Source organism: Dipteris shenzhenensis, chromosome 5 (genome assembly GCF_047967505.1).
Source record: "Dipteris shenzhenensis isolate YYH24624 ecotype China chromosome 5, Dip_SZ_1.0, whole genome shotgun sequence".
Lineage (NCBI taxonomy): Eukaryota > Viridiplantae > Streptophyta > Polypodiopsida > Gleicheniales > Dipteridaceae > Dipteris > Dipteris shenzhenensis.
Window position 1 is genome coordinate 55,520,131 of NC_141600.1, and position 72,089 is coordinate 55,592,219.

General features: G+C 43.6%; 1 protein-coding gene across 2 annotated transcripts; it reads right to left on the reverse strand.

The window, feature by feature from the left end:
- Positions 1 to 1,535: 1,535 nt before the first annotated feature.
- On the reverse strand, positions 1,536 to 34,604 carry LOC147902219 (uncharacterized). Of its 2 annotated transcripts, none has more exons than XM_087374283.1 (4): positions 34,491 to 34,604; positions 33,192 to 34,275; positions 2,374 to 2,446; positions 1,536 to 2,145 (listed from the first exon to the last, which is right to left on the reverse strand). In XM_087374283.1, exons 2-4 carry the CDS (start codon positions 33,264 to 33,266, stop codon positions 1,586 to 1,588), a joined length of 708 nt encoding a protein of 235 aa, XP_087230409.1. In that variant the 5' UTR covers positions 33,267 to 34,275; positions 34,491 to 34,604; the 3' UTR covers positions 1,536 to 1,585. The 2 variants fall into 2 exon arrangements, with proteins under 2 accessions (XP_087230409.1, XP_087230410.1); XM_087374284.1 differs by having other exon boundaries at positions 2,374 to 2,455; positions 33,192 to 33,379; positions 33,474 to 34,598.
- Positions 34,605 to 72,089: the final 37,485 nt, after the last annotated feature.

Here is a 72,089-nt window from a genome sequence, read left to right on the forward strand (position 1 = left end):
AATCAAGCAACGTATACATGGTTGATTCGGGCAGATTAATTTGGAATAGCATCGCCTTAGCTTAATTGAGAATGAACGAGGAAGGGGGGACGAGACACCACTTAATTAATAGAATTTGTAGGGAGAGTGAATTAGTTTGCATCATGTGTACAAGTGGTTTGCATCTTGGTAGTAAGCAATTAGCATGCATCATGTGCAACCATTCATTCTCATCTAATTTCTCATCACTTACTTTTATGTGTTATAGTGAACTTTGTGTTCACTTCCTCAACATGAACGACTTGGAATAAGCAGCTCCCACAAAAGATTATGTGTCATTTCCATAGATTGATTGTACATTGTCTATTTGACTTTGACGTGTGGGAGATGGAGCCAAACACACCCATGATAGGGGGTATGATATTTAACGCCAAAACCACGCAGAGAGAGATTTTCATGTGAGCATGTAAGGGAGAAATAATGTCAACAAATATAAAGGAAAGCCTTTTATACTATAATTGACCTTTCATGCAAGAAGGGCAGACAAAGCAACCCATAGATTGTGGGGACTCACATTTTGGCATCGGGAAGTGCAAGACTCATTTATTGCCTTGAGGATATAACTCACAGGCATAAGCCACAATGTAGTCATGCAAAGGACTTGGGCTAGTCTCTTCTCTGCAATGTTTCAACAATGATAAAGACACAATGCTTAATGTGTCATCACACATACTTTTGGGTTAGGTTACGTTACAGATTTTGCAATTGTCATCTATCCTACAATGACAACTCCTTTAGACCTTGTATATATTGTAGCTTAACATTACTTTCTAAATCAATGTTTGTGATATGCTTAATCTCCGTTTATGGCATTCCATTCCAATTAAAGCATATGGGTGTTTCTACAAACACATTACATTTGACACTCTTTGGGGCGATCTTAGAAGGCCAAGCATTTTTTCAGTTTCTGACACAGATGGACACACTTTAATACCACAACCAGGTGAGGCTTTGGACATATAAGAATCTCAAAAGTGCAAGGATGAATACAAAAGTCCCCCTGCTCTCACCCTTCACCCCTGAATTTCTCATATTTACATCCATTCTTGTCGGGCAAATAACATTTTCCATTACGTCGACATCAAATGGAGCACCCATACAAAACAAATTCCTTTTTGGAATTACAAAATGCATGAAAAGAATCTTATACACGAACAGTCAGCTTCACTGCCTAGATGTGCAATATCATCTAGCATCATATGAAATCTTAATGTTAAAATAACAATAAACAATAAAATACTGACTCATTCACCTAAAAAGTTAGATATGTCACAGTTTGTGAAGGGGCCTAGTACAGCTTGGAGAGGAGATGCATTGCCTGCGGGGTATCATAGGAAGGCCGGACACTAATCATTCAAGCTACTTTAAAGTCTTTTGCAGAAAGGTGCAGAGAAAAACACACACTATCACATCAATAGGGAGAGGGGGGAGAGGGGGGCATGCAATTGCGAGCTCCAAACAAATCAAAGACAACTATGATCTTCCAAAACCACCTCTTCAACAAGAAAAAATTACTTGACACCTGCTTCGTACAGACACAGGTCCATCAGTATGGAACCACGTACGGCAAAGCATATATGTCAACTGATGGCAAAAGAAGTGCCTCTGCCCATACCTGAGATGTTCCATCATCTTCCACCTTTGTCTTAGGCTTTGAACGAAGGTGGTTATTATGGAGAAAAAGCCATTCCTGATCATCAACTGCAGACCAAACCCCTTCTATTTGGGGCATATATTGAGTTTGTCTTTGCCTATTTAAGTCATTGACATTTTCTGAATTATGTCTTGTTGAAGGTGTTTGATCACTGGCGACTGCACCATTACTATTCCCTGTGGACCTCGCCAAAATCAAGGGAGACTCACTTTCTACCTTACCGTTTGCCTCTCTTTCATTATTATTATACAATGCTGGCTCACAACTTGCACTTTCCAAAGGCCGGTCATTTCTAGAGCTCCCCGATTGTACTCTCTCAATCCTTTGGAGCGTGCTTTCTCGTGCAGCAACACAGGAGACAGCTTTGATCTCTGGCACCTTCCCATTCTCCAAGCAAAGCACTTCATTGGCAAGTTCAGTTCGCTGAATCTTATTGGACCGCTTGTCCTTTTCTGTCAAGCACAGGCAAGTGGATCCACACGCCCAACCTTGTTACATATTTTTCAAAAGCACCCCATCCCACTCCTAAAAAACAAACAAATAAAACCAAAGCCCAACCCTCTGACCTGAACCTGCAACTGCAAAATCATTACGTGGTCTCTTTGTTCATCTGCTGAGATGGTCTCACTATTGGCAGTGCTAGGGAGGGAAGAGATGTAAGGGGGGTATATTTAACTCACCGTGTACATCACCATTAGTTTCGCTATCCCTCTTGCGTTTTTTTTTCTTGTCCCTATGCTTGTGCTTCTCTTTCTGCACTACCTTGCAAAGGTCAGCAAGTCATGAGATATTTGACTTCAAAAAACGAATCACCAAGCGCAAAACAAAAACCTCTCCTGTTGTCTAAAAGGCTTTACATCATGAAATCATTACAAACTCAATCCTACGGTCTCTCCCTCCTGAAAAATAAACCTTCTCAAATTTGACCATGAAGAAACCTCGCCAAAATTTGAGAAACCCCACATTATACCAAAAGAACAGAAGACATGACTTACTACAAGCATCTTCATTCATAGCAGCTCTACACCATAAGTTACATGTGTCCTGGCATGTAACATGAAGTACAGATAGTCTAAATTGATTCAGTGCAGAAGACATTGACTTATTTAGAACATCATCATTCAATCAATGGTGACACATTCAAAGAGATTGACTTACTACAAACATCAGTATTCAGAACAGCTCTACACCATAAGTTACACATTCTGGCATGTAACATGGTATACAGATAGCCTAAATTAGTTCAATGCAGAAGAAATTAACTTATTTAGAACATCATCATTCAAACAATGGTGACAAAATCGTACACATGAAAACATTTCAAATGGGATGGGGCGTACATAGTAGATAGGCTAAATTGATTACATGTAGAAGAGATTGAAACAGGTCTGGAAAATAAAAGTGGAGTATAGATAGTCTAAATTGATGTAATGTGGCCACAACATCCATGATCTCTTCTGCTTTTCTCAAGAAGACATTACTTGATTCAAGAAAGTGAAAGCTGTAACTACATGTCATGAGGCAGGAGAAATGCCAGTGAATCAGCAATGTAGCATTGCAACCAATACATGTAAGGATCTCCCTTTACATGTGCACGCATATTTTCAAATGTACTATAATTACCCCTTTGATCATGAATCTTATTAGCAAGGAAAAATATTATGCCTACTGAAAAACTGCTATGATAATCATATTAAGCATAATCTGGGTGGAAATCCAGGTGCCCAATCTCGAGTTATTAAAAACTACCACCCCATCTTGATTTACTTTTGTTAAAAACTATTACCCTTCGGAATCGGTACTAATGTGTCTAGCTGCATTGAGTAAAGGCTTTGAAATTATTCAAAGACAGCTTTCTGATATACTCAACTCTTACGTCCCATACCTGGGGTAAACATCATAAAATAGAAGCTGCCCTTTGCTCCATCTAAGCCTAGACATAAAAATAAAATCTCCATTACAATTTCAATGTGGTTTGTTTTTTGTGCATGCCACCGATTCTTCCATTCATACATCTGCTTTGCTTATGGTGTAGACTATCGTTTATATTAGGACTTAAAAGGCTTTGCGAAAGAATCATTTCAATTTTCCTTTTCCTTAATCTTGAGATTGGTCTCACCTATTACATGTCTTCTTTTCAGCTTTTGTTTTTCTTGGATGTAGTTTTTCCCTTCTCTATGGTGATAGGTCCTTGCAACAGATCTTCACAAGCCTTGGTGGGATTCATGATCTCCATCTACCACAGATCTAGATGCAGCCCACTCAGTAACAAAGTTTTGTATCATCTAGCTCCTTGTTGAACTAATTGATTAGTACCCTCATTGTGAGGGTGCAATCTTGCATTAACACGGCCTTTCTCTACTTCAGGTTGTTTTATTCAATTTCGTACATCTTCATTTCTTTGTCACATGCATCAGTGCTAGGCATAGGTGGCAGTGACACCTGGCTGCATTCGCAGCCAGAAGCAGTTTCAGTGCCTTTTGAGGACCTTCCAGCAGCCCAATCAGGGGCAACTGGGTGTCACTGCCACTGGTGCATGTGACATTCCCTTCTACTGAACTTGTTGCTAGGTGGATACCATGCCCCGAACTCCTCTGTGGCCTGTGACTGTGGCTGGGAATGGACCCACGTAGCTCGTGCCTGACTCGTCGTCCTTGGACTAACGGCTCACAAAGGTGGGTCTGAATGTGTGTCACAATCACCCTAGTGCAGGGATGCATGTGACATTCTTAATAAGACATCCTTCATCTGATCTAGCTGACAAGTATTGATTAAACCACGGCTACGCTTTTTTGTGCACAGTCCAAGGAAAGTAGTTCACATAATCCTCCTCCAATTTGCATTTACTAATAGAAGCTAATCTCTGCAAGTGACTAATGGATCTTCATCATTTAGCCCTCAAAAATCTGAAACTTCACCTTAACTCTCATGAGTGAGTGCTTTCCTCAAAAGTGAGCGCACATTTGGGTGTCATGGTACCTTGGTATCAAAGCCTTGGTCTGCTTGTTTTGCTTCAATTATAAGCTTGTGATCACATTCTGTAAAGGGTTTAAGCTAAGAGAATTTTGATATTGTGAGAATTGAATAATTAGGGAAATATAAAGTATATTTGATCGAGCTGTCAACGTAACGTGTCTCTAGAGATTGCACCAGTTTATCTTATGCTTCAGGCTTTATTACGGATGTAGCAATCAGCAGCTGGAACTACTCTTTTGGTAATGCCATGCGAAGGGGCAATCGGCCTGACTAAACAGACTGATCAGCAAGAGCCCCCATACCTATAAATAAGGTTGTATTTGCCATTTGTTGTACACTATTTTAAGCAGGTTTTCTCCAGTGGATAACAAGTTCCCGAACTATTCTCTTGCATTCTCATGCCCGATTTTCGCTCTCTCTAGTTGCATCTATTCTTCTACATTTTTGACATGGTGTCAGTGCTTCACAACAATTAATAGTTAAATTAGGAGGAATCCTTTGACTCCTTATTGTAGGCCATCCCATGGGCTATCCATTGGTGCCTTCTGTTCCCTGGTATGTGCCTAGTAGGCCAGGACATACACACTTAGGACAGTTAGGGCACTTACAAGGACACCCTGTCCTATGGTTTCTTTATTTTGGGTACTTTGTACCTTTCTTTCATAATTACACAGTACGGTTTCAGCACGTTTGCTTCCATCTTCTTCACTTCCATTGCTTCCACTTGCCTACATTGGTATCAGAGCAGGTTAAGGCTTCATCCCTCAGCCATTTCCAGCCACCCCAAGCCCTCCACACCTCAGTGGCGGCTACTTTCTTGCTGGTCGACAGCTTCTTTGAGGTCGTACCTGCACGTGTGAACAACTGAGGCTATTTCAAGAGATTTCATCGCCAAGAGACCATTCCATTGTGTTCTAGAGTCCTTATCCAGCAAGTTCGTGGACTGTTCTTGCACTTCGAGGCACTTTATCGCAGGAAATCAGCTCCAAACAGCTTCTACAGACTGGGCAACTATTGTAGAGAGTTTCTCCAGCCCCTTAACAGCTCAAATCTGTACTTAGTGGAATTTTCCTACAGCTGCCACCCTGTTTACAACTGTTCTCAACTTTGAGCTGCTCCATTTCCCTTCTACAACAGGCGCCTCACCCTCGAGTGCTTGGGCGACCACTTTTTCCAACTTTCCTTCACTTCGGGCTGCTGGAATATCACTTTTGACTGCTGTAACATTATATTTCAGCTCTCCTTGGCATCCTTGTTGGAATACTGAAAGGAAAGAGTAGAGTGGACACAAAATCAGAATACTTGCATATAGAATGAAGAAGAAAGAGGTCCTTAAGTAGGCACCTCATACAAGGTCACTGACATCACTGATGACCTCAAAGCTCCACAATCATCTCCTCAATCTGCTCCTAGATTCACTCAATCATCCTATGTGGCTTTTCCACCACCTAACTGTGCTTGTGGGCACCTAACTGTGCCTCTAGCACTCACACATAGAAACATAAGGTGTGCCTGAGGCATACACCTTGAGATATCCCAACAAACCCCCCCTCAAGGAAATGCCTCAGGCTATGTCAAGGATACATCTAGTCTCATAGTTTCTCATGCCATCTCATGGTGGTCAAGGATTAATCTATGGCTAGGTTCTCATGCTAGCAAGGGTTCCCTTGGGTGTAAGGTAAACAGAAAGGGATACAAACAGACCTTCCAATGGTTATCTCCCCTGCATGTACATGCACACAATGTCTGCAGGAGGTACCATGGAGCAAAACATACACATGGCCTACATCATAAGGTGACCAGAGGTGTTTACAAAACACACAAAACACAATAGTTTATTTTCATTCATTTTGGAGGACTATCCAGGCTGAGTACCTTGACATAAAAAGAGAGATCTGGAGCATACATAGAGATGTTTAAAATGCATAATCTTCATGGAATGCCTCATCTTGTGGAGGCTCATCTGTAGGTAGATTTGCATTTTCTTTCTTTGAAGTTGCTTCCTTTTTGGCAACCATTGTTTTGGCAATCTTCAACAAGGAAGTCAGGTTGGCATTTTCATCCTTTGTAGCATAACAAGACATTGCTTTATGTTTTGGCTTTTCACATATTTTGCATAAGCAAGCCATGAGAGGCTCTAACCCAGGTATTGGGTAGTGTCTTCTCTCTTACAGGGCTTAGAATAACAACTGAAATGCTTCAAAATATAAGCATTTAATGTAGCAAAGTCTTGTGACCAAATTTCAAACAATGATGCTTCTTCTTACATGCTTCATAGAAGTGGCTAAAATGAATACTTTCCAATCAAAACCAGGTCTAGTAATTCAAAACAAAACTAAAGCCACACTTGTACTGAAGTTATTGAAAGCTTCAAAAAACCAGAAATGCTAGAGTAGCATTTTATGTAGCATCATCTTCAAAAACTTGTCCAAAACTGTCAAAACTGAAAAGCTGAACTTGGAGGGCTTGTAGCTCACTCTTCAAAGCAAGGAAAAGAGGGCTTTCTGAAGCAAAAGAAAGCTCATATACCAGAGAAGGTCCAGCACAGAGGTTGGACGAAATGGTGCGCACTTTTGCCCGGGAGAGTTGCTACAGGCTGAAACTGAGTTTTGACGATTTCTCCCTCGTTACTGAACCAAATGACCTGAAAAGTGGCTCAAAATCTTCGTCTTGAGGTCGCCCATCTACTCCTAAGAGGGCTCAGGCAATGGCGGAGCAGGTACGGAGTATTGAGCAACAGAAGAAATTCGCTGTTTGGAGAATGGCAGCCACCACAGACGTTTTTTCTTCAATTGCTTACAGGTGGAAGTTCGCCCATACTAGAGGAGTTTCCAGCTCAGAGGGTTTGGGCAATGGCCATTTGTAGATGGAGAACCAAGCTCTCAAAGATTTTGGGAAGAAAGAGGAAAATGGAGAAGAAGAAGAAGAAGAAGATGATGATGATGTGGCAGAAATGGGCTCAAGGGGGATCAAAGGGCTCTGATACCATGTTGGAATACTGAAAGGAAAGAGTAGAGTGGACACAAAATCAGAATACTTGCATATAGAATGAAGAAGAAAGAGGTCCTTAAGTAGGCACCTCATACAAGGTCACTGACATCACTGATGACCTCAAAGCTCCACAATCATCTCCTCAATCTGCTCCTAGATTCACTCAATCATCCTATGTGGCTTTTCCACCACCTAACTGTGCTTGTGGGCACCTAACTGTGCCTCTAGCACTCACACATAGAAACATAAGGTGTGCCTGAGGCATACACCTTGAGATATCCCAACAATCCTCAGCTGCCATTTGCTGTTCATTTCACCTCTCCTAAAGGGTGACTCCTGTCTTCACGTTTAGAGCATTTTCTTTGCTGTAATCTTGGTCAAAGTCACTTGGCCCTATGTTGGCTTTGGAAGTCTTTTTTCAGCAGGTACACTTTGTGACAGCCACATATTTGCAGTGGAAAAGCTTTGAAGCTTGTGCAGTAAATTGCCTTTGGATTTGGGAGCTTGCACTCTCTTTCTTTGCTTTGTCAGTTGGTGCTTTTGCCTTGCACTTTGCACTATGGCTAGCAACAAGGACGACTTATTTGGGATGCTTGGATCTGAGGACAAACTTGATGGCACAAATTACCCCATGTGGGCTTATATGATGGGGCATGTATTGGTTGCCAAGAATCTTTGAAACATTGCTACAAGTACTAAGGTCAGACCCACTAGACCTAGTGCCTCTGGTTCATCTAGTGATTCTTCTAATGCTTCTTCCACTACATCTGCTTTGCCTCCTACTCAAGAGAAATTGCATTAGGATGGAGTTGGTGCAAAAACACATGCCTTAATTGCTCTGTCAATAAAAAGGGTTATTATCCCTCATATCCATTCATGCAAGACAGCTGAACAAGCATGGGATAAGCTTGCCTCCTTATATGAGGTGCAAAATGAGGCTAGAGTGGCCTATCTCCGCAAGCAGTTGAAGGACTTGAAGCTTCAAGAGGGTGGTGACATGGATGCATATCTTACCAGTGTTAAAGATTTGAAAGAGCAGTTGGCAAATATTGATGAGGTATTCTCAACTTGTACCCATGACACTTGATGAATTGCCTGACTCATACCAGAGCTTTGCCACTACTTTGTGGTTGGTTGCCATGGGCAATGCCAATCACTACACTTTTGACCAGTCAATTGTCCTTTGTTACAAGAACAAAGCCATGTGAATAGAAATGCTTCTATGGCTAGTGACCACGCTTTTGCCACTAAGCATAGAAACAAGGCCAAAGCAAAAGTTTCAGCTGGTAAGCCACTTAATGCACTTGCTGGTAATTCATCTGATGCCTCTTTTTATGGTGAAAAGAAAAGAAAGAGAGATGTAACTATTGCAGGAAACCTGGGCATGACATCAATGAGTGCAGGAAGAGAATTGCATCTAAAAAGGAGGAGTCGGGCCTTGCACTTTCTGACGCTCCTAGTGCAGATGACAAGCATGAGATCGCCAATTTTGCACACAATCAGCATTGGGCTTTTCTCGTTACTTGTCAGTATACTCCTTCTATTCATGATGCCTGCATGATAGTTTTTTTATGGTTATGATGCATGGGTTTTTTACAATGGTACTGGCAAGCCCATCACTTCATGCAAGACGTTATTCAGCTCACTTGCAGATGCACCAAAGAGTGATCAGTTGCATGTGCAAATGATGCATCTTATTTAGTAAAAGGCATTGGGCAAGTTGCATTACTTCAGTATCTGGTGGTCTAGTCACTGTAGACAATGTACTATATGTACCATGCATCCGAAAAAAACTCATATCCATTTCAGCTATAGCTAATTCTGGATATCAGGTTCTTTTTTATGGTGTTAGGTGTGCAGTCTATGACGTTACACATGTCTTTACCATGGTGTTGACTGGCACATTGCTTAGAGAACTTTACAAACTTGATGCTTATGACAAGATGTCTGAAGGATACTGTATTTGTTGATGCATATGCTATTGATGATTCTACCTTGGCAAACACACATTTATGGCACGAGAGGTTTAGACACCTCAATTATGGAACAATTGTGAAGTTACATAAGCAAGAAATGGTTGTTGATATTCCTAAGGGCCTTCATTCAAAAGAAATATTTTCGGAGATCAATTGCAGATCCAAACTTGTATCTCTTTCGGGAACGAGATGTGGGCACATTGATTATCCTTCACACGGATGATCTCATATTGATTGGCAAGCACATAGCCTTGTCAAAGGAGTTTGAGATGACAGATTTAGGTTTACTACATATTTCCTTGGGATTGGAGATTTGACAGACTTAGAGGGGGTTCTTTGTTTCTCAACAACGATATATTCATGAGTTGTTGGAGGCCTTTGGGATGGAGAACTGCAAGCCTATTTCATCTTCGATGGACCCGAATACCAAGCTTACTAACATGATCCTGAAGAGTGGATGATGCCTCCTTGTATCCGAAGCTTGCCGGTTCATTGCTCTGGTTGCTAAACACTCAGAGTTGGACTTCCAGTGGGGCTATTAACCTCATTCACAGGTTGCAAATTTTGCGGTATCTGCAGGGTACGAAGCATTTTGGACTTTGTTATGATGTAAATGGAGAAGATGGAAGCAAACATGCTGAAACCGTACTGCTGTAATAATGAAAAGAACGTACAAAGTACCCAAAACAAAGAAACCCTAGGGCAGGTTGTCCTAGTAGTACCTAGTGTACTAAGTGGCACATGTCATAAGTGCCCTAACTGGTTACTGTCCTAGTTGCCTATATCTTGGCTTACAAGGCACATACTAGGGAATAGAAGGCACCAATGGATAGCCCATGGGATGGCCTACAAACCCCCCTACTTGAAGAACTAATGTCATGGTTGCACATGTTCATCCTCTATGGATATAGCAACCTATGACTATACAAAGCATAACAGATCAAGTTACAAAAGATACTAAGTTTAAAGCCCGGCGGAATGCTTCAAACTTAGGTCGAGGCAGAGCCTTTGTAAACAATTCTGCCAAGTTGTCTTCAGTGGGAACATAAGACAACTGTATATCACCTGTTGACAATGTCTCTCTGACAGTGATAATGAACCTCAATATGATTTGTGCGGGCATGGAACACAAGATTCCATGCAACAGCCAAAGCACTCTGATTGTCAAGAGCTGTTTGACATACATGAAGATCTGTAAGTAGCTTCCGAAGCCAAACACACTCCACTGTAGCTGTAACAGCTGCTCTGTACTCAGCCTCACAGGTGGATGTAGCAACTATAGTCTACTTCTTGCTGAACCAAGAGATGCATGAAGTACCAAGCATGAAACAATTGCCAGTATGTGACACACGGCTGTTGAAATAGCCAGCCCAATCACTATCAGTTAATTCATGCATGACAAGTGAAGTACCTGCTCAACTGTGAGACAATATACTTAAAATGTGGCCTGGTATGGCATAAATTATCAAACAACCTACTGCATGTTGATAGAGAGTGATATCACGTGCACCACTATCATCATCATATGAGAATGAAAGCCAGGCTCTAATGGTGTGGATATTGGCTTGCAATCCTCAAACTGAAAAGGTTGCAAAAGCTGTCCAATGTACTTGGATTGTGGCATCAAAATACCCCCTCACTGCTAGCAAATTGAATGCCCAAATAATAATGCAAAGGACCAAGATCTGACATAGCAGATGACTTCTGCAAGACAAGCTTAAATGATGAATTTTGCTCAGCATGTGTCCCAGTAGCAAGCATGTCATCCGCATAGAGTATCCAAGATACCCTTACAGATGTAAAGTGTAACCTCTGTAGGGCTGTTCTGAAAGCCAAGACTTAGTGCTAGCCTTCATCATGGCTGAGTTTGCCCTTCACCTCCGGAGTGCCAACAAAAACTCAGTACGAAGACTTTTTATAAAAGGATGCTCAAGTATGTGTGGGTGTGTGGATTTGTATGTGTGAGAACATATTTTTATACTATGGTCTACACCCACTGTTGGGCGTTGATGACATCAGTGGGGATGTCATAGTAGCTAGTCCCTGCTATGCATGATGGAGTTTATGGTTTTCAATCTTATGAGTGACTATCATGAGGGGTGCATGTTTCAATCCATAAAGGTGCATGTTTCAATCCATAAAGGGCTTTCTTCAACCGGCATACCTTCCCTTTAGATTCTTCAACCTCAAAGCCAAGAGGTTGGGTAACATAAACTTCCTCTTGCAAGTGCCCATGAAGAAATGTTGTCTTAATGTCAAGCTGATGTACCTCCCAATGAAAGTGGGCAGCAAGGGCAATAACACTCCTAATAGTGGTGATCTAGGCAAAATTTACTTCAAATTCAATGCCTTGTTGCTGTGCATAACCCTTGCAGCAAAACTGGCTTTTTAACGGTCCACTGAGCGACTACACTATTGAGGTCCGGCCTATCTCAACTTTCCTCGCAGGACACCACCTGGTGTCTTACATCCTTACATTCTCCATTTAAATTAATCTATTTCTGCACAACAAGTCCCCAAATGTTACCTTGGTATCAGAACAGCATGGTTCCTTCTAATCTAAAGAAGATTGGAGGGAATCCTAGCAGCAAATCACAGTAATGGGGATGCAACAGGCGAAGGAGGCAGCATGGTGGGGATATTCTCTAGTCAAGAAGACATCTGATGTCTTTCATGCTTGAGTTCTCCATTTACATTTATCTATTTCCGCACAGCCAGTCCCCACATGTTACAGTGGTATCAGAGCAGCATGGTTCCTTCTAATCTAAAGAAGGCTGGAGGGAGCCCTAGCTGAAAATCACAGTAATGGGGACACAACTGGCGAAGGAGGAAGCATGGGGGGATATTATCTAGTTTTGTATTGTGTTCCTAACCCGGACTAGTATCGCACCATCTAAGGAGGGAGCATGGTGGGGATATTCTCTAGTTTTGTATTTTGTTCCTACTCTACCCGCATTAGTGGTAGCACAAGACGAAGAAGGGCACATGGAGGGGATACTCTAGTTTTATATTTTGCTCCTAACCCGCACTAGCGGTAGCACCATATTCCATTAGCCTCTCCCTCCCTCCCCTCCATCACGCATCTGTTAGCCCCCCTCTTCACCAGTGTGCATTTGCACCTTGCAGCAAAGTAAGGGGGAAATTTATTCTCTGACACTCAGTGTCACAATAGTTGATGGATCTACAAGTCTTACACCATAGACCCATCCAGCGTAGCAGCTCTCATGCAAGCATTCAGAAAGCAGGATCATTCTGAGCAGCTCTAGATACCATGCAACAGCCAGCCCTTGCACGAGCAAGAAAAGAAGACAAAGGAGGATGCAAGGATATTGGACCATTTTCATCTTCTGTTGGAACAAGAATGCCTTGAGAAGGCCGCGCATCAAACCCGACGTCATGCCAGCTTGCTAGCATGGAGGGTTAAATGTATGCGAGACTGAGAGGAGATGCTTTTACAGCATCAACAGTTTCTCGCGGCCTTTTAGTCCCTCTCCCGATCAGCAGCTACCAGTGTGAGTCCATCATCCGCTCAGGAGTCTTCCACCCTAGAGCACAGTGTAGTGGACTGCAGTACCCACAGGTAGTTCTTCATCTGCAAGCACTCCTTTATCCGCTCAGGAGTCCCCATCTCAGAACACAGTTCAGTGGACTATTCTGCAGCAGTTCAGACATTGGCTTCTCTTGGTTCTACTAGTCCAAGGGACTATTCAGTTTCCGCAGTAGCTGCATGGAGTGCCTCACGGTCTTCCACCCATGAGTGTTGGATTACGGTCGGTCACCTGGCATCTGATTTATCATTTTGGATTCCCTTTAACCCAACCATAACTGGTGACTTAGGTTGAAACCTGTACATAAGCATAAAAGGACTGTAACTAGTACTCGAATGCTTTGCACTGTTATAAGCAAATTCTATCATAGGTAGATAATCTTCCCATGAAGACTGTCTCTTAGAAACATATGCCCGAAGCATATCTTCAACCAATTGGTTGACCTTCTCTGTACTACCATCAGTTTGTGCATGATATGAAGAACTCATACTTAGAGTAGTTTCTAACTTCTCAAAAACAAGTGTCCAAAAGTTACTTGTAAACTTCGAGTCCTTGTCACTAACTATGTCGGAGGGCAAACCATACAGCTTAAATAAGTGGTCCACAAACTCATAAGCCAGCTGAACAGCTGAAATAGTTGTTCGAGTAGGTAAGAATCTAGCCATTTTTGTCAAACGGCCGACTATGACCCAAATGGAGTCATGACCCTTGCGCGTTCGAGGAAAACCAGTAATAAAATCCATGGAAATACTTTTCCATTTATTACCTGTAATCTGCAATGGCTGTAATAAACCCGCGCTTCGAAGGCGTTATGCCTTAGTAACCTGACAAACCCGGCAACCTACCACATAGTTTTCAATAAATGCACGCATCTTAGGCCAATAAAAGGTATGCTTCACAAGAAACAGAGTCCGATGTATACCCGGATGTCCAGCACTAGGAGCATCATGACACTCCCAGAGAACCTTGGATCGAAGTTCCAAAACATCTAACACACAAATCTTTCCATTCCGGAACAGCAAGCCGTTCCTAGATGAGGTCACACACAAGAGAATCTAGATCCTATAATCTAGGGGAGGAATCACACCTACCACATGAGGTGGCACAAGTGGCCTCAAGATTCTTCACACTCACACAACTGTAGGACACTCCTACGACTCTAGGCCACACACACTAGGACTCCGATTCCAACAAACCCCCCTTCGGAGCTAGGGTGAGAACCTATGACATCATCCAGATTGTGCATCCCAGGCAATCTCAGAGGCTAACAGCTGAGCATAATTCAGAGGTTGAGCCAAGCACTCTCATGGCTTAGGTGTCAACGTGATAAGAGACTCAAATCTGAGCATGGATGCATGACCAACTCATAGGTCTAGGGAGTACACCAACATCCTGGGCCAGGCCTGATAAAGGAAAGACATCACAACCCCCCTGTCTCCTAACTGGGTACATGGAAATAAGTGGAGCCTTTTATAGGACAAGGCACACAAAATGACAAATTATTACATCATTTTAGGGGGACTACCCAAGGCAAAGTACCTAACACACATGACTCTAGAAAGCCCACTCTTCATCTATCACCTCATGGAGGGATAGACCAGAAACAGCAACAGTGCAGGCTTGTTCCTCACGTCCAGAAGGTGTAGCTTCATCGTCTTCGTCCTCGATCTGTTTCGCAACCAAATTGGCATGTTCTTTGGCTTGTACCTTTGCCATCTTCTTGAAGCAACGATCCTCTAGATGGCCAAGCTTTTGACAGTAATTAAATTTAAGAGGTTTTCCTTTCTTCTTGGGCTTATTCTTGAGAAAGAATGCTTTGTCAGACTCAAAGGAAGATTTTGCTTTCTCTGTAAGCCTACGGTCCTCATCAATGAGATGAGCTACCATATCCTTAAAGCTCATATTGCGGCTCACTCTTAGGACAGCAAGGATCTCATTGTACTTGGAAATGTCTTCAATACTTAGAGAAGTACAGCAACTTGATCATCTTCTTCAACAATGACTCGGATGGCAGATAATTGTTGGAGAATTGACCCAAGATTAATCAAGTGTTCATTGAGGGTTTCAGTTTCCTTCATCTTGAGCTTGAAGAGTTTTTGTTTGAGAAAGACTTTGGAATTATTGATCTTATTTCCAAACAAATTCTCTAATTTTTCCCAAACGTCATTTGTAGTCTTATCAAAATCCACATGGTGGATAAGGTTGTCAGCTAAAGCTAGGCCAATGATAGCCATTGCTTTATCAGTGTGGTTCTCCCACCAACTGATTCTAGCATCATCACTTTGGGGTTTTGACTCCTTGCCATTGGTGATATTCCATATGTCTTCTCGCATAAGAAGAAGCCGGAGTTTCCTCTGCCAAGTTGGGAAATTGTTCCTTGAGAATTTCTCGATGAACGAGGAGTTTTTTATGCTATCCATTGGTGGGAAGGTCTTAGCTGTTATTACAGCCAGAGTCTAAATCCCTTACAATGTTTACTCAAATTTTGCAAAAAAAGCCCCAAATTTTACATAGTAGAAGCTTCAATTATGCCAAAGGAAGACACAGGACAGAAAAGCCCTAAATTTTAGGGTTAGGGTTGCTGCAAAAATTAGGGTTTGCAGAAAATTGGGGCTTTTCAAAATTTCCTAGGGAAGCTTCAGATCATAACAGCCCCAACAAATTCACCCAAAATGAGGCAAATTTCTTGAAAATCGCAATTTAGGATTTTGGCTCAGAAATGGGCTGGAACAAGCCGCTCTTCAGGTCGTCATGGAGCAGAAATGCTGGGCTTCAAGGTCAGTCTGAATCCCCTCCAAATGTGGCGGCGATTTTGGAGCTGGAATCCCAAGAATGGTGGCTCATTTCAGATGCAGGTCGTCTGTCGCCGGTATATGCGAGACGCCGCCAACATCATCGCAACGACACCTTCGCAGGAGCTGTCGCAGGTCAGGGGCGGAAGCAGGAGAGCGAGGAGCGGCAGCCGCAATGGGCAGAATTCTTGGCCGAGATGCGTGAGCAGACTGCGAGAGAGGCGTGAGCAGACTGCGAGGGATGCGTGAGCGGATTGCGAGGGAGGCGTGAGCGGATTGCGAGGGAGGAGAGAGGTAGCAAGCAGAGGAGTTAGCGGAGGAGATAGCGGGCAAGAGGTAACATCAGCACGGACAAGAGAGGTAGCAGACAGTGGAGATAGCAATTCGATGAATGCCGTAGATGACGAGCCGTGAGCTCTGACAACAAGTGGTGCAAATCCGCTTCAACAATGGCCGATGAGCTTCGGCAACTCGTGAAACATCTTAACAGCTCCCAATAGCCAGTCACACTAGCAAAAACAGAAAGTCTTTGTTGGCAAAGGTAGAGCTACTCAATCGGAGAGGAATGCCATCAGGCAGGAGCTTTAAGGTGGCTCTGATACCAACTGTTGAAAATGGGGAGAGGGTGAGAGACACTCAATCACATGATTGGAGACAAGAGCTGAGGCACGAACTGATGTTGATAGATTGTGTAATCATAGCAAGTACATAACCTCATTTATAGGCTGGGCAAGCCTTATCTTCCCACACAGACACCTCATAGATGAGGTCACACACAAGAGAATCTAGATCCTATAATCTAGGGGAGGAATCACACCTACCACATGAGGTGGCACAAGTGGCCTCAAGATTCTTCACACTCACACAACTGTAGGACACTCCTAGGACTCTAGGACCACACACACTAGGACTCTGATTCCAACAAACTCACCACGTACCTCGCTTCCCGGGCCTTGCAAAGGAGTATTGATCCATTCTCCAATCTATCAGAGGATGTTTTGATACGGTGTTGGAGTCTCCTCCTCCCTCGGCAGCCACAGTGATCGCAGATGATGGAGTCCCCAGGCTCAGAGAGATTATGGACAACCTCGAGACGCTTCCTGAGGAGATCCTTCTGGAGACCTTGGATGGAGGCGAACTATGTCAAAGAGTTGAGGTCTCTGGGCTCCCACGCGATGGGACACTTAGCTCGAGACTGCCTAAGAGGCCAAGGTAGGGATCCTCCTCAGCCTAGGCAGGAGCAAGGGGCTCCCCCTCAGCCCAAGCAGGGGCCGAGGGCTCCACAACATCGAGCCAGGCAGTCAGATCGTTAGCAACACTCGCAAATACCTTAGGTCGAGCCCTCTGAGGGGACTTGGACCAAGGTTGAACACAAGGAGCTCAGCAAGGCAACGCAGGTATCGCGCTACGGGCTAGGGTCAGAGAGCGCGAGAGAGCCCAATCGACGATCCCCTAGCCTCACGGGAAGTTGGCAAACGTTGCCCCTATGGAGCAGGAGGAGGAGACCTTCTTTGATCTCCCGACCAAGAGCCGTAGGCGCCAGCAGAGCAGAGCGCCCAGGTCCCTTTGCAACAGGAGCCTGGAGAAAAGCAAGTCTCGATGGACCCTCCATCGGGGCCAACCCCCCTCTCCTAAACCCCCCCCTGCCCCCTCCCCCTGAACTTGCAATCACCTGTACCACCCGCCGCCCCTTTCTCCCTGCCCGCCTCCCTTCCCTGACTCCAAGACTACAGCCCCCTCCTCCCCTTCTGTTACCCGTCCCCCTTCTCCTTCCATACCCTTGTCTTCAAGCAAGGGGGTGCCAGAGTCCTCTGTTACGCTCAAGTCGAGGCAACATGACCTCGGAAGGGTTAGTCGACATTTTCCTTTAAAGGATCAATGTTTGTATTATATTTGTTTGGGCTTCATGTAAATGATCAAAAAGGAATAAAGGTCAAGGTCCTTGGTGTGGGTGACATGGCACTAGACTAGGTGGATCTAAGGCCAAAAGACTTTAATGCATTAAATGTGCCTAGGGGCAAATGTTTCAAAGATATCCCAAGAGAGGGGTAAATAATGCATTAAGGAAGGATCCTAAATTTAAGACATGTGGCATACTAGATCTATCTAGGGAGTTTGGGGCTCGTTGGAATTAAGCAAGCAGAGAGCTTTGACAAAATGAATCTTTTTGGGATTTTCAGCAGTGACGCTTGCAACCAACGAGGTTGGCTAGGAGGATAGACTAAGTGCATTCGCCCATGATTCAATGTAAAACTAGAAGCAACGAGATTGTGAGGTAACATTTGGTATCAGAGCGCAGGTTGTACGGGGCATTTGACGACGGACGATGGTACAGTTCACGTAAGTCTGGGTAGCGTGGATGGGTGAACGGTGCGCGACATGTGCTATCGGGTGGTCACGGGATTAACTACCGCAGGTGATGACGCAACTGTGCTATCGGGTGGTCACGGGACTAGCTGTCGCAGGAGCGTACGGTTCGCGTAGGCTGGTGACGGAGGACGAGACAGTTAAACCACAGGTGTAGGAACGGTTGGTCAACACCGTTGCAAGAGACCAAGATCGCGTACAACCACATGCTTATAATTTGGTATCGTGTATATTGTCGTTGATTTGAAGGCGTCGAAGACAGGATTACAAGGGCAAGTGAGCATGGGATAGTTTGTAATTAATTATATCATGATTCTGTTCGTCAACCTACAACTAGCTTAGGACCAGGGAAATGAATCTGGATATCTGCGTTACGGGGAGGTCCTTCAACGTTACTAATGCTGGGTGTAGAAAAAACCCGTAGTACTTTGGATTTTGCAAGTCATGGTATCCATGAGAGTTACGTACGTTGCTAACACCAAAGGTTGGAGCGTAACAGAGGTTGTGGTTCGGTTACTCTGCAAGGTTCGGGCATTATGACAGTACAGCATGTTCATGATCACAAGGCTGGTCATAAATGCGTGTTGGAGTGGCTTACAGGAACTAGTTGACCTCTTCATGCAGCAAAGATATAACCAAGGAGCTTTCTATGCCTTCTAAGTTTGTTTGCTTCCGTGTTTGAGTTAATTTGGGTTGCAGGAGTTTCCCTAGTATAGGGAAAAGTGGGTTTAGTTACAGTGTGATATAGATTTGGTTAACTGTGAAATTGGAGGTTGGACTTTCATTTTGTAATTACAGTTGCAAGCGGTGTTTTATTTTAAAAATAATAAAAAATTAAAAAAATTAAAAAAAATAAACACACAATCCCATTGACCTGAATGAAAGTAGAAGAAGCAGCTTCCAAGATGGATCCCGTAGAGTCGGGAGTCCGGTCGACCCCGCAGGTGTCACGCCCAGCAGGTCATACACTGTCTAGCAGAATTGCAATGTTACAGGATGCCTTGCAACAGATTTTAGCGCAGCAGTTATAAACAAATGTGGGGCAGTCTGAACTCAGAAAAATGGTGCATAGTATGTCTGCCAGACCATCTCGTGAGGAGAAAGGTAAATCTCCGATGGAATCGGAGACCAGTGTTCGTACGGTCGAGCCTAAGAGGGCTAAGGTCCCTAATATTGCCAATTATAGGCCAGAAAAGTATTTTGGTCGGATGTCTGACCGTAGTTCCGATATCATTCACACCTGGTTACGCAAATGGGACGAGGCATTCGCCATTTGTGAAATCAGGAATGATATGAAGAAAATCCGCGAGGCCACCCATATGTTTAATGAGGCAGCGGATAGGTGGTGGATAAAACAGCAGAAAGATGGAGTAGCATCCACTCCCTGGGAGGGGTTTAAAAAGGAATTTAGAAAACACTTCCTACCTCCTGACGAAGCATCCCGAGCTTGGGATCAATATCGAAACCTTCGTCAAAGAAATTTATGAACCCCTACCTCAGTCAATCCAGGTAAAAGATTTTATCTTTGGATTGAATGATCGGATAAAGATGGAAGTTCGGTCTAAGTATGCGAACACGCTAGATGAAGCAATTGCCATAGCCCTGACTTGAGAGGCCGCCAAGCTAGGTGGGCAGAACTCATGCAAGAGTTTAACTTGACGATTCGGTACCGAAGAGGTAAGGATAATAAAGTTGTTGATGCGTTGTCACGCATTATGCATAACATGAGTTTCACGGTATTAGAGAGTGCTCTAATGACCGAGATTAGAGAAACTCAAAGGGTGAACGAGTTCGTCCAGAGCTTATGGCCTAAGGCTCATGTATTAAAAACCGGGGAAAAGGATGACCTGGCATCCAGAAAAGACCAAACTTATGCAAGATATGCCATAAGGGATGGTATGCTGAAAAGAAATGGCAAGTTAGTAGTACCTAATCAGAATGATCTCAGACAGAGAGTCATTCGACAATGCCATGATAGCCCATGTGTGGGACATCCAGGAGTCGAGAAGACATATGATCTCGTGAAGCGAGATTTCTTTTGGCCAAAGATGAAAAAGCATATTCATGAATATGTGACACGTTGTTTTTCGTGTCAAGTAAGTAAGGCAGAACGGGTAAAGCCACTCGGACTTTTACAGCCCTTGGAGATACCACTAGGTAAGTGGGAGAGCATTTCCATGGACTTTATTGTAGGACTGCCTATGACACAAGGTGGATATGATTCTATCCTCGTGGTGGTTGATCGTCTTACCAAGATGGCTCACTTCATTCCAACTAGAGAGTCTGTTAGTGTCCCGCAAGTGGTGGATTTGTTTATTAGACATATATTTCGTTTGCATGGATTACCCAAATCCATAGTATCACACAAAGATGTCAAATTTACTGGTCATTTCTGTGCTATTTGAGACACTAAGGACTGAGTTGGGAATGAGTAGTGGGGATCATCCAGAAACGGATGGTCAGACGAAAAGAATCAACCGAATTTTAGAGGATATGCTGAGAGCATATGTGTCATTGAGGCAACATACATGGGACAAGCGGTTGCCATTGTTAGAGTTTACCTACAATGATAGAAAACATTCCTCTACAAGGTTCAGTCCGTTTGAGCTAAACTATGGTTATAGACCAGCGAATCCAACTATAGTTGGAATACCTCAGAAAGTGCCTAGTGCCGCGAACTTTGTGGTTCAGATGTGGGAGATGCTAGCACTTGCGAGAGCTAACATCCGCCAAGCTATGGATAGAGCTAAGGCGTATGCGGATGAAAACCGATCCGCTAGAGAATTTAAGTTTTTTCTCATAGTTCCTTCGCACTCTAAGTCTTTGACTGCAAGAGAGTGTGCTAAGTTATCACCTCGATATTGTGGGCCATGGTTAATTCTAAAAAGAATAGGCAATGTAGCCTACAAATTAGAATTGCCATAGGATTGTAAGGTGCACCCAGTGTTTCATGTTTCTCGTTTAAAGAAATTTTTGCATACAGGTGACTCACTAATCGAAGGTGTTGTTTTGTTTCAGGAGATAGAGGATAATGCAAGACACAAACCAATAGGAATCCAGGACCGAGGAATAATGCAAGTGCACAATCGGAAGATACCCACGGTGTTGGTTGCATGGCATGGTCTACCTCTATTAGAAGCTACCTAGGAATCCGTATACCATTTACGAAGAGTGTTCCCAGACTTTATCATTGAGGACGCTAATGTTGAAGAGGGAAGGAATGTTACGCTCAAGTCGTGGTAACATGACCTCGGAAGGGTCAGTCGACATTTTCCTTTAAAGGATCAATGTTTGTATTATATTTGTTTGGGCTTCATGTAAATGATCAAAAAGGAATAAAGGTCAAGGTCCTTGGTGTGGGTGACATGGCACTAGATTAGGTGGATCTAAGGCCAAGGGACTTTAATGCATTAAATGTGCCTAGGGACAAATGTTTCAAAGATATCCCAAGAGAGGGGTAAATAATGCATTAAGAAAGGATCCTAAATTTAAGACATGTGGCATACTAGATCTATATGAGTTTGGGGCTCGTTGGAATCAAGCAAGCAGAGAGCTTTGACGAAATGAATCTTTTTGGGATTTTCAGCAGTGAGGCTTGCAACCAACAAGGTTGGCTGGGAGGATAGACTAAGTGCCTTCGCCCGTTATTCAATGCAAAACTAGAAGCAACGAGATTGTGAGGTAACATCCTCTCCCTTGCAGCAGGCCCTGGGTCCCTCTTCCCAAGCGCAGTCTAGTCCTAGTGCGTCCTCCACACAGCTGAGCTCAAGTGGTCCGTTTTCACAGCTTCCAAGTCCCAAGCCTCGTTCAGATGTTCTGATGGTGATGGTGATAGTGATGGTGATGATGATGATGTCATATGAGATAGTTGACTACCGAAAATGTCTCAGAGATTTTTTTCTTATATGTTTCTCATTTTTTTAACTTTTTATCGAAGTGATGGAATTAATTGTATGGCTCAATTATTGATGGAGACATGCCAGGGCTGCACCTGTGAGTGGCCGATAGCACTGTATCTCTGATTTCATGCCCCCATTGCCTTAGCTCTGCGTCTAACCAGGGCTACTGTGAGTCGTGACCCCCGTCAGGCGAGACCCGACTCTAAACAGGGAGGGGATGTAGCCTCTGCCTAGAGAGTTCTCGCAGCTAGGACCGTGGAACTATCTTGAGATCCCTGACAGATACCCGATGGCTCTAGAGGTGTTTGTCTTGATTTTGCAGCCCCGAGGAGTCTCTATAGAAGTGTTTGGCTCGCGGTCGTGCCCTTACTGGGGGTTTCTCTTCATGGCATCCAAAGAGAGCAATGGACTCCCACACTGTTCGACCTAATGATGCAGCAACAGATGTTTGACATGATGGAGGAGTGGCTTGGCCCCCAGGGAAGGGAGATGTGGGTCACCCATGGTCACACCACCACTTTTCAGCTTGGCTTCTCAGCTGACCGTCGGGAGCTGGGTGTTGCAATCTGTGTGCTGCGCCTAGGACTTGAGGTTCAACTGAAGCAGGCCACGTATTAGACTCTACAACTTTGTGCAGACAGATTAGGGGTTGAGTCCTCATTTCTGAGGCAATGGGCCACCAAGGTCAGCATCGAGCCAGTTATGCCCTTGGTGCGACGCCATATTGACACTGATTACTCCCCCTCTAAACCCGCAGCGAAGTCCTAGAGGTCTCAGGTTTCAGTACAGGCTCCCACTCATAGCAAGCTCTGTTCTCCACTCCCCCCACCTCCCCATGAGTTGGACCATGGTGAGTTGGAACGTGCACCGACTCCACGACCACGCGCGTCAACAGCCGCAGCATCTACAGGAGTTGCAGAGGGCAGTGGTTGGGTGAACAATGGACTTCCTCTTGATCCAAGAGCATATGTTTTCAGCCGCAAATGTTCGATGTAGACAGCACCTTCTTCCAGGGAGAGGCCCTGAGGTGTGGTCCCCCGTGGTTGACAGGAGTGGGGGGGGTTGCATTTTGGTGTCCCAGTCCGTTGGAGCCGATGTGTACGATCAAGGCGAGCTCATCCCAGGTAGAGCAGTATGAATGGGTTTGAGGGTTGGGCCAGGATTGGGGTTCTCAATGTATATGCCCCAGCTGACTTCAGCGGAGCAGTGAGGAGCTTCGCACCCATGCTACCATACTCTTCAGAGGAGAGAGAGAGAGAGAGAGAGAGAGAGAGCTTTGCGGCGAGACTTGGCCTCCATTGAACATCTTCGGGAGCAGAATTCAAACTCGCAGTGGTTAGTAGACCGGTATGAGTGCGCTCACTTGGAGCTTCAGGATACTGAGGTGAGACGGGCTGAGTACTCCTACCACTCCTCCCGGTGGGTACAGCAGGGTGACAGGATGACCATGAAGCAGTTCTTTCAGGCCACTGGCCCTAGATCAGCTGGTGCACAGTTGCAGACATTCAGAGACTCTAGTGGGCAGATGCATTCGGATGCGCAGGAGATCTTAGAGTTCACCTCGGATCTCTATCGGCGCCTATTCCAAGCCAATCAAATGGTTGTATAGTCCGCCACTCTGGTGTTAGCCTCTGTTACAGAGAATCCCTAGGCAATGAGCTGGAACCTCTCGCAACAGGGGTGTCGTTCTGACAGCCAGCATTTACTTTTCGTTGATTTTCACGGTTGGCACCTTTATGGTATTTGCCAACTTGTATGATCGCTTTTTTACAAGCACTAATAGAAGTTCTTTTCTCTGGGGGGGGGGGGGGGGGAGAACAATGAGGTTATTACAACCAATTCCACAGTAGCTCTCACGGGTCTTCCCTCCCTAGAGCAATCTCAGCACAGTTAGCAAAGATGGAGGTCGAGTCTCTTAGAGACGTCTACCATCCAAGGGGGTCTCAGAATTTCTCCACGTAGCTATCAGGGATCATCGACCCCTCTCACCATCTCCGCTCAGTCAGCATGCACTGGTGATGAGCCTCTCAAGCCTATCACCCATGGAAATCAACCAGTTTCAGTAGTGTGTTCTCTTAGGGTTCCCACCCTAGGGAATCATTCAGTCAATGCAATTAAGTCGGATGGGCCTTCCACTCATCCGACATTTCAGCATGTCCAATTAGCCTGCGGGTCTTCCACCCAGGGAGCTCAGTCAACTGGATCAGTTTCTTCAGAGAACCAAATAGTTTTCACCATCATTCTTGATGGGTCATTAACCCCTGGATACGTTTCAGTCCCATCAGCAATTGCAGCATACGAGTCTCTTGGGTCTACCACCCAAGGGGGTCATCCCCACGGTTAGTTCTCTTCGAGCTTCCACCCAAGGGGACAACACCCCAGTTTCAATAGACAGTTGTGATGGGTCTTTGGCCCATCCGGCTCTGCATCAGCTGCATTCAGTTCCTCTTGGTTTCCCGCCCTTGGTGCTCAGTTGGCCACATAACTTTCAGTAGGCACAACTCACATATCTCATCAGGAGTTTCAGAACTAATGGGCTCAGTTTCCAGTCCCACTGGGCCTGAGGCTCAACAGGAGGGGGTGTCTCAGGAGTCTGCCAGACCAGTTTCAAGCCTAGTAGGAATTGCAGTATCATTCACTAGAGAGGTTGACAAACACCTTACCATTATTGTGTCCTTCACTCCGTGAAATTAGTCATGCAGTTTCCTCTTCATCAAATCCTGAGCCACCAGCAGAGGCAGTGACAAGTGACCACACCGACAGTTCTCTTGGTGTTGCCATCCTGTCTCAAGGGAGGTGTGATCATCAGTCTTGATCCTGTCTTCCTTCCTCTGACAAGCATCCTCAGTTCTAGAGAGTTCTTCATTCTTCCAAGGAGCATGTATTCATTCCATCTCTCAGTTCTTTCGAGATGCAGCTACTTCATTCGAGGTGTTCTCAGCCGTTCCAGACATCTCACGGTTCTTTCAGGCACCATCACAGTCAGTAGGTTCAGTAGAGGGGTGCTCCAATCCATTCAGAGGAATGCTTATCAGTCCTCGCCATCTCTCAGTCCCATTGCAGCTCCCGGCATCACAATTCCAGCTTCCAAGAGGTGACAGAGCTTTTACCTCTCCACAATTCTCACTCCAACAGAGGTGGCAGGTGTGGCAGTCATGCAGACAGTAGTACCTCGATTTCTGGGAGTGCATTTGAGTATTCTGAAATTTCCGATCATTTTGTTTTGGTTGCCTTGTCTCAGTGGCTTCATCACCAACCATTCTATGTGGGTGGTTCTTCCACAGTGGGGAGGGTGCATGCCACCAGTTGGTAGCCAGTATCGTGCCATTAGCCTTCCAGAGCTCAGTGCCTCTACATCAGCAGCCCAAACAATCTTTAAGAGTTCACGAGGACAGCATGCAATTCATATTTCCAGGAGCCTACCAAAGAGCCATACCACCCAGTGTCGGGAGTTAGCTGTGGTAGTGTGGTGGGATGATTTCATTGATTTGACACGACAATTCAGTATCAAATCTTCACAGTAGTACCAATTCTCAAGAGTCTATATTGAACTGCAGTTTTACCGCAAAACAGGGCACTACTTTTTCAGGAATCTACAACAGTACAGTCTCGGTGTTAGTGCCAGACTGTTATTTCCATCTTGGAAGGCCAGTCAAGTTTCGATCCGCAATAAGTGGTGGTCATAATCGCTTTGGCTTGGTAGGTTCATTCAGACCCAAGGATATTTTGTCGTATGCTGTTGCCCCTTTGTAAGCCCTTTTCCAGAGACCAGTCAGGCACAAGCTGCGTGGGTCCATTCCCAGCCCCCCCATTCACGGGCCATAGCAACAAGTTCATTAGAGGGGAATGTCACGTGCATCAGTGCCACGCACAGATGGCAGTGACACCTAGCTGCACAGTCAACAATTCCCGGCATATCTCAGAGCATTTGGGCAAGGATTCAATGCCTTTTGAGGGCCTTCCAGCAGCCCAACCAAGGGCCATCTCCGTCGCCCAAGGTCAGCATTACATGGTGACCGTCAGGTCATTTGACCCAACCAGTCAGTCAGTTGACCCAAGTCAGTCAGCCAGCGGGCCTGTTTCAGGCCTATAAAAGAGGCTGTTTTGCTGCTTATTTTGGATTCCAATACCAGCCTTCCTCCAGCCTCTGCTCCCGCCCTTTTCCACACCAATCCAGCTCCAGAGGCAGCCATACAGCCCCTACAGATCGCAATTGAAGGCAGCACCTGCACGCAGCATACAGCAGGGTTTGGGACAGCAACCAAGGTCAAGGTTTGGCAGTCTGTTTCAGCAGCATAGCTTGTTCTCCCACAGTCCCAGTTAGGAGAGTTTCCAGCTCAGTTTTGTATGCAATTTTGGCACTCATTTACAGATGGTAGTTAGGGCATTTTTGCCAGCATAATAAATAAAGCTTTCCACACCATGACTTTCTGAAACTTAATCTATATCAGCATAAGGAAGAAGCATAGGGAGGGCCTGGCATCCAGAGGAGTCTACAGCAAGGAGGGGCAGCAAACTCTCGAGATTCATGCAGCTTCCAAGACATGTGAGGTAAGTTCAGTTGGCTGTTTTTTGGACAGCAAGTTTCTCAGTTCTAATCATTTCGTTCAGCAAGGTTGAGAAGCTGAGATGGCGACTTCACACTATCTTTCCATTCTCAATTTCAGTGCGTGAAAACTTGATGGACCTAACTGTCCACTCTCCTCACTTCATGAAGGCTATGCAAGTTTACAAACTCCAGGGAATCAGAAAAAGTGCTACGGCAACACTATCAAATCCAGCATTGCTATAAGCGTGACAAGAGCAACTCTCTCTCAGTCCTGATACAGACCACAAAGCAAAATGTGATCCCACAATCCATCTGGTGGGTAGTGCTCATGAAGCATGGAAGATATTGAAGAATTGGTAAGAGACCGGCGATTCCACAAGCATTTGAATCTCCAGAACCAACTCTACGCACAGAAGCTTGCAAAGGGGTAAGAGGTCGAATAATTGCTCAATATGCGGATAAATCAGCCTTAATGGGTGAGCACCTGTACACCAAAAATCTAGTAAGACTTGTACTCAGCAAGCCACCAAGGCTTTGTGACGGCACTGACCATGAGTCAAAGGAGCAGCCCAGTCATTTTGAAGGAGCTCCATGCCATGGTCTTGGAGGAACAGCTACGGATGAAGATGTTTGAGCTTAGACACAAAACCAATAGTTCAATGACCAAGCCAAGGGCAAGGACGAAGGGAAGCAAGGCTATCCAGAAAAGAAGATGCAAGAGGAAGGGCCTTGAGATGCAAACAAAAAGAAGAAATCGTGTGTTTCTACTGCAACAAATTGGGGCATGCAGGAATAAAGCACTGATCAGTATGATGGCAAAGAGAAGCTCAACAGCAGCAATGTAGTCATTGATGCATAATGCCTTATCATTGAAGAGAAACCCATCAATACAAATGTAGTATCTAATTCAAAAGATACCTAGTATGTTGACACCTGCTGTGCCACAACCATGAATGGAATAGATAGAAAAGTTAAACTTGAGACTTGGCCAATCGATTGCCAAGTTTGTGTTTCCTTAGCGATAAAGCGTTTCAGAGTTTGGTCTCAATCGAAAGGTTTCTTTGTTAGTATGGCTACGACCACACTTTCTCCATCCTTCTCAATCCTCATATCTTCTCATCCAAGACTTTGTCCTTAGGCACTCGTCCTGTACTCCATGCCAAGCCCCACATAGGGGGTGCAGCCACATCTTTGAGTATTTTTGCCAGTCTCGAGTTTGTGAGAAATTGAATGCTAAATGCCCGCTAATGAGATTCCACCCGACCTCCTCATGCACTCTTTCATCCATTAGAGCGAACTTTATCTTACAAGCAATGTGCTGTGAGAAAACAAGAGGTCTACTAGAAAGTGGAGCTGGATCTGGAGAATTCGCTACAAATCCAGTGGGTCCCCTTAACTGAGGCACTTGAAGCATGAGCATCAGCCCAAGCCCAGTTAGGGCAGTGTCCGCAGCCAACCTCGATAGACCTAAGTAGCTCATCCTCCTGCTCCATGCGAGATTAGAAGACTGCTTCATCAACGTGTAATATGGATTGCTCTTTGATCTACAATATCCTATACAACAATAGGGCAAGGTCCAATCCCCTTTCCATCAACCTTAAATATAAGTCATATTGGCGTTTAAAGGTGATGTTTGTGTCTTCGCAGCAATACTTGCAGTTCCCTTCCTTGATCTGATTCCCTTGTACCTAGACATGTCAAGGTTGTGTAAAGAGGGTCGATTTTTTTCACCATCGAGAAAAATGAGTGAGATTGAAAAAGCAGCACGAGGATTAAAAAGGGGCTGATTGCTGAGCATGAGGATGAGAATTTAGGCTGAGCAGATGAAGGGGCCGAGCAGAAGTAGAGGAGAAAGAGAGGCAGAGTGGATGTAGAGGGATTGGATGGCCTAAGAAAATGCACAAGGCTGGGCAGATGGAGAGGTCCTAAGCATGGACAGGCAGCTGACCTGAGTACAGAGAAGCTGGCATGGGCTGTGTGGGTTGTGCAGAGGATGAGAGTGGGTTGTGTGGTCACACTATGCGAGCAGGTACCAAATCTATGAGCACACAAATAGGTACAGGCTGAGGCTTGTGCACACAGGTGTGGCACAAATTCATTGGAGCTTGACTATTGTACACGCAGCATTTTGGAACATGAGTACCCTGCTGTTTTTATTATTTGGCCTACAGGTAAGACAAATACCTCTAATAACTTATATCATTAGAGGCATGATTCTTACTACTCTTTCATCAGTTCTTCAATGAGCGGATTTGGATAATGATCCACTTCTAGTGCTGGCAGATTGATCCCTTGTCTTCCTTGACACTGGGATCTCCTTATTGTGATCAATTCCAAGGAACATAGGGCAATAACAAACTATTTTTACAGCAATTCCTTCAAATTTTCTCAACTATCAGATCTCTGGCCAGGAATCACTTAGAACCATCATATAGCAGCTTTCAAAGTACCATTATATACCTCTAATGACCTAATCATTAGAGGCACGATTCTTACTACTCCTTCATCAGTTCTTCAATGAAGGATTTGGATGATGATCCACTACTAGTGCTGGCAGATTGATCCCTTGTCTTGTCTTCCTTAACATCGGGATCTCCTTATCGTGATCAATTCCAAGGGACACCATCATATAGCAGCTTTCAGAGAAACCCAAATTCAAGACTCATAAATGTCTTTTCTTCAAACTCCTGAGTCAATAGTTTTTTTATTTCCAAACTTAATGCATTAATAGAGGTTGAAAAGGCATTACAGTACGTGACAGTCACACTTTCAGCGAAATTTGGCTGTCAAATTGCTGATGTGGCATCTATACCTGTCAGAGGAGGAATTCCAAAGGAACAAAGTAAGACTTCAACCAAATCAGATGAGCCTGGGAATGTTGCATTAGTAAACCTGTGCAAAGCTGATTACTAAAGCTGGTTACGATCTGATGCATAATCTAGCAGATCGCAGCTAAAACGGCTGTTTTGCATGCACTTCCAAATTTTTGTATGTCAATGAGATCATTGATCATGAGGGAAAATGGTCAATGATCTCATCAACTAAATGCATTGCGGGAGAGGGGCTCTATTTTATTCGCTCCTTTGACTATTTTTAGTGGAAGCAGGGGCAGAAAGCCATCCAAGACTTGGACATTGTGGTGGCCTTCCAACTCGAACATGTGTTTGAGGGGGCGTGGGGCTTGGTGCTCGTGGCCAATTTGTGGCACAGGTAACGACACACTAATACAACCACACTCAGACCATTATTCAACGTTTTGTGACCGCATATCTGTAAACCATGACTGATACCAAAAGTTTGAACTTCCTGCCCATTTTAAAAGTCCAGTTTGCTGGCTGGCTGACGTGTGAAGGCAACTCTGCTGATAGAATTTTGCAAGGAGGTACATTATATGCTCAAGATGTAGTGCTCAAATTTCCACACAGAAATGTTGGAATTTTGCCCTCAATTTCCATAATTTTTTAGCTTTGATAGCACTTTAAAGAATGATGTACTATAACTGTCTAGAGAACGTACTGCTACCTAGACCACATTCAGGGTAGCATCATGAAGGAGACAAATAGAACTTGCATAGAGAAACTAGAAATCCAAACTACTCTTTGATTGGGATGGAGTGTAAGCTGTCCACCCAACAGGCAGTAGCAAGGCTGCCAAGTAGTAGGAAGCCACGAGCCTTAGGCTTGGAACAAGAATGCACGCTTGCTACGAATTCCAATTTGGAATTATACATTAAATTGCATGGAGTAACGATGCATAGTACAACAGTAGGACGTGCCGCCTTAGTATACTGAAATCAGGGTTAGAGCTTAATATATACCTTCATAAGACTAGATCTTTGAAATTTAAATATTTTTATAAAACAATTGAAATAATAAAAAGTAGGTTTGTTAGTGACTTTAAACAAAATTAGGAATAAATGAGAAAATAAAATTATAAACCTAGTAAGCAAAGCTACACTTACGTTCTCAGTACCCAAGCATAAGCTGCCATATGGGTTTCAGAATCTCTTGGGTAGGTCCATGTATGCTGGTGTGAAGGTTAATGCTGTATGTCCGGCAGCTTATGGCAGCTCACCATTTACACTACATTTTGTGTATGAGATGATGCATGGCAGCCATGGGCCCACAAAACTAAAAACCCTACATCTTGCACCCACTGGAGGTGACAGTTATAGATCTGAATAGCCTAAACTACTAATCTACTAGTCCCTAGGGTACGTCCATGTGGAAGATATGTCCATATGTCCATGAATGCCATACATCTGTCAGCTTATAGCAGCTCACCGTTTTCACGACAGTTGTCTATGAGATGATACATGGCAGCCCATGGGCCCACAAAACTAAAAACCCTAAATCTTCCACCCACTAGAGGTGATGGAGTTATTGATATGAATAACCTAAACTGCTAATCTACTCTCAGACCCACAGAGCCAAACAAATAATTCAGCCAAATTACAATGTTGAGCCTATGTTATTCCACCTTGGAAATGCTGCCTACATGAAGTCCATTTAAGAATCTTCTCGTCAGCCTATCTTGTGTTGCATCTGCAACTACTCTTCTGACATGGAGAAACAGATTTGTCAGTGGTGTCACACTTTGTCATTGGACTTTGTGATCTGGTATCTGTGTGTGCAGAGGTCCCATGTGTCGCAAAATGAAATGGTGGCAATGCAAGATAGAACCTTCTCGGTTGTCATAAGCAATTGGTTTTATTATTAGTTTGCTTGTTTGGGACGTGTCAACAAAGAGGGAAGCACTTCGCTCTCCCAAGTTCTTTAACAAAGGTGTTAGAGAGAGATTATCACGGAAGAAAAATGTTGCAAGTCCATCAACATCCCTACTCTCTATCTGGATTCTGCAAGCAGGCAAAGACTAACTTGCAAGCCCATGTCCTCTCTTGCCAGCCTTTCCAATGGGCTGAAAGTCTCTTACTCTCTAAGGAATGGGTTCCTGATCTTCGGCATACATGTTCAAAGTAGTCTTATTAACAAGAAGTGTTTGGCACATATTTTGGAGACATTGGTACATCACTGATTTATCAGACGTAGGTAAAAGCATCTTTGCTTAGCTGAAAGGGTGCCTTTGTAAGTCAATTGCTTTGATTGGGGTGTCAAGTGAAGAGTGCTTGGTTATGACATCCACACCAATCAAGATATTGAAGAGCCAGATGGATTTTAAAAGAGGAGATCATGGTACACAAGCACAGACCTAGGCCTCCTTGAAAGACCATACTGTGATATGGATCTTGCAAGATCATCACAGAGAGGGGAATCGTCAATTATGAACTTCAGAGACGGGGTCATTCAGACCAAGATTTTTACCAAGCTCCTGATCAAATGAAAGGCCTAACCAGCTGATGAAGGCTATAAGAGAGCATCATATAAGAATAACCCAATCTCTTGCCCGGCTGATTCAACTCCATATTTTCCTCCATTTTGGTGGAGGGCACCCCCTCCACTACGGGAGCTCCTCACAGACAAACATTGCTTTTAAATTTCTGGTAAATTTTATTAAGGCGCAGATGACTGTAAAAGTGAGGACACTTAGACCTAGATCATACCCATGCTAACTGTGCTAAGGAGAACATAAATAGAACGGGTACCCTCGACTCCCCCACGCACTCGCTGCTGCTCCCCCCCCTTCTATACCCTCCCGTCCCTCCCTTCCTCCTCTCTCTTCTTCGTTCTTCTTCACTAGTCCTGCTACAGTACACAAATCATCCAAAAGTATGGCTTACTCCATGGGACAAGCAAAAAAGTAGAATTGCCCCCAGTTTTTGGCAAAGGAAACTATTGATATGAGAATGAAGTTTAGGCTGAAATATTGCAACGGGCCAATGCAACCTGGTTGTAATCCTTCAATACTCTCCCGTCTGCATAAAATCTGAAGGGAAGTTAGTTATACATGAGTCCCTGGAGGTTTGCATGGAGTTATCGTATAAAGAAGGCGAGTGACCAAGATTGTAGGTGCAGGCATTAAGCAGTTTTGAGTTCAAAGTTTGTAAGTTGGGACGCTACACAGCCTGCTAACAGTCATAGGATAGTCTGCTCCTGAATGTTTTTAATTCCACGACAATAGGTGAAGCCAGCAAGTAGGTGTTTTAAAAATAACTTATTTGTACATGTGTGCCAATGTTTATACTGCCTCTACAATAGATAGAGCATACAGTTAACAAGAAGTCTGGCATTTGTAAAGCATATTACATGAGCGCAGGATCAAAACTCCATGATCCAGTATATCCAAGCTCACTTTCAAGATTAAAGTTGAAGGAAGAGCAAAAAATGAAGGCCCTGAAGGATTCCTTTTATTGCCACCTAAGCAATAGTACAGGCACCAGCATTGATGACTGTCTAGCAGGGGGAGCTAAGACTTCATGAGAGAGAGAGAGAGAGAGACAAACCTTTGGTGACAACCCTAACTCCACTTGGGCCTTCTTTTCGTATCCCGGAGGCGGGTATGGATAGCAGCGAGACATGGTACCAGGCGTTTCTGCAGATGGACACGAATTTCGGCACCAGCCACCCCAAACAATGCAAATGATTGCGATCGCCAGCACTCTGAGAGAGACCTGAAACTTTGCCCCCACCTCTGCACCATGTCACTACATTCAAACCCGCAAAAACTTGGCTCTCCTTGCTAAGTACAGGCCTGATGTAAAATTGAGCAGGTCAAAGAAGTAGACCTTAGGAGATTTCAACACTCCCAAGCTTTTCCTCCACTATTTCACCACCGCCAACAAAACTGAGCCTCTTCCTTGGGCAGAAAACTCGACAGCACAATATTAGGGCGGTTTGTAGGAATCTGGTCGGCCCAAACCTATCAAACAACACTACGCCAGATCCAAGTTGCTGGAAGGATACTGAAACAACTCTCTCCTGCAAGAGATTATCAAGATTGGAAAAAAGTTCCTTTATCTTGAAAGTCCATCAATATAGCACTTCCCAATGAAAAGACTAAAACAGGTGATTCAAAACCCTGCGAGTTCTCAGCATGTAGTCCAATGGACTTGAGAGCTATCCGTTGCTACTCAAGCGCGCAGACGTCACAAGTTGCCTAGGCTCTTGTAGCACCATTTAATTTCCAGGTGATGCTGCGATCACACATGCACTCATCCGCTTCTCTATAGGTGTCCCCTGACTGTTTGCCTTTCCCAGTGACAGATTCGGCAATGAGTCGTGGGTGAAATCTCCGGAGCCAGACTCGTCTGACAAAAAATGTTCAACCTTTCTGCTGGCTATTGCAGGATCGTTTGGCTGTGCTGCGGCGTGTTTGACGTCTGTCAGCTTCAGAAGTGGCTTTGCAGAAGTGTGATGGCGATATCGGGGGTTGATGAGAAAGCCTCAGGCCAAGCGGGCCGGATTCGATAGCGGGTTGCTTCGATAGGTCTGTCGACTGATTTGGAAGGCAAGTAGCTCCTGATATGCGTAATTTCGGCTGAACGACGGCTCTATACGCTATCTCTATCTCGTTGTCCAGGGGCGAATCTGCGGAGCACCAGAGAATGTCAAAAAGCGGCAAAGCCAGCTACGGATGAAGAGGAGGAAGAGAGGGCGAAGGAAAGGGAGGAAGAGGATCTAAATGGAAAAGGCGGATGGGAAGGGAGGGCAAGGGGGGAAGGCAATGGGGGAGATGAGGGCGGAGCATTGTGGGAGCGATAGAGGGAGAGGGGGGGTGGAAGGGAAGGACGCCATAGCCAGACCTTGGAAGGTTTTGTTGAGAAGATGAAGAAGAAGAAGAAGAATAAGAAGATGAAGAAGAAAAAGTAAAGACAAGAAGAAGAGGAAGATGATGAAGAAGAAGAAGAGCTTTTTGATGAGCCACAAAACAGAAACCGCGTTGTCCTCATCCCCCTTATATACCCCCCCCCCCCTCTCCTCCCAATGCCTCTTGTGCCCTAGTGTGGTTTCCCAGTGTGGTTAGAGCACCTCCCCGCGCCACCGGTTGCGGCGGGGAGGTGCCACCGGTTGCGGCGGGGAGGTGCCACCGGTTGCTGCCGCCTGCACATTGGATGAAATGAAATTGGGATTCTAGCCCAACATTGGACTCCTGTGAGGAAAGATCCTCTCCCATTTGTGAACAGCTTGACCAAATGGCGGGTTTAAGGAGGGAGAGCCCCATAATTTGGCCCCAACTACTACATATGGGGATGGACTTCCTGCTCACGGTGGAATGTTAGACTCAACAGCTCCCTCGCAATGTGTGGGCAGCCGCTCTTAGAGGGCTTGGGAGTCAAGCGGCTGCTGGGCAGAGCATGGGCTTGTCACAGGTTCCTCCACACCCAGGATTGGGTAGCATCTCCCCTAGTCACAATGACTCTGTTGTGCGGGAGCATGGGTCCATATTGCCTCCCAAGCTACACAACCACCACTCATTCCTAGCTCTGCGCCATCTACCACCCGTTCCTACATTGTCACGAGATGCCATTGGGAGAACTTTAATGTCTCTCACAAGGCCATCTACCGGATATCCCTGTCCAACGTTAGAATGCTAGGTTGGAATCGTTGAAAATCAAGCTAGGTTGGTGGCGAATTGCTAGAGATTTATGCTGACCCAGCCCTGTCCTAGCATGGGGGCTATTGGAGCTAGGTGAGCACCACTAGTAGGCACAGGGAAGCGCTCTCAACATCTCAATCACTAGAGATCTAATTTCGGACTATTTGGGAGCGAAAGAAAAAAAGCTTAGCCAACCACTTTCCGATACTAGCAAATTTGAAATTCCACTCAAAATTGGCTAGAAAAGCCTAAAATTCTAACCAGCTCATCTCCTGTTGACTGACCTCCTAACCAACCAATTTGAAATTTTAGCATGAATCTATCGAGGATGCGATCACACAAGCAAGCATCAAGATCGTTTCCAATAAGCAATGCAAAGTCACCAATTGCACATCAACATGTGACACACCATAAATCTTATCGTTTTGCACTATATTGCATGTTGATGTGTTAGTGTCATGCATTGTAACTTTGCATTGCCACATGTCCCCTATTCGCTCCCTCCATCATTGATGGGCAAGAAGTGCATATGGAGGCATCTCTAGCTTGCATATGATCTCTCATATCTCATACGCCCTCGCTATCCACTATGTTCCAAGTTTAGAGCAGGAATTACAAACCTATCCTATTCCCATCCTAAATCAAAACCATGTGCTAAGGCCCTTTGCCACATAAGTGACTGGTAGAGGAAAGCAAAGTATCCCTCCGTACATTGACCTAAGGTGCCCTCCAGTGCAATATCCTCTTGTTGAGGGTGACCTCCCCACCCACGTGGACTTCACCCAAGGAGAATTAGTACACTCCTAGTAAAGGGAAGCTACATCACTGAGTAGTGGATAATTTTGTAACTGTAGGGACAATTATAACTGTTGTCCCTAACAGCCAATAGTAGTGGCCTTATCCACCACATCATGTTTTGAACTAGGTCTGTTTCTAGCTGTTACTACCCGACTGAAGTCGGATGATGTTATAAGCTGATCTTCATCTCCTGTATCAAGGTTGTTGTTGTGATCTGCTAAAATACAAACTATTAGCAACATTTCCACTCTATAAGCAATTGTCTCAGTTCTTTGTATGTTTTGTACTATCTTTTCCTCTTTTCGACATTAGTCAGACTTCAGTCCCAACCTTGGCATTTCCATTGCCAGGAGTGGATATGTGTAGGTGTTTTGGAAACTCAACTTCAATCCACTACCTCCACCTCCAAAAAGGAGACAACAAGCTCTACCTCAAACACAACAACAACAACCAAGAATGCATAATCCTTTGGTGAAGTCAACTAAATTCACTGGCAAGAAAGGACCAAATCCAGACATTCATGTCGGACAATTTGAAATAAGATGGGCTGCGAGCGGATTTGGACAACTTCCAGACCTCACCAAAAAAGAGCAGTTTGCAGCAACTTTTAATGGTAAGGCAATGATTTGGCTTATGCAATATGGTGTAGCTCATTTTGCATCTTATGATGAATTGAAAACTACATTTTTTAGCCGTTTTCATAAAGGAAAAACCCCAGAAGACATACTCAAGAAGCTTCAAAATATGAAGCAAAAACATTTGTTAGTTGAGGACTATGCACAGATGTTTAGAAATCTGAATAGGAGGTTGACAAACAATCAACAACCCACTGATGAGCAGTTGGGAGATTATTTCTGTTAAGGGACTCAACAAAGAATTACGGACAGCAGTAAGCTGGCAGAGATCAGCTTGGAGGAGTAAATGATTTTAACAACATGGTTGATGCTGCACAAAGAGCAAAACGAAGACTTGGCACAAAGTCAAGGTCCAAAAAACAAAAGAAGAAAATGCATTCCGACTCTGACACAGATTCTGAAACAGAAATAAATACTGATGCAGAAGACGAGGAAAGTGATGCTACAGAAGATGACACATTTGATGACGAGAGTGAAGAGGAAGAAACCTCAAAGAAAAAGAAAAGGCAGAGCAAGAACATAGAGAAATCAAAAGGCAAGAAGAAAACAGACAAGCTCTCTGAGTTAGAGCAAATGATTAAGGAGCATTGGAAACTTTGCATTTTGTGGGAAGGACAATCATGAGAAAAAAAGATGTTGGTATATTCCAAATTATAGGGGGAGAGTCCCTCCTCATGTATGAAACTCAAACAACCAAGCGCCACCCATGGTAGCTTATCAGATTGCAGTAGGCAAGCAAGGACAACAAAGATTCAACAATGCACATCCAAGAAGACCCAATCAGCAAAATTGGGGAAATCAACAAGGACAAAACCAGGATCAAGCATGCACATACTATGGCATGGAAGGCCACAGATAAGGTCCTCATTGTGAGCTTTGGTGCAAGCAAAGAGGAGAAAGAGGAATCCCCATCATCAATTATAATGCAAGAGGTAACTAGAATCAGCAGCAGCAGCAACCACCACCAAGTGTTCACATGGTGTAGTTGGATCCTATAAATGAGGATTACAATCAACAAAATCAAATAATCCAAGGTCATATACATGCACTAGCAGTGACAAGATCTAAAGGTATAAAGCCCATGCCCGGCCTTTGAGATGAACTTAGAATGACAGCAAAACCAATGAACTAGGCACAAGTCAGAAATCAAGCTATACAGCAAATACTTGATAATAATGCAGCAACAGAAGCAAGAACATCCCAGCTCTAAAACAAGGGTAAGGCCCAGCTCGACCTCGGACAACTCCAAACACAATCCGACAGTCTTTCAATAGAAAATATCCGACATCGAGAACTATAGGTACTCAATTTTCGTATGGCAACAAACAACAACTTAACAAGGTTCCAGACAGAGACACAACAGTACAAGCTCCTTCCAACTGGAGATATATTCCAAAAAATAAAAATGATTTGTTGGGCAGAACCAGCTGGGACTCAACAAAACAAAAAAACAATGGTGACAAGGTCAAGCTCAAAGACATCAAAGAGGAACAAATGATTCCAATTGCTTACACCACACTGAAGAACAAAAGCCAGATACAGAAAAAGGCCAAACATGAACATGAAGACCCCGCACTCTTCTTTAAAGAGCTTTTGAATTCCAAAGTTCAAATAACATTGGATTAAGTACTGAATCTTGTTCCCACATTCAAGAATCAATTATGTCAGAATTTGCATTTACAAATGTTTCTCAAACAACAAATCACCCACAGAGTGATGATGAAGAGGAGACACCCGACATTTACACATCTAGCATTGAAGATGTAGATTATCAAGTCCCAGTCATAGATGTGGATTATAAAAGGCAAAGGATCCTCGAAGTATTGGTAGATGGAGGATCAGGAGTGAACATCCTCTCTAGAAAAATATTTAAGAAATTTTGTTGCAATAAACTTGCACCAGCACCATTTCAGGTCAGAATGGCTGAACAAAGAAGGATACAACCTCTTGGAATACTAAGAGGATAGGAAATTACTATTATGGGACTATCCTTCACAGTTACATTTATCGTACTCAGAATGGAGGAAAGAGATTGTGCCTATTCCATGTTATTAGAAGGCCATGGCTGAGAGTTGCTGCCAAAGTAAAACAAGAGTGGGGATCAGAAAGAATTACAGTCAAGAAAGTCAAAAAGAAGTTTAAAATCAATCTCTCTTTAAAGAGAAGTTTCCTAAAGCAAGTTCAGCCACTACAAGCAGAGGGCATCAACATGATAGTTGAATTCGAGGAAGATGAGGAGGAAATTTTCCTTAGGAGGAATCCTACTGTTTTTCCCATATTTGAAATTGATGTAATCAAAATCATTGATCAATATACATGCTCAGATCAACAAACAAAGCCACCCAACATACATTCGACCATGCTACAACAAAACACAGTCGAAAAATAGTCGGAAGCAGATTCTATCACCAATAGTATCATAAGTGACAATCATGTCCACCCAGACGACATGCTACATGAAGATAATCAGAAATCAGCTGCGCAAGCCATCCTAGAAGCTGAAGCTCAATTTGAAGAGCATATGCAAAAGAGTGCCAGAGTCCGACAAGATGACTTGGAGGAGATGAACCTTGGAGACCCCCACAACCCTAAGATAGTTTTGGTAATTACAGGTCTCCCTCCACATTTCAAATGACTTATTGACCGAGTATAACGACGTCTTTGCTTGGCATGATACTGATACGAAGGGAGTAGACCCTAAGCTCTGCCAACAGCCAACAACTTAAAGCAAGATGTTGTCCTCGTGATACAATAAAGATACATAATGAACCCCAACTATGCAAAACAAGTACAAGAGGAAATTGATAAGATATTGAGAGTTGGTTTTATATATTCTCTCACCCATGTTACATGGCTTTCACCTATTGTGATTGTGCCCAAAAAGAATGGAAAACTCAGAATATGTGTGGACTATAGAAAGCTCAATGCTACCACCATTACTGACCCTTTTCCTCTACCATTTTGTGATTCCTTACTAGATGCTATAGTAGGTCATGAAATCCATAGTTTTCTTGATGGTTTCAGTGGCTACAACCAGATAAGAATGGCACTTGAAGATAAAGACAAGACAGCATTTGTCAGTGAATGGGGAGTATTTGCTTCTAATGTCATGACATTTGGCCTTAAGAATGCCCTCCAACCTTTCAAAAGTACATCCAGGAAGTATTTGATGAGTATCTTACATCTTTCATGAAAGTTTTCCTTGATGATTTTTCAGTATTTGGGAAAAAAGTGGAGCATCTACAACACATGAGTTTATGCTTTGCCAAGTGTAGAATGGCTAGTAAACCCAGCCAAATGTGCATTTGCTATGAGTAGGGGAATTCTCCCAGGGCACATTATCTCACAAGATGGAATGGAAATATACCCAAACAAAGTTTCAGCCATTCAACATGCCAAACCACCCAAGAACATTAAGCAGCTTCAGAGACTTATAGGCCAGATTAACTGGCACTACAGATTTCTTAGATACCTTGCTGACATCTACTATCCTCTCACAAAACTCACAAGAGAAATTGAGCCATACATCTGGGGTGATGCACAGCAATATGCTTTTAATATCCTGCGGCAAAAACACCAAAGTGGTTCAGACTAGTGTACTATGCCAGCAGAATCTTAACCAAGCATGAGAAGAACTATGCAATCACAGAAAGGGAAGCACTTGGAATGATCTATGCATTGTGCAAATTTCGTCATTATTTATTGGGCAACAAAGTGCATTTTCATGTCGATCATCAAGCTGTCATTTACTTAGTAAATAAACTACAATTAATAGGAAGATTGACCACGTGGATGCTCTTGTTACAGGAATTTGACTATAGCATTGTGCATAGGCCTGGAAAGTAACATGCAATTGTTGATTACTTGAGTAGGTTGCTATCAAGAGAAGCTCCAACAGGAATACCAGATGAACTTCCTGATGCAGGCATTTTCATGGTAAGAATTGAAGAACCACCAAATTGGTATGATAAAATGCTGTTCTTTCTTGCTGATGGTTTGATCCCTGAAACATTATCTAGGGTTCAAAGAAAGAAACTTGTTTTACAAAGCAATCCTTTCCTAGTCATTGCCGGTGTTTTGTATAGAGAAGGAATTGACCAAGTAATCAAAAGATGTGTCCAAGATCATGAGCAGAAAGCCCTCCTAATTGAAGCCCATGGAGGACCAGCAGGAGGACACTTTTTTGGAGACATTACAGGTAAGAAGATTTTGCAAGCTGGTTTATGGTGGCCTATAGTGTTAAAAGATGCTCATAATTGGGCCAAAGCATGTTTGTCATGTCAAAGAGATGATAGACCACTGGACAGTGATAGGATGCCCCATCAACCAATTCTCCCCTTTGGACCTTTTCAGAAATGGGGACTAGATTTTATTGGACCCATCAAACCTCCAGCAAAGTTTTTAGGTAATCAATATATTTTGGGTGTTACTAACTATTGTACAAAAGGGGTTAAGCTGTAGCACTCAAAACATGCAAGGCTAGGACTGTGGCACATTTCCTTTATCACAACATTATCACCAGGTTTGGTGTTCCTATTGAAATAGTGTCAGACAAAGGCACCCATTTCCTCAACAAAACAATTAGGAAAATGACAAAAATGCACATGATGTTGCATAAAAAGTCTACAGCCTATTACCCACAAGCCAACGGGTAGGCTGAGAGCTCCAACAAACTCATGAAAAAAGTATACAAAAGAACAATATAGTTGATAACCCAGAGGATTGGGATCAACACTTGGATTTAGTACTATGGGCACTTAGAACAGCACACAAGGTTGCAATTGGATTAACACCTTTTAGGTTAGTGTATGGTTGTGAAGCAGTAGTATCTATGGAATTTCTGGCAGGAAGCCTGAGAGTGGAAATAGATAATAGATTATCCCAAGAAGAATCCATCAATGCAAGATTAGAACAACTTCTGCAATTAGATGAGGATAGGCTCACAAGTTCACATACTACTACTGATATTATTTAGAAACGGAGGGCAACATGGATTAATAGAAACATCAAGTTCAAATTATTCAAAAAAGGTGATTTAGTGTTAATGTTTTGATCAAGGTACCTTCAAAATAGCTGACCTTCATGGGAATGCATTTGACAAACCAATCAATGGTTTCAGACTCAAACCGTATATTGGACCTGACCCCACTCAAGCAAAGGTAAATACAATCTCTCTGCAAACCTCCAAAGACCTCAATCAAGATGATATATATATGTTTCAGCTATTCAAATTGGCAGAGATGTCTATAGCCCATGCCAAATTCCATCCGTGGAGAAGATTGTCGACATCCAAGATCCAGAGGAGATGGAATCAGATGATGAACCACCACTTCCACCGGAAAAAAAGTAGATGCTCACAGCAAGCTTTACCAATTTCAAGGTATCATTGGACTTGTCAAAGCATCAAAAATGGCTTAAAAAGATTGGCTTATTGCAATACACTAGCTTGCCCTGGGTGTCATGGAAAGCTTCCCCGCATGCTCTCACACAATGCGAAAGTTTCCAACGCAGCAGAGGTATGCTCACTAGGAATATCATGCTTTCCCTTGAGATTATTGCATAGGTTTTTCAACTTCCTATCATAAACGAGGAGGTTGTCTATAAAAAAGATGTCGACTCTGACATGCAAAAGGAGTTCAGCCCTCGGAGACACAAAAGAACTACTTTTTCATCAATAATGTTCAAGATTTGAACAGACGACAACAATTTGTTTGGTACCTCGAAAAATGCAGTTGCTCATTGCATCAAGGCTAACACTATGAGCAGAGATTCCTATGCTACACTCAGTGCTTTCCATTGCCAGGAGTGGATATGTGTAGGTGTTTTTCAGTATTTTGGAGACATCATTAAGACCTCCAAATTGTGTCACACCTAGTATAATTATCATGTAAATCCAATAAGCCAAACCAGTATGCGACTTGCGGATTGCTGCAGATGTCCTTTGATTTTAAACACTCCAACTTACTAATAGCATGCTTATTTGCATGATACCAATCTTAGAAAACAAAGATAGCTCACAATCTGCTGCAGATATAGAAGACGTTGGTATATAAATAAGACCTTTGATTTTAAACACTTCAACCTACTAATAGCATGCTTATTTGCATGATACCAATCTTAGAAAACAAAGATAGCTCACAATCTGCATATCGAAGATAGTTCTAGAGCGACATGTTGACAAAATATGAAGAGGGGAGAGGAGAAGAGTGGAGATGAGGAGAGAGGGCATAGCTAGAGAGCACACCACAAATGACTAACTGTACACTAGAATTAGTTGAAAAAATAGAATATATACAAACCCTTTTGGGGTTAGGGTTAGGGGATCTAACCCTTTCCTTTATAGCACTCTATAAGGTTAGTGCTATGCACATATGATCACGTGATGGTGCTATGCACACATGATCACATGATGTTGAGCGTGAACTCTCAACACCTTCCCTCAAGATCAACATCATGAAGTAGGCCTTCCCTCAAGATGATGATTCTGGGGAATCGAAGAAGGACTGAGCATTACATTCCATCACACCCCTTTAATGGGAATGTCCTTCCTCTGCAGCAAACCAAGAGCTAGTCGGTGTTTCTCGAATAGCTCTTTACCGAGTGGTTTGGTAAAGATGTCTGCAACATTTTCTTTGCTATCACAATGCTGCAGTGTGATGTCACAAGTAACACTCTTTCTCTGATGAAGTGCTCTCTGACATCAATGTGCTTTGTCCTGGAGTGATATACTGGATTTTTGGCCAATGCTTGAGCCGATTGATTATCACAGTATATTGTTGTTGGCTTTGACTCATCAAAGTAATCTGTTTTTGACAATAGTCTTCTGAGCCATATAGCCTCACATGCACCTGTAGTGAGTGCTCTATATTCTGCTTCAATCGAAGACAAAGAAACAGTTGGCTGTTTGTTTGACAACCATGATATAGCACCTTGACCAAGGAAAAATGCATATCCCTGTGTCGATCTCCTGGTCTCATGATCTCCAGCATAGTCACTATCACAGTATCCATGCAACCGTGGAAGACTTCCTCTGTATTCTATCCCAAATTGTCTTGTACCTCTGATGTATCTCAAGACTCTTTTGGCTGCATTCTAGTGAGACTGTTTTGGATTTGCCATAAACTGTGCTAGTGAGCTTACTGCATAACAAATATCTGGCCATGTGATTGTCAGATATATAAGAGATCCAATGAGTTGCCTGTAGTATCTGTCATTGATTGTAGGCTTTTCTGAATCTTTAGTAAGTTTCAAACTCTGTTCCATGGGAGTGGCTGCAATCTTGCAATCTGCCATATGAAACTTCTTCAGGAGACTGTCAACATATTTGAGCTGACTCATGAATGTGCTATCTGAATCTCTCCAGAACTCAATTCCAAGACAATAGTGCATAAGTCCAAGATCTTTCATGTCGAACTCTGCAGATAAGTCTTGTTTTAATTTTCTGATGAAGCTATCCTTGCTTCCTGTCACAATCAGATCATCTACGTATAAAAGTGCAATAGTAATATCTTCCCCTTGAACTTTGTAGTAGAGAGTATGATCTGCATTGGACTTCGTGTATCCCAGATCAGCAAAATACTTGTCAATTCTGCTGTACCAACTTCTGGGTGCTTGCTTTAAGCCGTAGAGACTTTTCTTGAGATGGCAAACCTTGTTCTCTTTTCCTGGTTCAACATAACCGGCTGGTTGTTGCATGTAGCCTTCCTCGTCTAGATAACCATTGAGAAATGCATTCTTGACATCGAGCTGATACACATTCCATTTACTGAGTGTCGCTAGTGATATCAAGAACCGTATGGAATCCATCTTTGCTACTGGAGCATAAGTCTCATCATAATCTTGGCCATATTGTTGTGCAAATCCTTTTGCAACTAATCTGGCTTTGTATCTCTGAATACTGCCATCTGGATTGTACTTCACTTTGTATACCCATTTGTTGGCTATGGCCTTCTTTCCTAGTGGAAGGTCGCATAATTCCCAAGTGTTATTTTTATACAAAGCATCCATTTCTTCATTCATAGCAGTTTGCCATTCTGGCTTATCTACTGCGTCTTCAAAGTACACTGGCTCTTCTGTAGCCATGATGGTAGTCATAAGAGCATAGTTGGTGGTTTCCACCTGAATTGCTTTGCCTTTCTGAGCATATGTCAATCTGGCTGGTGGTCTGCTTTCCCTAGTAGACCGTCTGAGCTGCTGTGGCGCTGCTTGGGGTGTTGCTGGCAATTCTTGCTCTTCTTCATCAACCTGTTCTGTAGGTGACTGTGAAGTCGATGCTTCTATCTCCTGTGTAGGTGAGGTTTTCCATTCTGATTCCTCATCGAAGATTACATCTCTGGAGATAATGACTTGGCGGTTGATGGGATCATACAATTTGTATGCTTTGCTTTCTTCACTGTAGCCAACCATGATGCATTTGCGTGACTTCGCATCCAATTTCCTGCGATGATCATCATGTATGTGGGCATATGCTATGCAACCAAATATGCGGAGATGCCCAATGCGTGGCTTGTGTCTAGTGAATGCTTCATAAGGAGTCATACCTTGTATTCGGTTCGGTAGGAAGCCGATTAAGCAAGTAGTTAGCTGTAGCTATTGCTTCTACCCAATACTGATTCAGAAGATGCTTTTCACTAAGCATTGCTCTAGCACTGTCTGCTAAAGTCCCATTCTTCCTTTCAGCTATTGCATTTTGCTGAGGAGTATCTGCACATGTGAATTGTCTTCGAATGCCGTGATTTTTGCAAAAATTCATGAAGGCTGAAGACATGTATTCACCTCCTCTGTCTGATCTCATGACCTTGATCTTTCTGCCTGTTTGGTTTTCTACCATGGCTTTGAATTCTTGAAATCTGGCAAACACTTCAGATTTCTCTTTCAGAAAGTAGACCCAACAATATCTGCTGTAGTCGTCGATGAAGGTCAAGTAATAAAGTGAACCATTGATGCTGCGGGTCTGGGCATAACCCCATACATCTGTATGAATCAAATCAAGAATACCTCGTGCACGAGAGGTACTTCTGACAAAGTTGGTTCACTTTTGTTTGCCGAAGTAGCATGCTTCACAAACCTTTCCAAGAAACTATAGCTTCGGAATCCCAATTGCCATATTTTGATTCCTGAGATCTAACAAGTACTTGAAGTTGACATGACCATATCTCTTGTGCCATTTTGCAGATAGTGGCATCTGTTGCATTTGAGCTGACATGGCATGCTTATCTGGTACTGTAGCTAGCATCTTGTATAAGCGTCCTTCCTTGACACCTTTTGCTACTAGCTGACCTCTTTTGGATTTGTCTCTGATAGTGCATTCATCACCGTCGAAGATGACTTTGTAGTTGTGTTCCGTCATTTGACCTACTGACAAAAGGTTCTTGCTGAGCTTCGGAACATAGAGCACATCTTTGACTAATCCTTTTGTACCAGTGAAATTGTTCATAGGGATAACACTTGTCCCTTGAACTGGATTCGGTGTATTGTCTGCTGTGTAGATGACATTCTTTTGACCTTCTAATGGCTTCATTTCTGTGAACCATTCCTGATGATTTGTCATATGAGATGATGCACCACTGTCGATGTACCAAGGATCCTGTTCCACTTGGTCGACTTGATAGCTGAAATCCTCTTTGGGATTGAAATCAGTGTCTAGGTGCATATTGTATCAGTCTGATACAATTCCTCACTTGCAAGAAACATATTGCCATGTTCATTTGCAAAATGACTGTGACTAGAATGTCCACCACGATGATTTCCTCTTCCTCGGGAATTCCCTCGTGGATTGACCGCCTTGGTCATACTGCTTCTTGCGGCAATCTCTTTCATAGTGTCCAAACTTGTGACAATAGTTGCATTGAATGTTTGACACATTGGTGGATGCATTCCCTCGTCCTTGGAATCTTCCTCGGTTGGAATGATTTCCTCTTTGCTGATTTTGGTGTTGCTGAGGATGATGCTGATGCTGATGCTGATTTTGACTTTGTTGATGATGACCACTTTTCTGATATGATTTACCTCTGTTTCTACCTTTGCCTCTGCTTCTATCTGAAGCTGTGAATGCCTGATCATTAGAATGACCTTTACGTGCTTGAATGGCCTGAGGCCTAAGTTCTTCACCGAGTAGAACTGACTGAAGTTCTTCCAGTGTTGGAATTTGCCATTGGATGGCAATACTCTGGACTAGATTCTCATATCCTTCTCCTAGTCCATTCAGGATTACTTGAACCATTTCTGCGGGATTCATAGTCTCTCCTACTGCTGCAAGTTGATTGTTGTAGTCTTTGATGCAGAGTACATAAGCATGACCGGTTTCACTGCTGTTGCGGAAACTCTGGTTGATCTGGTTTCTCAGGGTGAGAATCCTGGATGTGTTTTTGGACTCGTAGAGAGCTGCGAACATATCCCATGCTTCTTTTGATGTCTTGACTGTGTTGAGCTGTCCTAGCATGATATCTTGCACATTCTGCTTGATCAGGTGATAGGCATACTTGTCTTTCTTATCCCATTCTGCTTGAGCTCAGGCAATGGCAGGATCTGCTACTAGTGCAGAAACTGATGGTGTAGATGTAGATCCCGTTGTAGATTCCGTTGCTGGTGCTGTGACAATAGATGGAGTAGAGCTACTGGTGGTTGGATCGGCCAATGGTCTAGGTATAGATCCATCGACATACTCCCATTTGTCCTGAAGCACAAGAATGGTCTCCATTCGGTATTTCCATGTACCATAATTGGAGTTGTCTAACTTAGCAGATGCCTCCAGATTGAGGTTGCTAGTCGACATGGTACAAACAATGTACTCAAAAAGTGTCCTGGAAAACTTTGTATGAATCAACTACAAATACACTGAAGATGCCAAGTGAAATCTCTGTACTGTCGGTGAAGATAGAACTGCAGTAAATAAGATCTGACCTGTGTTACAAGGCTTGTGGCAATGATGCCGGGAATAGCCAAGAGGCTTTACAAGGCTGAAAAAATGATGTGCACGATGCCGTGAGATAGCCAAATAGGCTTTACAATGGTGGCATGTGTGTGTGAAATCAAGTGCTATCTGCCCACTAAACCAATCTGCAATGCCTTTGAACTCTGAAGTCTGCTCACTGAACTGATGAACGTAAGGTTTCAGGTAATGTAATGATGTGAAATCGGATGTGAGCATATGGAGTAGGTACTAGTCGAGAATTTCGGGCATGGCTTAGATTGGCAACTTGGGGAATTCAAAGCGTCCCCTCTATGGCAATCTAGTCTACTCTGATCTAGATCTAAACCAACCGTGGATTGATGAAAGAGCAGCAAATAATTTCTTTTCTTTTGTTCTTTTTAAGTGCTGGGTCAGATGCGTCGATGTAGAGGCAAATGTGCGTGAAGGAAGTGGTTTTGTCAGCGAGGCTCAAATGTGAGTGTAACTTGCACCGAAATGTGCGCATGATGTAACGAGCACGTAGAGCACAAAAACCCAAGCGACTTTCCTTTTTGGAACACCCTCAAATTCTTCCTGGATCAAGAGATATGACTTGATCTAGGTGGAGGGGCAAAAGGAGTGCAAATGGTGCTCAATGATGATGTGTCACTGTGAGTCACATGCAGTGATGATGTGGCACTGTGCTTAGCAAGAGGTGTGCCAGTGAAGCTCTGTGCTAAGGTGGCAGGAGTGTGCACATGCAGTGTGTGCACAGTGTGCCTGGCAAGAGACTGTGCCTGCAGGGGTCAGTGCTGACTGGACTGCTGAGGTGGCAGTGCTGAGGTGGCACAGATGATGTCAGTAGGGTGATGTGGTAATGCTGATGTGGCACTGATGACATGGTAGGTGATGTGGCAGAATGATGTGGTAGGATAGGGTGATGACGTGGCTCCGATGGTGATGTGGCATTGATAACATGGACTGCTGACCTGTGGAAATGTCAAATAGCAGATCTGATGTGCTCAACGTGTAGAGCATGATCTGGCGAGCATTTTTGCTTTTTGGATCACCTCCAAATTCCACCTGGATTGAAAGATAGAGCCCACGGAAGAATATGACCTCAAGTGTGCTAAAAAATGCACTGATGATGTGGCCTGTGTGTGCATATGCTGGAGCACACAGTGTGCCTGTGAAGCACACTTGCTGAGGTGGCACAGTGGGCTGGCACTGCCATGTGTCACATGAGGTGGCAGTAGTGAAGGGTTAACTGTGGTTAAGGCTAACCAACCCTAGGAGGATAACCTAACCTCTGGTTATCTTAAGCTAACCCAAGTGAAAGGCTATCTGCCACGTGTCAGCTAGTGGTGAGGTGAGAGAATATAGAGAGAGAATAGTTATGGCTCTCTGACGTCCACGGCGAGAAGGTGACGAAGTCGGACGTTTCGCAGGAGTCTGTCGTTGCGGAGGTGAGCATTGCAGCTATAGGTTGGCGATGGTGAGACGGATTAGAGAGCTTGGCATTGCACTTGAAGCTGGTGTAGGGGCTTCTGTAGTAGAAGAGCCGTGGCGCGCATGTGTCTCTCGCTGCACGCAGCTCGTATGAGTCTTGAAGGCTGCCTCGTTGTAGAAGATGGCTAGAGGTTGAAGAGGCACTGCTCGTAGTGGAGTCGATGGGAAGATACACAGCCTTGCTGAGCGTGGACGTTACTGAGTCTGCTAGTTGTGAGCCACCGTGATATTGGAGCCTTTACTGCTGTGGACGAGGCACTGTGGAGCCGCTTTGCTGAGGATGCTTGGGCTTCAGCATGTCATTGTAAGAGCCTCACGGGCTAGAGTAGGAGCTTGGAGCTTCTACACTGATGCAGGTGCGATGCAGAGGCTCGTTAGAGCCGTGATGGAAGGTCGTAGAGGAGCGCCATTTGTAGATGAGGCACCCTAAGGGAGCCGGTCGTCGACTGCAGTGCTGGAATTGGTCGTTGAGGGCAGAGGCCGTTGAGGGTCACTGCTGTGAAGCCCGTTGAGTTGTAGAAGAGGCCGCCTGTGGAGAGGAGGTCGTGATGGTCGTTGGAGACCATAGAACCTGTAGAGCAGTGTATGTCGAGCCCGGAGCTCCGTGGGCTCCTTCGATGGAGCCTGCACTAAGTCACGACTGCTAGCAGAAGCTGCTAGGTAGGGGTGCTGCTAACCGATGAAGAAGAGATCCTCTCAAGAAAACCTTACAGAAACTTAGAGGCTCAGAAATGAACCTTTCTCTCTCACAAAACCTTACAAGATCTCTCAAAGAAATCTATGAAGTTTCAGAACAGCATAACTTGACCTCCATGAAGCGGAATGGAGAGATTTTTGATCCAAAACAGAGACGAGAAGGGGCTCTACGATGAGAGCTAACTGAGAGATGAAGATGCCTCATGAAAGAGAGCTTGTTGCTTTGACGGAACAAGGGCTTGTGCCTTGACGGAGCAAGGGCTTGACTCTCTCTCGACGGAAATCTCTCTCAATGGAAGATGCTCACAATCACTCGAGAACTCTCAATCTCACAATCTCTCTCACACTCTCAAGAATCTCAATGTCTCAGCGGAAGACAAGGAAGCTCTGATATCATGACAAAATATGAAGAGGGGAGAGGAGAAGAGTGGAGATGAGGAGAGAGGGCACAGCTAGAGAGCACACCACAAATGAGACTAACTGTACACTAGAATTAGTTGAAAAAATAGAATATATACAAACCCTTTTAGGGTTAGGGTTAGGGGATCTAACCCTTTCCTTTATAGCACTCTATAAGGTTAGTGCTATGCACATATGATCACGTGATGGTGCTATGCACACATGATCACATGATGTTGAGCGTGAACTCTCAACACATGTCCCAACCCTACTCTTTCTCAAATAATTAGGGTAAACTAAGCTCCATTATTGGTGGAACAACATATGGACTTAAGATTGCTTCATTCTTGTTTTTACATGTGCCAAATATACAATGTTGCTGAAAGCTTGTGGGCATGGCCAAGAAAAGGGGTGAATCCTAGCAATCATCAAACCACCACACGTCACCTAGAGACCTAGATTTGGCTGACCCTCCGTGTGTCCTCCTCTTCCATAACCTCCTCCACCACCTCCTCCTCCTTACTAGCACATTCAGGCTCTAAGAACTAGCAACTCTTCAACCATGAGAACCCTGCAAAAACTCATGCCAAGTCTTTGTCGTGAATTTGCTTGCCTTACCTGTGCGCCCTACTAATTAATGGGGCATTGCCACACCAAGACCTTCAACCCTCTCATTTAACCCCTTCTCTTTGTGTTGATGCTCCTCAGAGCTTTGTTTTGGTAAAGCCTACCACACTTGATCGCAAGACTAGCCATGGGCTCGTAGGCATGTTTCACTTAGAAAAACAATGTGCCTACTGAACCCATGAATTATTGGGCCTCTTTTGGTCTCTCTCTCTCTCTCTCTCTCTCTCATGTGTAGCCCTTCTCCATTCCTTTTGTCTCCTCCACTTCATGTATGCTCCTATTCTCTACTCTTTCATTGTAGTAGAAGGTCTATGGAGTGATCGACGTCCCCTGTTAGTGGTTTAGCACATTGCAACCTATATGGGTCAGGTTTGGGGTTTGGGTTCTTTGATGTATGTTGCTATGGGAAAATTTTCAATATAAGGAATTGCCTTGAGGATTTACCTTATGATTCAATTTATTCTAACTAAAGTAAGAACAGGTGGCAACTTGGAGGAGAAGAGCTACCACATGGCAAAAACAAGGATGATTGGAGCTTTTATGGATTGTTTGATGGGGAGGACATGCAAGACCACCAAAGGTGTTTGTTTAACATGGTCCTTCAAATTCTCTCCTTTGATCACACCTTTGAAGTCTCTCCTCCACAAGCTTGATTCAGCTTCTTTGCATACGACTGTCATCATCCTTCATTGCCCATCGTCATAACCGATTTCAAAACTCCTCTATGCTCCATTGCTTGGTTCTCTACCTCATCACTTAGGTCTCTACTTTGTTGCATATATTTGTGATTGTTTTACCACAAGGTCCACCCTCAAAGGTTTGTAGCTCGACCCATATTTAGAGTTATGAGGGGAGAATAAAATTGAGGACTTGGGAGTATATTAATGGTAATAACTGATCACTAGATGTAGAGATTCAAACAACTCTAGTGTCTAGATGATCTTACAATCACTTTGTGTTTAGTCATCTTCTTTAGGCTAGAGGTGACTTCTCTCCCAATATGTTTCTCATTGTATGTTTCTTCTTTTGATTATGAGAGCGAGAGAGCGAGCGAGAGAGAGAGAGAGAGAGAGAGAGAGAGAGAGAGAGAGAGAGAGAGAGAGAGAGAGAGACTCATGCTAATAAATTTTTATGAAAGCAATAATTAACATTAAAAAACAAGCAACTATCAAACATTCCAATATGTAAAAAAAAGAAGACTTGGAAATTCACAATAAGCAAGGCCCTCTTAAAGATTCCAATATGAAATACAAAAAGTAATGCTAAGCAATGCACTCTTCTTTTGCAAGGAGCTACTAAAAACATATGTTTCATGATAATTTAAAATGCCCTTGTCAAAAAACATTCCTCCATTCCCTTAGATGCATACTAAAAACTCCTCATCAAGGGACTAGACTTGACCTTGAAAGCTTCTTTTCAGTCCTCCATGTGGTACAAGGCACATGAAAATGATGCACACATAGAAATGAATGTTGGATTCATTTTTAAATATAGAAAAAAACTTTCTATTAATGCTTGAAAACTCCATACATATTAGTAATCTCTCAGGTGCCAATTACTGGGAACAATGCAAAAACTTGAATGAAATGTTTTAAGAGAACTTAGTTCGAGCCTATTTTCAAAGAACCCAGCTCGTTGCCTAGGGAATATTTGAAATAGAGGCTTAGAACCACAGAGGAGGGCTATACAACCAATGAATCCCTCACCACATGAAAATCTAAATTATGCGTGTAGGCCATGCCTTACAGAAACGCTCCCACCTTTCGATGGTCACTCTAGATCTCGACATCGTGCATTGCCATGTGGCATGTAGGCTGTATATAATATCATGCCAAATGGCTACCATAGTGGCCACCAAGTGGAACAAAAATCACTAGATTGCAATGCACAACCTAGATGTTCTACACCATAAAGCTGGCCACTGTGTCCCATGGGGACAATGTTGAATCGATGGGGTCACCTCATATAGCTCAATCCTAAGGCCATGTATCTCATAAGATTGAAGAGACCTCATCAGTGGTGGGGAAGGCATGGCCTTCCTCTATCAACAAGGCTGCCATGCCCCAAGTAAAGTTTTACTGAATCCTTTGTAGAGCTGAGCCACAATCCTCAAGGACCCCAACTCGATCCTTTATGTGCTAGGACAGCTCCATAGGCAATGAGAAATCGACTTAAGAACCTCGTCATTGATGACACCATCCATCAACTCGCATCTGCTCCACATCCATGGGCCAATGGGAAGAACCCCATGGGCAACCAGCTAGAAGAAGTAAGAGATCTTCCGAGGCTATTAACATGACCGCAACTGCATCCAGAATCCAGACTTGCTGACCTCCTAGGGCACCTGCTACTCAACCTTGTGTCTCTTTCTTAAGGAAGTCCAAGCCGTTGCCTCCAGTTGAATATATCATCTTATACATTGTGTACGAGAAAAAGGCCACATCCTCCACCTGCTCTGAGCGGCCTACTTTGGATGGCAAAAACCACTCCTAGATCCTAGTGAACCTCACGAAGTGACCGGCCCTCCCAAAGCCACAGGCACCACATATATACATATTGTTTCGAATGTGAGAAGGGTCGATAGACCAAATGGCCCACAACCTTGATTATCTACCAATGGATTGAGAATCTAGGCTCCCATCCATCTCGGGATCATGGTGTTGATATATTGAGTTGAGCCTATCAACAAATTGACATCTTTCATGCTTCGCTTGCTTGCACCTCCATTGGAGTGAATGCTACCTTGCATTGCTCCATCCAAAATTGGTTCATTATCTCCAAGCCATATTTCTCATGCAATATAAATATCAATCTTGATGCCAAGAAAATAGTGAAGAAGGCTGAGGTTAAGTCATGTTGTACTTTGCCTTCAATAATGCCTTTGCCTCTTCAATTCTCTTCAATATTGAATATGATCATATCATCAATCTAAAGAGTCCCATCAATTTTATGTTCTCCTCTAAATGGAGATCTAAGCTTGTATTTGATGGACTTTAGATTAGACCAATTAATTCTTCTAATGTAATCATCGATACATGGAATGTGCTTAATGAGATGTTTGAAGTAAACCATGAGCCCAAATACACAACCTTGAGATAGATCTTTATAACATGAAGATCGACCAAGGGGATTTAATGCATGGCTCAATCACAAAGGTGAAGGTTGTTCAAGATCAACTCAGTGTATTTGTTTAGAAGATGGGGTCCTCTTGGATTACCAAATTGGTGTTGGGCATGCTCCCCTAAAGCTACTAAGGGTTCATAATAACGACCATAATCATAGAACAAGAAAAGAGGTGAGTGATGGTTACTTTCTAAGAGTTGGTACTATTACTTCTAAGTTCTATAAGAAGAAGCTCAAGAGAAGAACATGGTGGATCTAAATGCAAGGGCTTCCTGCCAAAGGAAATGGTAAGATAATTTTGACAAGAGCAAGCCAAATGAGTATTTCAAGGCTAAAATTCTACATCCAAAAATAAGCACAAAACGTGCTTCAATTGTGGCAAATCAAGACATTTTTCTTGGGACTGCTAGAGCAAGAAAATAACTCCAAGACAAAATAGCTCCGAAAAATCCAAACTAGATCTAGAAAAGGTAGAGCTATCAAACATTGTCATTGAGGACCTATTTGTCATTCAGATGATGAAAAGGTGTTCCATGCTTGCATCAACCTTGGATGGTGATGATTGGTACATACAGGCAAAGGTGCATCAAAGCACATGTCAAAGACATGAGAGTGCTTCCAAACCATTGGACTGCGTTTTGGATCTTTGGATGATTCCCATAAATCACACCACAAAACTATTGTAGTTGGTTACTCTAACATTTGTGGGCCCATGCCCACAAACTTGGCTTCATTTAGACATTTGTGGGCCATGCCCAAGAGATCCCTTACTAGATTTTTATATTGCACAGGTTCATTGATGACTCTACAATATGATAATGTGGAGACACACACTGAAAAAATAAGTCTCAATCATTTGACAAGTCCAAGAATGGAGGGAAAAGGTAGAACTTGAGACTGTCGACTAGAAATTGAAGCTATTTTGAACTAATAGAGGTGGGTAGTTCATGTTGGCAAAGTTTGACAAGTGTTTTAGATAGGCCAAGATCAAGTGGCGATTGACTATCTCACTAGGACATCTTAACCACGTGAACTGTAGTTCCAATGATCACTATGTGTGTAGTAGTTCCAATGATCACTAGGGCCTTACATCTCACATCATCCAATCCTACACTATGATTAGATCTGCTAATATTGGTATTGATTTGGTGGTGTTCTTGATGTTGTCAAGTCTAAACTCCATTCTAGTAGTGATTTTCATGACTCTTTAACAAGCGACTCTAAGCCTTCATTTTCCATAGTGGATGGTTGGACTCATCAAGCTTGTTGGTCTCTCCGCAACCATGGATGGGGCATGTAGTTAGCCATCTTGAGGTAAACTTTTCTAAGTTGAAAACACATGAAACTTAACAAAACACCGAGCTTCCTCAATCAAGGAACTCCTTCATTCAACAATAATGTAGACTACAAGAATTTTAGCAAAAAGAGGTTGGAAGACAAGGGTGATAAAAACCAATGGAGGAGGGATAAAGGGTAATGGGAAGGGATGAGAGAATAGGGAATAGGTATGCCATTCTTGAGGCAAGGAAAGGGGGGAAGGGAGGCTTATAGAGTGAGGTAGCCTAGACAATGGAGGTGGTGAAGGTGGAGGCAGAGGTAGGGAGGAGAATGGAGGACGAGGTGTTCTCTAGCACTAATGGAATGGAAGCAATTGTTTTTTGTGCACTAAGCCTACTTTGCTTGCTTGTCTGATGCCCTGAGTTGGTCTTAAGTTTTTTGTCATAACTCAAAGGAAAATACGCTATCAAGATGTAATTGAATAGTGTTAGACCATTTATAAAATTGTAAAGCATGAGTTTCAAACACTTCGGCATAAAGTCAAAAATTCAATGTAAAAAGCTTCTCTCTAGTCCTACACATGACCGGTACCATCAAAATACACTTGAAGATGATGTGACACACATAAATGAATGCTTGATTCAAAGCAATAGGTCATATCAAACCAAAGCCTTGATTACACATAGCTATCAAAAGGCATCAACATGTTGCAATATACAATAGCACTCAAGCTACAACTATGAATGAAAGGTGATGGGATCCTATGTGCATGCTCAAGATCACCTCCATTAGGTTCTCATAGTGCAACTTTTCCACGCTGCTCCTACATTCATTCTCTTGCATCAATAGTGCAATTTGTCTATGCCATGTATGTTTCTTGGATCTAGACTTAGACTTGTGAATTTTCCACATCACTAAGCTTGTCTTTTCCAACTCCTCTTACTCTAGACTTGGCTGGCCACTACATTCTGTGCCCCAACCATACATCAATAGTAGCTTCTAGTAGTAGGAACAAGTATAATTGTGCTTCCTTTATGAGTCAAGATCCCTTAATTGCTCATCATCTTGCAAATGGCAATGGCGTCAGTTTGTGATTGATGCCATACATCACTGGAAATAGATTGTGTTGTTGTAGATGGGATTGCCTCATGCTGATGGCTTACTATCAAATGTGCCTCATCTTGAGGGCTTACCAAGAAATGTGTCTCATGCTGAGGGCTTACCCTCAAATGTGCATGATTAAAAAATATGGGCTGATCCATGCTAATGTGTGGAACATCTGTGTCTTGCATTATAGATTGGTACATATCCTATGGCAATGAATGGCCAAATAAGGTTCTCTTTCCACTCACGGATCTCGTCTAGAGTCATGACTAGTGTATATCCACTATACGATGTGGATAACTCCATGCTGTAGGTGGTCTGATGCTATATGCATGAGGCTTACCCGTGTATTGGTGAGAGTGTCTACCCATGAGAGCACTATAAAAGGATACCACTAAGTGGATTATGCTAAACTGTGAAAACCAAGTCATGGTGGAAGAACTACACATGTGCCAAGGATCAAGCCTGTAAGATAATGATGACAACTCTGTGTTAGGAGTAGCCAAGAAGCTGTACAAGGCTAATGGATATGTGTGAAGGAACCAATGCCAAAATAGTCAACAATGTGACTTTACATGTGTGGCAAGTTGTGTGCAATCAGTCTTGAATCTGAGAAGGAAAACTCTTCCAAGTGTCACCGATCATGATGAACTGCCAAATGCCAAGAGAACTGAATTGGTGTTAGATATGCGAGTGTGTACACTGATGATAGAACCGAAGGGACTCACACCAGTGGGAGCTAATTGGGTAATGTGGCAATGGATTACTTGGCTTGGTGGAGTTTAATCTCCTTTATGGTTGTGCTAGTCTATAGCTATGCTACACATCAAAGGAAAAAATGCAACAAAAGAATTTTATCTCGTTCATTTTTATGTGTTGGGTGCACTGTAATGGATTAGGAGGTGATTTTGATGATGAATATTTAATGATGTTGACTTGTATAAATGTCAAATGGTAGATATGAGGTGTTCAATGCATAGAGCATGATCTGTGATCAGTTTTGTTTTTTGGATCACTGCAAAATACCTCCTAGATCAAAAGTTATGGCTCCCGGAAGGAAGGCCAAACTTTGTGGTCAAAATGATGAGGTGTCCAAGGATGATGTGGCAATGGAGGTCATATGCCAAAAGAAAAACTATGCCTGTGTGACACATTGTGCTTAGGAGGCACTATGGCTAGGTGGCACTCTGCCACATGACGATGCAACTGTCCAGATGAAGTGTCATTGCTTAGCTGGCAAGGGACACATGGCCAATGATGTGGCACTGGGATAGCTCAGTGGATGACATGGTAGATTAGGATGATGTGGACCCATGCCTGCATGGCATTGATGATGTGGTAATGATGCAACAATTGGTGACTTGTGGCCCAAGTTTGCTGACATGGCCCTTAGTGGATGTGTGCCACATGGCAATAAGTAGACCACACCTGTGTGTGGTCACCCTTGGAGATAAGGTGCTAGGGAATCTTTGAGATGCTAATGGAATCTCAGAGATTTCGTTATCTACTAGTGGAGCTAAGCATTAGCATATACCATTTTCATTGCTAGAGTATGCCTTAGTTGAGTGGTGTTGATGGAGACTGTAGTTCTGGAGAGCCGTCCCTATGAGTTGGCTGCTCGTTGAGTCGGTGGAGGAGCTTGGGCTGAGTCATAGTAGTCGGCTAGAGGTGCAGTGAGCTTGTAGAACACTATTGAATAAGCATTCTTTGAGTCGGTGGAGGAGCTTGGGCTGAGTCATAGTAGTCGGCTAGAGGAGGTGCAGTGAGCTTGAGGGCATTGTTGAGGAAGCATTCTTTGTAAGAGGTGGTGCTTCAGGTTGGAGTGCTTTGAGTCTTCCTTGTTTGTAGGTCTGGGAGGCACTGCGATTCATTGTTTGAAGGCATTGCTGTTATTCTACACTACCTTGCTTGTCATCCAAGTCTGGTGTTTGGAGTAACATGGTTGTGAGTCGATTGGACGTCCATCATTGTAGAGCGGTCTATTGCTTTGATGGTGAGTTGAGGGCATGGAGTTGCTTCTTTTGCTGAAGTGGCAATGAAAGTTGGAGATAGCATCATTGAGGCTGCTTGCAGGAAGCTTTGGCATAGATGACAGTCTTCTTTGCTGTAGGTCGTTGTTGTAGAGCTACCTCCTTATAGTAGACTCCCTAGCATTCAACAGGGCTCAGTTGGTTGATGTAGAAGTCATTTGAGGCACTGAGTCAAAGGAGTTGCTTGTAGAAATTTGATGGTTGCTTCTTGTGAATCTCGTTGAGGGAGGCCGTCTTTGCTGGTTATGAGGCTATAGTCAACTGTATGGAGTGGGAACCAAGCATGTAGGTTGCAGATATGGCCAGTGTAGCTTATGGCCATTCTATTCAAAGCTAGTTGAAGTACATGGCTTGCATCATGTCTTCTTTCAGCTTCATGGTCATGGCGATCTTCATTTGATTTTTTGGCAGTGGACTTTGATTTGCCCTTTTTCGAGTGCTTATCTCATGTACTAATCTGCCGTCATCACTACTAGTGTTTGAATCGGTCATGCCATCCTCGATGTCAATGGCTACTACATGAGCAGCACTGAATGTTTCATAGCTACTAATCTTTTTCATATCCTTTTGGATTTTCTTTCATAGTCCTGCAATGAACCATGCTATGAGGTACTTTGCATCTAGGCGTGGGTCACATTTGGTGATTAATCTTTTCATCTTACCCAGGTACGTGCGTACATCTTCTCACTAGCCTTGTTCACTTAGTTGGAGAGTAGGATCATCTTGTAGCCTCTCTGTTTGAAAGCATCATTTAAATTATGTTTGAAGCAGGTCCCATGTGGCACGCTCTTCCACTAGAAGGTCTAGGTACCATTCAAACGCTTCATCAGTTAAGGCCATGAAAAACTAAGCCACCTTGGTTTCATGGGATTGATCTCCACCTGCTCAGCATGCGGCATCAAAATGCTGAAGGAATCGAGCTGGATCTCCCCTACCATTATATTTGGGAAGTTCCAATTTTCCCAAGGGGTGCCTGCCTTGATTGTTATTATTTCTTCAATTAAAGAAATTGTCAGCCTCTGCATCGAGGTCGATATCCCCATCATTGTCGTGATGACATCCAGCCATGTGGTGTGGAGGAGTTAAAGGGAGTGATTGAATCTCAGGGGGGGATTCATGGTAGAGGATTGTCGGGGGCGGTGGTTTCAGTGGAGTTGTATGTGGATTTGACGAGCGTTGGAGTCGAAGGCATTGGCCGAAACGTAGCTCTCTCTCTCTCCCCCCCTTCTCTCTCTCTCTCTCTCTCTCTCTCCCTTCCCCCCGTCTCTCTCTTTCCCCCCTTCTCTCTCTCTCTCTCTCTCTCTCTCTCTCTCTCTCTCTCTCTCGCCGGCCACTCCACACACCTAAAACTAACTAACTAACTATACTAAGCAAGGACTAAGCAAGGGCCTTAAGGCCCTTGCTGCCGCTAAGGGCCAGCGCCTGCAACGGCGCTCGTCGAAATGATGGCGCCTGCATGTAGCGCCCGCCCCACCAATGATGGCACCCACCCACCTCAACCCCTCCCCTCCATCCCTGCTCCTGCGTGCTCGTGCCTATGCCCTTGCCTTCTACCACCCCGCCTGCCTCACTGCGCCCTTCGCCATCCACCCCCTCGCCTCACCCACCTCACCTCTCCCCTCCACTCCTCACAGCTCCCCTCTGCTCGACCCTCTACCTCCACCCCCCTCCCCCTCCCCTCCACCTCCCTCCCCTCCTCTCTGTTCGAACCCCCCCCTCCGGCCGCTGCTCGAAACCCCCCCCCAAACAAAGTCTTTTTACAAAAAACCATAACCCTAACCCTAGGTTAGTTTAACCTAGGTTACATTAGTTTTAACCTAGGTTAGGTTAGCTTTAACTTTAGTTAGGTTAGTTTAACTATTAGTTAGCTACACTAATTGAACCATTAGGTTAGTTGATTGTACTACGTTAGATCAATTAACTGTGGTTAGTTAGTTGTAGTCAGCAGTCTAACCATCACTAAGTTAGGTTAGACTAACTGTTAGGCATCTAACTAGATAGCTAGGTTAATTGGGCCAGTTAGGTGAATTGAACTGGATCAGTTACTAGCCCTCAATTAGATTTAAAGCTCATTCACACCAAACCTTAAGACCAAGTCCCCCCCCCAAAAAAGCCAAACTTACCCCTACGTTAACCCCTTGTAACTCATCCGTTTGAACCAAGATTTCACACACAGAAACACCATGCTACATGGTATTTTTCTAGCACATTGCACACCATTTTGGCATCCCTAGCACTCGCTCATTTGTGCCCCCATGTGGGACTCATTTCGTACAAATTCACTTGTATCTTCACATCGTGACCTCCGATTAATGATCCGTCTACACTGGCACAATTCCTTACACACGTAGGACAATCCTAGGCACATTATTAACACGATGGTCCCTACACAAACTAACACCACTCTAACCCTCCCAACAAAACTACATCAACACCTGCACTTGCAGTAGAGACACCCTTTGCAAATCTTGCCCAATCTGCATGCAGTGAGGAGAGAGGGCACAGCTAGAGAGCATGCCACAAATGACTAATTGTACACTAGATGTAGTTGAAAAAATAGAATATATACAAACCCCTTTAAGGTTAGGGTTAGGGGATCTAACCCTTTCCTTTATAGCACTCTATAAGGTTAGTGCTATGCACATATGATCACGTCATGGTGCTATGTACACATGATCACATGATGTTGAGCGTGAACTCTCAACACGATAACCTAGCCATCCTCCCACCGTCCATTGGTCAACAATCCCGTTACATCGAGAAAGACTTGGAGAGCGTTCAGGTGACCATCTCTTCCTCCCTTTGGATTTCTGTCAAAGTTTTCCATTTTTCGTCAAAGTTTTTCATCCGTCAAGATTTTTCTTTTTCCCCCTTCCCCCACCCCCCCTCCATCTCCACCACCCTTTCCCCCTTCCACCACCACCCCCCCCGCCCCTCCATCACAACCCCCTCCCCCCCTCAATCTCCACCACCCCTCCCATTTCCACCACCTCTTTCTTCCCTCCCCCCACCCCCCTCCATCTCCACCACCCCTTTTCCCCCCCCAACCTCCATCTCCACCACCCCTTTCCTCCCTCCATTTCCCCCCCCACCCCCTCCTTCCCTCGAGACAGATTGGACACCTAGGTTATGAGATTCATAAGAGTATGTAGGTCCACCCCTTCTTTCAAAATTAACTTTTTGCTCTAGAGGGTCTTATTGGGGAAACTCCCTGTTCGGGCCATTGCTAAATGGAACCCAAGGGTTACTTCGATGTGTCCCTTAATGCAAAGAAACACGCATGCATGTGCTTTGGGATTGCTCCTTCTCCAGGATAATCTGGTCTGATGTTGTTGCTAGGCTAAGAGCAATACAGGTACACGTCAAGGAAACTGTTGTAGTCACTCAATGTCCCTTTTTGAGGGCAAACTTTTTATCTCTTGTTGTTGTAATTACTTTATAAATATGAGTTATCTTTACTCGAAAAGAAAAAACAAGAGATTTCGAATGATTTACACTCAAGAGTCATTGATTCCATAAGCGAGTTTGAAAATTTGAAGCTCATGCTTTTCGAAAATGTCCACTCTTCAATCTGGGATGCTGCGTGCAGCACTATGCCTAACATTGCAACCTGATGTACATAGTGATCAAATTGATGTTGGGTAATTCAAATCCAGTATCCGAGTGCCCAAGAATCTTTGCCTACATGTAACCAATTCTAGAATCCAGACCCCAGACAAGACAAAGCTATCATAAATATCCTGACTCATGAGTAGCCCGGCGAGTCGGCTTGATGATGATGCTATGCCAAGTTAAAGGTTTGCCATGCCCAGGTCATCAAACACAATACTGGGGCCCTTGTAAAGATGAGAAAGCAAAAATGAATGCACTTGCTTGCACTCAACTGCCAGGGCTACTGAATCATCCCTGGGGGCCTGGGGCCTCTCCAATCGCCTCTAGAGTCTAATGGGCATTGAGCCTTGGTGAGGTTGAAAGCAAGCGTCATGCATCACCCCTTCCCCCCCCTCTCCCTCCACCACCACCCTCTCTCTCTCTCTCTCTCTCTCTCTCTCTCTCTCTCTCTCTTTCTCTTTCTCTCTCTCTCTTTTTCCCCCTTCTCTCTCTTTCCCCCCTTCTCTCTCTCTCTCTCTCTCTCTCTCTCTCTCTCTACACTCTTCTCCTCTCCCCTCTTCATATTTTGTCATGGTATCATAGCTCCCTTGCCTTTTGCTGAGGCATTGCAATCCCTAAGAGTGATTGAGAGATTGAGAGATCGAGAGAGATTGAGTGTTCCATTCTCTTCCGTTGAGAGAAAATTATGTCTATTGGAAGAAATATTTCCGTCCATTGCAGTTCTTCTTGTGAGAGATTTGCGAGTTTGTTCTTCTACTCTACCTTCCAAGAGAGAGTAAGCATCCTTTCATTCCGTTGATGAAAGAGAGAATTCCATTTGTGTGAGAGATCTTTGAGTTCTTAAGAGATTTTAGTTTAAGCTCGTGTGAGTCCACTTGGTTGAGAGAAATCTGTTGAGTATTCCTTAAGAGAGTTCTTGCTTTGAAAGGTCCAACTGAGAGGTTCATTTACGTAGTAGCTAAGAGAGTTTCTTTCTCTCATGGTTCACAAAAGAGAGAGTTTCTTTGAACAACTTGCATGCCTCTCCAATAGCATGCGCACCTCTTCATCTGTTGTGCCACCAATGCCTGCATCACTAGTGACTTCACGTGCCTTAGCACCTCCAAAGATCTTCTCTACAATACCTTCTACTAGCTACAACACGAAGGCAAACTATAGCTTCCTCGACGGTGGTTGCTCACAGTCCCAACGACCATCTACAACTCTATGCTCCATAAATGAGCAACTGCCTCCACCGAATAGTAGCTCCTTCGAATGGCTCTTGCTCCATGCCAAAGCTCCAAACGAGCTATGCCGAGCTAAATGCTATAAGCTCCAACGCTTCTGCCTTCATGAACCACAGATGGATCTTCGACCTTGAAGACCATCTACATCCCTGGAGGTTCGACAGACTGCTCGATAGCCTACTCCATATGCTACGACTGCAGCGGCTACTTCTACGTCTCCATGAGCATTTCTATGTCTCCATGAATGGCATACCGATAGCTTTATCTCCAAAGAATCCATCACATAGCTCCACTCCAAGCAGCACCAAGAGAGCATGAGCAGCAGAAGCCGATGTGAAGCACGCCTCGTCGCTCCGCACACCTCCAGCCAAGGCTTTATAGGCCTTCCTCAATTCTTCTCTGCCATGTGGTAGATAGAATTTGACCCATGTTAGGTTAACCATTAACCTTGGGTTTGGTTGGGCCATAGTTGGACATGTGGCAGTCAATCCTATCACCCACCTTAGGTCAAGGTAACCCGATGTAGAGTAACCCTGGTCAAAAAGTGGATAAGGCTGGTTAAGTGAACCCCCAGTCAAGTTAACCCAAGGCTAGGTTACTCAGGGAAGGGTGGTCAAAAATCAGCCACGTGGCACTTATCCACTTGCCATGTCATCCAACTGACACATGGCAATCAACTGCCACATCAGCAACCTTATCATGCCATGTCATCAAGGCAATCAGCTTGCCATGTCACCCCTACCAGCTCATCTTGCCATGTCATCTTGCCACGTTAGCAAGCCACATCATCCTACCACGTCATCAGCCACATCAACAGTGCCACCTCAGTTGTCCAGTCAGCACTAACCTCTGCATGCACACACAGTGCTTCACAGTCACTGCATGTGACCACTTTTGCCACCTCAGCACAGGCTTCACTGGCACACCTTTTGCTAAGCACAGTGCCACATCGCACTGCATGTGACTCACAGTGACACATCGTCATTGAGTACATTTGCACTCCTTTTACCCCTCCACCTAGATCAAGTCATATCTCTTGATCCAGGAAGAATTTGAGGGCGCTCCAAGAAGGAAAGTCGCTCCTTTTTTTGTGCTCTACGCGCTCGTCACATCATGCACACATTTTGGTGCAAGTTACACTCACATTTGAGCCTCGCCGACAAAACCACTTCCTTCATGCACATTTGCCTCTACATCGATGCATCTGACCTAGCACTTAAAAAGAACAAAAGAAAAGGAATTCTTTGCTGTTCTTTCATCGATCGACGGTTGGTATAGATCTAGACCAAAGTAAACTAGATCGCCATAGAGGGGATGCTTTGAATTTCCCCAAGTTGCTAATCTAAGCCATGCCCTAAATTCCCGACTAGTACCTACTCGGAGTCAGTCCATATGCTCACATATGGTTTCACATCATTACATTACCTGAAACCTTATGTTCATCAGTTCAGTGAGCAGACTTCAAAGTTCAGAGGCATTGTAGATTGTTTTAGCGAGCAGATACCATTTTATTTCACACACATGCCACCATTGTAAAGCCTATTCGGCTATCTCACGGCATCGTGCACATCATTTCAGCCTTGTAAAGCCTCTTGGCTATTCCCGACATCATTGCCACAAGCCATGTAATACAGATCATATTTTATATATTGCAGTTCTATCTTCACCGACGGTACAAAGATTTCACTTGGCATAGTCAGTGTATTTGCAGTTGATTCATACAGAGATCTTCACGACACTTTTGAGTACATTTCTTGTACCATGTCGACTAGCAACCTCAATTTGGAGGCATCTGCTAAGTTAGACAACTCCAATTACGGTACATGGAAATACCGAATGGAGACCATTCTTATACTTCAGGACAAATGGGAGTATGTTGATGGGTCTACACCTAGACCATTGGCCGATCTAGCTACCAGTAGCTCTACTCAATTTGTTGTCACAGCACCAGCAATGGGATCTACATCAGGATCTACATCTACATAAAAAGTTTCCACACCAGTAGTAGATCCTACCATTGCCTGAGCTCAGGCAAAATGGGATAAGAAAGACAAGTATGCATATCACCTGATCAAGCAGAATGTGCAAGATGTCATGCTAGGACAGCTCAACATAGTCAAGACATCAAAAGAAGCATGGGATATGTTTGCAGCTCTCTACGAGTCTAAGAACACATCCAGGATTCTCACACTAAGAAACCAAATCAACCAAAGTTTTTGCAACAGCAGTGAAACCGGTCATGCTTATGTACTCCGCATAAAAGACTACAACAATCAACTTGCAGCAGCAGGAGAGACTATGTACCCTGCAGAAATGGTTCAAGTCATTCTGAATGGACTAGGAGAGGGATACAAGAATCTAGTCCAGAGTATTGCCATTCAATAGCAAATTCTGACACTGGAAGAACTTCAATCAGTCCTACTTGGTGAAGAACTCAGGACTCAGGCCATTCAAGCACGTAAAGGTCATTCTAATGATCAGGCATTCACAGCTTCAAATAGAAGTAGAGGCAAAGGCAGAGGTAGATCATACCAAAAAAGTCATCATCAGCAATAAAATCAAAGTCAACATCAACGTTAGCATCAGCATCATCCTTAGCAACATCAGAATCAGCAAAGAGGAAATCATTCCAATCGAGGAAGATTCCAAGGACGAGGGAATGCATCCACCAATGTGTCAAACATCCAGTGCAACTACTGTCACAAGTTTGGACACTATGAAAGAGATTGTCGCAAGAAGCAGTACGACCAAGGCGGTCAATCCAGTAGTAATCGAGAGGGAATTTTGGAGGTAGAAGAAATCATCTTAGTGGACATTCTAGTCACTGTCATTTTGCAAATGAACATGGAAATATGTTTCTTGCAAGCGAGGAATTGCATCAAAGTGATACAGTGTACCCAGACACTGATTTCAATCCCAAAGAGGATTACAACTATCAGGTTGACCAAGTGGAATAGGATCCTTGGTATATTAATAGTGGTGCATCATCTCATATGACAAATCATCAGGAATGGTTCACAGAAATGAAGGCATTAGAAGGATAGAAAAATGTCATCTACACAGCAGATAGTACACCGAATCCAGTTCAAGGGACAGGTGTTATCCCTATGAACAATTTCACTAGTACAAAAGGATTAGTGAAAGATGTGCTCTATGTTTCAAAGCTCAACAAGAACCTTTTGTCAGTAGGTCAAATGATGGAACACAATTACAAAGTCATCTTCAACGGTGATGAATGCACTATCAGAGACAAATCCAAAAGATGTCAGCTAGTAGCAAATGGTGTCAAGGAAGGACACTTATACAGAATGCTAGCTATAGCACCAGATAAGCATGCCATGTCAGCTCAACCACAACAGATGCCACTATCTACAAAATGGCACAAGAGATATGGTCATGTCAATTTCAAGTACTTGTTAGATCTCAGGAATCACAATATGGCAATTGGGATTCTGAACCTATAGTTTCTTGGAAAAGTTTGCAAAGCATGCTGCTTTGGCAAACAAAAGCGAACCAACTTTGTCAGAAGTACCTCTCGTGCACGAGGTATTCTTGATTTGATACATACAGATGTATGGGGTTATGCCCAAACCCGCAGCATCAATGGTTCACTTTATTAGTTGACCTTCATCGATGACTACAACAGATATTGTTGGGTCTACATTCTGAAAGAGAAATCTAAAGTGTTTTCCAGATTTCAAGAATTCAAAGCCATGGTAGAAAACCAAACAGGCAGAAAGATCAAGGTCATGAGATCAGACAAAGGAGGTGAATTATACATGTCTTCAGCATTCATGAACTTTTGCAGAAGTCACGGCATACGAAAACAATTCACATGTGCAGATACCCCTCAGCAGAATGCAAGAGCTAAAAGGAAGAATGGGACTTTAGCAGATAGTGCTAGAGCAATGCTTAGTGAAAAGCATCTTTCGAATCAGTATTGTACAAAAGCAATAGCTACAGCAAACTACTTGCTTAATTGGCTTCCTACCAAACCGATACAGGGTATGACTCCTTATGAAGCATTCACTGGACAAAAGCCACACATTGGGCATCTCTACATATTTGGTTGCATAGCATATGCTCACATACATGATGATCATCATAGGAAATTGGATGCAAAGTCACACAAATGCATCATGGTTGGCTACAGTTAAGAAAACAAAGCATACAAATTATATGATCCCATCAACCGCAAAGTCATTATCTCTAGAGATGTAATCTTTGATGAGGAATCAGAATGGAAAACCTCACCTACACAGGAGATAGAAGCATTGACTTCACAGTCATCTACAGAATAGTTCAATGAAGAAGAGCAAGAATTGCCAGCAACACCACAAGTAGAGCCACAGTAGCTCAGACAGTCTACTAGGGAAAGCATACCTCTAGCCAGATTGACATATGCTTAGAAAGGCAAAGCAATTCAGGTGGAAACCACCAACTATGCTTTTATGACTACCATTATGGCTACAGAAGAGCCATTGTACTTCGAAGATGCAGTAGACAAGTCAGAATGGCAAACTGCTATGAATGAAGAAATGGATGCTTTGTATAAAAATAACACTTGGGAATTATGCAACCTTTCAATAGGAAAGAAGGCCATATCAAACAAATGGGTATACAAAGTGAAGTACAATCCAGATGGAAGTATTCAGAGATACAAAGCCAGATTAGTTGCAAAAGGAATTGCAAAACAATATGGTCAAGACTATGATGAGACTTATGCTCCAGTAGCAAAGATGGATTCCATACGATCCTTCATATCACTAGCGACACTCAGCAAATGGAATGTGTATCAACTGGATGTTAAGAATGAATTTCTCAATGGTTACCTAGATGAGGAAGTCTACATGCAACAACCAATAGGTTATGTTGAATCAGGAAAGGAGAATAAGGTTTGCCATCTCAAGAAAAGTCTCTACGACTTAAAGCAAGCACCCAAAAGTTGGTACAGTAGAATCGACAAGTATTTTGCTGACCTAGGATACATGAAATCAATGCAGATCATACTCTCTAATACAAAGTTCAAGGGGAAGACATCACTATTGCACTTTTATACATAGATGATCTGATTGTGACTGGAAGCAAGGATAGCTTCTTCAAAAAACTGAAACAAGACTTATCTGCAGAGTTTATGCACTATTGTCTTGGAATTGAGTTTTGGAGAGATTCAGATAGCACATTCATGAGTCAGCTAAAGTATGTTGACAGTCTCTTGAAGAAGTTTCATATGGCAGATTGCAAGATTGCAGCCACTCCCATGGAACAGAGTTTGAAAGTTACTAAAGATTCAAAAAATCCTACAGTCAATGACAGATACTATAGGTAGCTCATCGGATCTCTTATATATCTGACAATCACTTTGATGAGTCAAAGCCAACAACAATATACTGTGATAATCAATCGGCTCAAGCATTGGCCAAAAATCTAGTATATTACTTCAGGACAAAGCACATTGATGTCAGAGAGCACTTCATCAGAGAAAGAGTGTTACTTGGTGACATCACACTGTAGCATTGTTATAGCAAAGAAAATGTTGCAGACATCTTTACCAAACCACTCGGTAAAGAGCTATTTGAGAAACATCGCCTAGCTCTTGGTTTGACGCAGAGGAAGGACATTTCCATTAAAGGGGTGTGATGGAATGTTATGCTCAGTCCTTCTTTGATTCCCCAGAATCATCATCTTGAGGGAAGGCCTACTTCATGATGTTGATCTTGAGGGAAGGTGTTGAGAGCTCAAGCTCAACATCATGTGATCATGTGTGCATAGCGCCATCACATGATCATATGTGCATAGCACTAACCTTATAGAGTGCTATAAAGGAAAGGGTTAGATCCCCTAACCCTAACCCTAAAGGGGTTTGTATATATTCTATTTTTTCAACTAAATCTAGTGTACAACTAGTCATTTGTGATGTGCTCTCTAACTGTGCCCTCTCTCCTCATCTCCACTCTTCTCTTCTCCCCTCTTCATATTTTGTCATATCGCTGCTGTGAGATGGGCTCGAAGTCACTTACCATGTGAGGATGGGAGTAGGGTGGTGGTCGATGGAGAGGGAGGAGTGTCTTGTGTAGGGCTCGAAATGGGGAAGAGGATGGAGGCAAGATGTGAAAGATGAAGAATGACAGGGTGGAGTGGGTTTTTATAGGAATTGGTTTTAGGTTTAGGTTTAAACCCTAAACTCTTCCCGAGCCGTAACTTTTTATGCATAGCTTGGTTTGCTCTTCTGCAAAAAGGTGAAATGATAGAAATTGCAAGCTCTACACATTCATGTCCACTTCCTAGCCTAATTGTTTATCAACTGGCTTCTTTTTAAGAAATAAAGAAAATTTCTTAAGGTAGTAACCCAAGGTTGATGCTTGGGGTTGATATGTTTGGCTAGAAATGGAAAAAATTTTACTCTCCTTGGCCTTGAGTGTTATGTTTGTGAAAGTTTGAAGTAGTTTGTTTTTTACACACTTGCATATGTTTACTCCTTACTTGAGATGCTAGTCTCCCCGACAGCGATGCCAAATGTTAGCTCTTTCCCACGGCTTCCGTGGGAAGAGTAAGGGTATTCTCAGTATGCAGGGTTCCAAGGCTTTTTGTCACCTACAAATATATCGGGGTTGTTGTTTGTGGTGAGAGATGTAGGCTTAAGTGTGGTAAGCAAACATGGAGGAGGAGAAGAGAGAGGAGGAGGGAGGAGGAGAGGGAGAGGATGGGTTGCAAGGTTGGAGGAGAGGGAGGAGGAGGAGGAGAAGGGAGGAGGAGGAGGGAGAGGGAAAGGGAGAGGATGGGTTGCAAGGTTGGAGGAGAGGGGAGGAGGAGTTGGAAGGTTAGGACATGCTTTTGGACATGGAGTGCAAGGAAGCATGGACATTTGAGACAAATTGCGTGGAATACCAAAGTAGGACTCAACACAATGCCCCAAAGAGTGTGGGCTTCATTCCATTATGGGGTATTTATACAAGTTGGAGAGCTTCTCTCTCTGCATGTAGGAATTATAAGACATTCTCTCTCTACATGTAGAACTTGCATATAGAAGTTGCATGTAGGAGTTGCATGTAGGAGTTACAAGTTGCATGTAGGAGTTGCATGTAGAACTCGCATGTAGGAGTTGCATGTAGAACTCGCATGTGGAAGTTGCATGTAGAACTCGCATGTAGGAATTGCATGTAGAACTCACATGTAGGAGTTGCATGTAGAACTCGCATGTAGGAGTTGCATGTAGGAATTGCATGTAGAACTCGCATATGTAGGAGTGGCATGTAGGAATCATATGTAGAACTTGCATGTAGACGATGCAAGTTGGATTTCTAATAGGGATTATTTCTAGCCTTATGTAAGTAGAAGCGGAGCTTTGCCACTACTCTATACACACATTCTATTCTACCTAAGTCCATGTTGGCAAAGAGACAAACACACACACCACAACAAATTATTTTCTGTCAATAGTAAAGCCACATCCACCATAGGGCTATGCAATCATAAGACACATTGAACCCTTATCTTCTGTATTGGCAATTATTAGTGGGGATGGTAAAATATAAAGAGGCTGGTTGGATTGGACTCTTTTTATCATTTTTTTGGCAAAATAATATTGTTGCTACCTCATCTGAAAGACAAAAGACTTTTCATGTAATTGCGCCTGCATGTCAAAACAACAAAAAAACTAAACTCAGGTAAACACAATGGACTGTGCAAACATCACCAAAAAACTTAAGGACTGATGCAAAGTGTACGATAAATTTTATAGTCTTACCTCCAAATCAGGTATGCTCTCCTTAAAATTTGGGGCTTCTACTTTGAATCCCAGAATCTCCAATGTGTCCCTAAATGAGGCAATGTCTGCCTACAATTTTTTGAAATGCTCTGGGTCAATTGAAGGAGACAAAATTGATATTTCATTTTGTGTTGCTTGGAGCTTTGTCCTCAATGTATGTACTTCTATCGGCAAATTCTCTTGGCATAACTTGTCTTTCTTGGCCTTATCTATTGCATTTATAGTTGCATCCACTCTTCACTTGCTTGATCAAAAGTCTCATCTTTGCAACATGCAGGATTTTTTGATTGTTGGCCAGCTTGTGCATTGTGTAGTTTACAGACGGTGTACCATGGCCATGTGAGATTTGGGTAGACGAAGACTATGAGAAATAGAGTGCCACCACAATTCCCCCTCCCTATACCTCATGACACTATTGACATCTTCCTCCATTGCTATTTTGAAGGGGTTAGCTCTGACAGATTATTCTTTTGTTGGAATCATTCAATTTTTTGTTGGACCTTACCTTGTTGTTAGACCATACAAACCACACTTTCAGTGAATTCAGCCTAGTTAACAGTGAAATCGTCCTTTATAGGGGCATTTTTTATAGCCTTGTAATGCTCAAGGGCAAAACCTCGAGCAAATGTAATCCAAACTGCATATTGGCGGGTGCCTCCTAGAAAACCCGAAAGTGAAGGTCTAGAGCCTCTTGTAGAAGGTTCGGGTCCCATAGTCCTTTAACTTTTGTGGCTAACTGAACACAATGAGCCATTCTCTTACTAGAAGGTCATCATCTATAAGCCTTCATGGGGTTTTCCCAACCATGCTAAGACCATAAACATCATGAAATTTTGTAGTAGTATGACAAAATCTCTTGGCTTGCAGGTCTATGGATGATCGAGACATTCTTGTAGCACCTGCTCAAAGAGGCAGAGACGTGCAGTAAAAAAGAGAGTGAGAGCTGCAATAGCTCAGTTAGAGGACTTGCGAGGGAAAGTAAAATGGAGGTAGAGCCCAGAACTTGCGAGGGAGAGGATTCAGCTCAAGACCCATGAGGGAGAGCAAAAGGCGACAACCTCTAGACAAGTAGTGCATAGAACCTACCAGGGAGAGGATTGAGCTGAGAG

Coding starts and splice junctions, on each gene's coding strand:
- LOC147902219 (XM_087374284.1), bottom strand. CDS start 33,266: ATGTCTCGCTGCTATCCATACCCGCCTCCGGGATACGAAAAGAAGGCC. Junction 2,456..33,191: donor AGTTAGGGTTGTCACCAAAG/GTTTGTCTCTCT, acceptor GACCTTTGCAAG/GTAGTGCAGAAAGAGAAGCA. Junction 2,146..2,373: donor AACTAATGGTGATGTACACG/GTGAGTTAAATA, acceptor TGTGCTTGACAG/AAAAGGACAAGCGGTCCAAT.